This window comes from Pyrgilauda ruficollis, unplaced genomic scaffold, assembly GCF_017590135.1.
Source record: "Pyrgilauda ruficollis isolate IOZ18807 unplaced genomic scaffold, ASM1759013v1 scaffold15, whole genome shotgun sequence".
In the NCBI taxonomy this organism is placed as follows: domain Eukaryota; kingdom Metazoa; phylum Chordata; class Aves; order Passeriformes; family Passeridae; genus Pyrgilauda; species Pyrgilauda ruficollis.
In genome coordinates, this window is record NW_024513654.1 from 16102492 (window position 1) to 16174580 (window position 72089).

A 72089-nucleotide genomic window follows, 5' to 3' on the forward strand; every position below is an offset into this window, starting at 1 on the left:
CTTCCCACTGTAAAGAGGCACAGAGTAGGATGCATCCCCTGGGCATGGGCTATTCCTCAGATTTCTAGTTCTCTTAAGAACCAGTTTTCATTTACACCAAAGAAAGGCACCAAGGCCTGACTTTTTTCCTAGCATATTTGGCTTGAAAAAACTTACTATAGTCCTGATCTGGTCTTGTTATTCCTTTACAGTCCCTACTTGTGTCTAATCACTTTAGAAAGCCCAGGGCTTATGAATGAATTTCACATTTTCCTTAAGTTAGGTAGCTACCAGCCTGCAGTTTTTAAGCTCTTCAAGGGTTTGAAAACCCCAAACACCTTTACCATCACAGGTAACACACAGAGCAGCTATTACTGGGAACACAGGGCTTTGGGATTCAGCAGTTCACTGCAGGCTTCTTTCAAAAAGGGGTTGGATTTTCACTGTACTGCCAACAGCTATGCTACTGAAGAAGTACAAAGTAGTTTGAAAGATGTTTGTAGTGGAAGCCTTTTCCTTGAAGTGTGTTCAAAAGTTACTGTGATGATCCTTAGAGGCATCATCTCAGCACAGATGGGGCAAGTCCAGGGACAGGGGAATAGAGATAAAACATAATGCCTTTTGTGCTGAGCTGATATCTGACAATGCAAACTGATTTTATTTGCAGCACAGGTCACTGCACTCACTGTTACCATCACTTTTGGTTCCAGGTAATGCACAGCACTTGCTTATCTGAATATGCACTACATTTTAACTTTTTTTTATATAGAAGCAGCATTTTATTTTGCTTCTGAATAACCTCCTTTGTGAATTTAAGCCTAACTTTCAGTGACAGGCAAGCTAGACAGGCACAAAATTTGAATTGTAAATCCTTTGTTGAGCTTCAACTGTTGTTCAGTATGCCTTACTTTATAAAGCTGAAACGTGTAATTTTGGCGTGGCACAAACTGAGCTCAAACAATGCCTCAAGTCATACTCTTCCAAATATATATTCTGTCTTTAAGTGTTGCTACAACATTTCTGCTCCCCTGCAGTCCAATCATGAGAGTCATTCCTGGGAAAGACACTGACATAGATGAAGAAAATGTATATCCAGTAAAAAAAACCAAACCAAAAAAACCCCCAAAACTCTTGGGTGTAGTATAGTAGTACAGGGTAAAAATTTCACATAATTTAATGCCATTGATTATTGACACTAATGTTTCTGCATTACTTAGAAAAATCATAATTTCCTTTCAAGAAATTCTCATTGCTGTCTCTGAGCCTCAGCTATAAGAGTGTTTCCAATGAAACAGGCAGGTTTTAGCCTTATACACTGAGGATTTTAGAGGCAGAAGACCCATCACTCTTGGCAAGGGTATCAGGTGTGGTGAGAAAGGAGAAAAGCCCTGCATGGCAGATTGCTCCAGGAACAAAGGCTCTATATAACACCAGTCCAGTGATACAGGTTACTACGGAAAATAGAGGAACTTCAGCACCCCCAAGGGGTTCACTGGGGAGAACTGGATGTGCTGGGCAGAAGGAGGCATTGTGATTTTGGTAGTCCTTGGGCTGAGCATCTAACACCATGCATACAGTCTTGCACCACAAAACAGATTTTCCCTAAATCTCAGTCTGCCTGCATGCAATCCCACTGCTCTATTGTGCCTGCTTCCTGCATCTTCCGAGCACTACAAGCAGCTCCTTCCCTGCAGGACACGGTGGTGTTTGCTATGATTCTGCTACTGCCTGACCCAGTAATTCTAAGGGTCTCATCATTATGCTCTTCTAATCACTCAGGGTATAGAAAAACTATTTTCCATTTCTAATTGAGCCTTTTAGGTGCAGAGGGACCAGGATGCAGAAAGGAGAAAGCAACTTTGACTGCCTCACAGAAGAAAAGACACAAACCTGACCATGTGGGATGCGGAAACTCGGTGGCCTGTGTAGTGACAAGGCAAATGCAAAGGAGAAGAATATGATAGTCAACTGCCTTAAGTAATTTTTACTTTCTTAGTTCTTCTTTTTTTTCTTTGATGTTTCTTTGTTAAGGTGTATGGTTTTTCAATTTATTTGGTATTTATGCAGAGTATAGTTCTACTTAAGAAACACAACATCAAACTCATTTGAATTTTGTAGTACGAGAGCCACCAATCATACACTGACAGAGTAGATAAAGGTTTGCACAGCCTGTGTATTTCTGCCCCATAAAAATCACAGTCATTTTTAGGAGAGGGCCAATTTCATTGTTTGCTTGTATCTAATACACCAGCAGTCTCCCAGACAAAACCACAATGTAAAAATAAACATAATCCATTTAAAAAATGGGGGTCCTGTAGAAAAACATCCATCTTTTAGGTACATGACATCTTTCACAATTATCTCATTTGACATTTACTTTTTGCTGTAATAGTCTACATATCAGCTCACACCATGGAAAACCAAACTCCAGCCTTCAGCAGGTGGCAAAATAATTCAGTCCAAATAAACTGACTGTCTGGGCAAGTTAAATGTCTGAACCTCCTCCAGTTTCAGGAGAGGTGTTTTACCATGGAGATACACAGAAAGCACTATGCATATTGCATTTTCATCAATTACAATTGACTATTTTTATTATCTTTTACGAAATTAAATTAAACATACCAGGACGGTTTATTGTTATAAGTTTTATGAATTTGCCATTTAGGTTTTCTGGAATTTTAACTGGAATCTGGTAGTTCAGACCTTTTCTTCTAGAAATCTTTTTTTTTTTCTTTTTAAACTTGTGTTCCAACATACAGCCTTTTTACACAATTCATAAGACATTTAAAAGAACTCAATCTTCTGTTTACAGCTTGGTTGTCAAATAATTATGATTTTTTTCCTCATTAAAAAGCTCTACAATTACATTTTCTAAATTGAAACCCTCACAATATATATTTTCAGATGCGAAGTTTGCTTGCATTTCACGAAAAGAAGAAAAGAAAGAAGCAGTCCCACCCTTGTGAGTTATCTCAGTGGTCTGTACTACATTTCCTGCCCTGTGTGGTGGATGGGGGTTCAGCTCATGCCTAGTCCAGGTTTTCCATCCCCAGCAGTCTGCTCTCCTCGTGCTGTGCCTGCTGCTGCTGCAATAACAACGCGCTCTCACACCATCTGATACAAGTGTTCCCTGATAACATTTTAATAGATCATCTCCTGCACCACTTTAGCTCCCCACACCCTCCTGCTCTTTAGCTACTTTTGTCACTCAAATTTTGAAATAAGCCTTTCCTGGCATGCTGGTCACCTCCACCACACTGCAGCCAAGAAATAGCGCCAAGATGCATTTGTTGAGCTAATTTTATCACTTTACATTTCTAGATCTGTTCAGATTAAATGGATTCCTCCAATCCTTCTGTCTGTGCCTGAAATCAGGGGACAAGGGCAGTTCCAAAGGGAGCTCCTATTCCTTCTGCAATACTTGCAGGGAGTTTCAGTTGCACATAGGTCTGGATGCATGTTGCTACAGCAAAGGGTAATGGATCTCCTTCAAACTGACCACAGGATGACCAGCTGTGAGTTCTATGAAAGGAAATGGTCTTTATGACTAATGGAGTCCTCTGTGTAGTACTAGCTGAAATAAATTCCTTCTGTGGTTTTCTTCACTATAATTGGAACAAGCTTAAAGAATGGAAAAGGCAAAGCTCAAGTTCAGCCTTTCACAAGACTTGGAGTTTTGATCAGCTGATAGAAAAGCCTGGAGTTGTAGGGGTGTTCTTGCAGCTCCCATACCCAGCTCAACAAGGGGCACTGTCAACACTGAGGTCAGCCTGTTCATTGCACAGTGAAGAATGAAGGTAGGAAATAGTGGTCACATGGGCTCTCTGCTAATGGAGGCAACAATGGCTCTTTGACAAACATTTGAGAAGCAGAAATGAAAAAGCTTTCCAAGATTGTTTATGAGGGTTAAAGCATGGCAACCTTTATATGGCTGATAAAGCAGCATCCTCACAGTGGAAAGCGGATTGCAGTAGAGAACATGTAAGAGGTGGCCTCTTAAATATGAAAAATAACATACTTTAAAAAAGTAGCATGTAGTTATGCATTTCTAATCAGAAACACAACAAGCTGAGTTGAGAATATACAAGTCAGCTAATAAAGGAATATATACATGGTGCGAGGAACAAAGCACCTCCTGTGGAGAAAGGAACCACTACCAAAAACTCAATTCTCTAAGATTTCCTGACCTGGGTGGAAAACAAGGCAAATGACTCAGACCAGCTTGTGGAAAAGCCTGCAGGAATGCAAGATTAAAAAATGGCAGATATGTGGAACATTTTCTGTTAAGCAGATGAATTGAGAAGAAAATGTATTCTGGGATGATTCTGAAGTGCAATGTCCTGGCTTCCAAGAGAGCAATCATCAGCAGCACGATCTGCTGACTGAAGGATAGGGATATGGATAATTTCAAACCAATTCTGCATCATTAGAAACTTATTTATAAATCTCGTGTTCAACACTATGCAGTTTCTTTAGCTTTTCTACCATTTTGCAAAAAGCTACCCCTGGAATGAAAGCTTGGGTTGAATTTCAGTGGCACTTGGTTGTCAGGAAATGAAAGAAGCAACACACAAACATGTCAAAAACCTGGACAAAGGCATCAGTCTGACTGTAGAGAAGTGCTTAAATAGGATCTAAAGGTAATTGAGAAGGTCAGTCTACCTCCTTGCAGACACATTAAATATGATGTTATCCTCTTGAGCCAGTACCAAAAAATTGGAAGACTGATGGCTCAAACAAGGTTAAACACAGCTATGGGCTTGTGTATTTAAACCATTTCAGTTTATGAATCATAAACATTGTTTACACTACCCCCTTCTCTGAAAAGGAATTTATAATTACAAGGCTGGAAACTGTGACTACTTTCCACTTGTAAAACAAAACTGTTTTGCAATCATTTGCAGTTGTTGCTGCAATCCTAGAAGCTAGAATAAGAGAAATGGATATTATTCTTCATAGTGACCGGAGTTTTATAAAATACAAATGATTAATTCAACTGAATTTTTACAGATCAAAACCCTGAAGTCAAAGCCCTAACACAGTTTCCTGTGCAATATCTTCAAAGTCTGCAAAGTGGCCTCTAAACAGAATAGAGGTTTTTCAGTTCAGAGTTAAAACCTAAAGGATAATTCATTCATTGACCAATGAAAAGTGGGATTAAGACTATGATCTGAACTTCTGAAATAAAAAGATGCATAAGGAGATAGCTTTAATCAGTGATTCATTTTTTACCATTCTTTGTTAGGTTAACAATCCCCTTGTTTAAATCACTCATCATAAATCAGGTTTTCTAGGTCTGTGATATTCTAATTGCTCTTTTACTGACTCAGTTCAGTTGATCTTTATCTTTTTTTGAAGAGTAATGCTTAAACTGGATACAATGCCCATTCAAAGCCTGGCTTTAGCCCATGCCTTACTTCCTGTGTCTTATGGCTGATATCTTTATTTCTGTGTTTGCCTTTTTTGCTATTGTATGACAGCTGTTGTCTCACATTCATTGTGGTTCCTGTAGCCTTTCATGCTTTCCTGCAGACATTACTCCATCAGCATCCATCATCTTGGCTTCGTGCAGGTGTTTCAGAGCAGGATCTTGCCCTGTCTCCACTGAGCTGAGCCTCAAGCTTTAGGCTGGTCCTGTGAGTGTTCACATTAACTTTGAATTTGGTTCAGAATCTGGAGTGAAGTCCAGGTTACAGCCAATATGGTACATCTGTAACTCCTCATTGCAGAACCCACATGCTAAAGCACACTATCCCCAGGGATTTGTTTCAGGCTCTCTGCAGAGGCAAGGGAAGCATCTCTGCCACAGTGCACACTAATCATGTTTTCAAAGATAACTCCATAACCAGCTGCTTCTAGGGCTATAAAGGTTATTCTAGGGCAGAAAAACAGCAGTGTGCATAGGGGGACAGTAGGGAAAGAGCAGTCAAAACCCAGCTACAACAGTAACACAGACTAAGTAGATTTAAACTGCAAACACAGAACAAAAGGATACAGTGATTTTAGTAATGTAACAAAGATCTTCTTCCCACTGTATCCCCATCAAATCCAAGAGAGAAAATTGCAGCTTGTGTAGAAAAATTCATATAAAGCAATGAGCATCAAAGACTAACACCTGCTTTACTGCAAAAGAGAAGTCACAGTCATGGAGGGAAATGTGTGTGTAAATATAGGAGCAGGAGAACATGGCAAAGAATATTAAGGAAGATTAGTTATTGTATAGGTAGGCTAGAGAAATCTCATTCTGGTTTATTTTCTTTCCTTAGCTTCTGAAGTTTAATGACTTGAATGAGATGTAAAGTAAATTGTCAAAAAAAAAAGAAAAACAGCAGTGTGCTCATTAAAACACACAGTAATATTTTCCTCCAAAGCTGATACACTTAGGATCATCTACTATAAAAATTCTCTCAAACAGACAAGAGAATTTCACACTGCATAAATGGCAGCAAGAATGTGAAAAATGGACAGAGATCTCAGTGTAATGACATATAACAATTACAGGTGGTCAGAACTTAATTTGAAAGCAACTCCGACATTTGGTTAATTAATAAGCTAAGGCACATGATGTGCCTTGTGCTCACTGGAGCCATAGAAGATCTTAAAAGTCACAATGCAGTCCTTTATGATGCCTCATGGTACCCACAGCCCCCAGTCAGATGCCAAGATTCCTCCTACAGCCCATGGGGAGTCCTCAGCACCCATGAAAGTGAAATACACAATGTGGCACGCTGAGAAAGGAGCCACACAGCTGCCAGCCAGATCAGCCTTGTCCTTCAGAGATAGGTATGTAACTCCAGGCAGCTTCCTCTTGACATTCTTGGTTGTAAACCCTCTCCTATGGTTTGTTGCCCAAGATATTTTATTTCCTTCTCATGGTTCTCTCTCCTCTGCTGTTTCTCTCCCACTCCAAACAAGGAACCAGGGAGAGCTCTAACTATGCAACGCAGTTAGGAAGTGGGAGAGCTACCTGAAAATGTTGCCCCACCCCTGAATTAGAGAATCCCTCTCAGCAGTCATCAGACTGCAGTTGTCCTTAATTTTTAGGACTTATGGCACAGAAAGATCAATGAGTCAATATCAACTGCTGCCATCCATTGAGTCATATCATAAGATGGTTTGGGTTGTGAGGGACTTTTAAAGGTCTCTTAGTTCAGCCCCTTCAACAAGCTGGGACATCTTCAACCAGATCAGATTGCTCAGAGCCCCATCCAGCCCGGCCTCAAATCTTTCCAGGGATGGGGCATCTACAGCCTCCCAGGGAAACCTGTTCCAGTGTCTCACTACACTCATTGTAAAAAATTGCTTCTGTATCTAAATCTGCTCTCTTTTAGTTTAAACTAATTATCGTTTGTGCTATCACAACAGGCCCTGCTAAAAGTTTGCCCCCATCTTTCCCCTTTTTGTCACCGGAGAAGTCTTCCAGCCCTCTGACTATTTTAATGCCACTCCTCTAGACCCACACCCACGGGTGCATTCCTGTCCTCTGCTGGGACCCCAGAGCTGGATGCAGGGTTCCAGCTGGGCTCTCACAGAGCAGAGCAGGGGGGCAGAATCCCCTCCCTCACCCTGCTGGCCACGCTGCTTTGGATGCAGCCCAGGACACTTTTGGTTTTCTGGGCTGTCAGTGCACATTGCTGGGTCACATCCAGCCCCTCATCCATCAGCACTCCCAAGTCCTTCTGGGCAGGGCTGCTCTTGATCTGTTCATCCAATACTGTGAGGGCAGGAGGGAGCTGCTGGTAACGTGGGGGCCTGCCATCGTTGAGTGACAGGGTCAGAACAATAAAGAGTTTGGAACAGATGTGCAAACTACATCACCACCCGTGAAACACAAGTACATGTGGGTTTTGAGATCCTAATTCTGAAAAGAGATTTCTGAAACTGGTGTCTGATATCCCATCTCCAAACGTGCAGTAACATAAAGGTTATGTCTATGCTGTGTTGAAACTTCTGGCATTTTTTAAAACACATCCTAGAGAGAAGACTCTTACCACACTTTAAAAAAAATCATCCTAAGTAATTCATGATATTCTACTTCTGAAACGAGAATCCCTTTTATCTCCATCAATTGCAAAGGAAAATAAATAAATTTACTCCGATGCACCAGGCACACGCCCATTGTCCCCAGGGCCCTGGAGGATGCCCGCCCAGGCAGCTGCCGCAGCCCAGCTCGGCTCGCACACTCCCTGGCCAGCTCGGAAGGGGGCCGCGGTTGCGGGATGGCTTTGTGGTACCGGCGAGCGGCTTCCTCGAACAAAGCGCGAGCGTGTCCCGCCATTTCCTACGAGCCGGGGCCGTCGGGGCGCGTCGCTCCCGGCGTGTCCCCGCGCTGTCCCCCCGCGGGCGGCGGCCGGGGAGGGGCATGGGCGGGGGCAGTCCCCGGGCATTGATAACCCCGTGCTGGGCCCACCGCGGGCAGCCGGGGAGCGCCTGTCCCCGCACCGCCACGCACCGCACAGCGCCGTGAGTGCCTCGGGACTGGACGGAAAACACCGGGGTGCGGGAAAACCGGGGGCGGGGGAAGGGACGGGGTTGCCCCTAGACGGGTCTGATGCCGCTCGCAGCTGCGATGCCGCACGATGGGCTCCGGCTGCTGCTGTCCAGTTACGGCTTCCTGGCCGAGGTGGTCCGGGGACGGACGGACACGAACTAAAAGCCCGGGGGTTACGAGTCCGGAGGGATAAGCCCGCTCCGCGCCCGGCTCGGGCTGGCGCGACCCCGGGGGCTGCGCTGCCGCCGGGGCAGCGCCCGCCACGGTCCGTGTGTCCGCAGGGCGCGGAGGATGCGGCGGGAGGGCGGGCCCCGCGCCGGGACGCGCCGTCGCTGAGGCTCGCCGAGGATGAGGCTGCCCCTGGTACTGCTGGCCCTGGCCGCCCTGGGGGCCGCCGCCGGCGGCGCGGAGCGGGAGGAGGCGCGGGCGGGGCGGTTCTCCACGCCGGAGCAGCAGCGCTGCCGCTGGGAGCTGCGCTCGGCGGCGGGGGCCAGCGAGCTGCGGCTGAGCTGCCGGGCGGCGGGCGGCGGCGCGGCGCGGACCTGCGCCTACCGCGGGGAGCCGCGGCGCTGCCCGGCCTTCGGCGCCCGCAGCCGGCAGTACTGGCGGCAGATCCTGTCCCGGCTGCGGCGGCGGCCGCACCCCTGCGCCCCCGGAGCGCCGCTCAGCGCCCGCCTCTGCGGCCCGGGCCGTGCGCCGCCCGAGGCGCAGCTGCGCCTGCTGCCCGACCCCGGCCCGGCCACGCCGGCCCCCGGCCCGCAGCCCTCCGAGGACCCGGCGCAGACCTACTGCGCCGAGCGGTGGCACTCGCTGTGCAGCTTCTTCGTCGGCTTCTGGGAGGGCTGAGCCGCTCCGGCCCCCGGGAGGGAGCGCGGCCGCCCGGCCTCCGCACCCGGACGCTCCCGGGCTCGCCTGCCCTCGGCCCCCGCCGCCTATGCCCCCCGACTCTGTCCGCTCTCCTCTTCTACTCCCCAATAAAGCGGTAACTATTTTGTGACAAGAAGCTCGCGTACTTCTTTGTCTCGTCAAAGCCCTGTAACACCTGCCGCGCTGTTCCAGTGTGTAACTGACCCGGGTCAGTGAGAGCCCCTAGGCACAACTCGTGCATTCAAGTACATTAATTTTTTTCAAGGGACATAAATACGAAGAGGCGGCTATTCCCTCCCCAAAAACAATTTCTATGAGCCTAAAGTTTAAAGTTACACTGGAATCACCTAAGTAGAAAACCATACATTTATACCAGAATAAGAAATGACTGAGACCTCACTGAACAGTAAGTCCTGGAAAAAACCTTCCTTGCTGACAGAGATTTCACAAGCTACATGACCCAGTCCTGTTTCCCACAGAACAGCTGGGCAATTATCTCCAAACAAGAACTTGAACAGAGCTGGATGAGAAACCAGCTGTGAAAAGAAAGGTTGAGAAATTCAGAAGCATCTAGGTACAGGAACTGGATTTAGGAGATGAATGATATTTCACCCAGCTAATGGCATAGTGTTGAAATAGGCAAGTTGTTTTACCGAGGAAAAGAGGGTTTGAGAGATACTTTATCCACACAAAATGGGGTACATTTTGGTAAGGAAAGCTAAAGTTTCCCTCAGCTGTCTGGGGTCCAACACAGCCCTAGACATCTGCCTATGACCAGGAACAGCTGCAGACTCTTTCTATACAGTTTTAAGGATGGCTGTAAGGGGCCACTAAAAAGTAATCGGGATCTTCCCAGTGGCTCTCACAAGGATCTGTTGCATGCAGCTTAGTGCCAAGACAATTTCCTTTACAGCAAATAGCTGGATAATGCTGTATGCAAGCACTATGCAAAAGCTTCATCATCACTGAATGTGACTTGGATGACTGTTTTTTTTAATGACTGCTCACTTTTCCTCCATGTGCCTACCACCCAAGCAGGCACAGAGCGGGCTGCTGGCCAGAGCATTGCACAGTACCTTGTGATAATGCTCAGCTTTGTTTTACTTCCATGGCCCCAGCACAGCAGCTTTGTGCCGTGCTGCTAGGGCTTGTATTTCTCACCATCAGATGCAAAGGTGGAACACCATGGCAACCAAGCTGATTATCCACATCACTCTGCATTTAAAAACCCAGCCAGGAACTCTGAACAAATTCATTGTTTACCCAAGAGGGAGAAGAAAGAAGAGGATCCCTTACTTTATGTTTAACCACAATATTTCCCTGAGTTTCAAAACAGCTCAAAGTCTTCCTTTTAGCACCACTAACTAATAAAATACAACAACCCAAGAGACTGTATTAATGACACCAAAGCCTAGTGCTGAATAGCAAACAAATACTCAGTTTTTCTACTGACAAACTGATCTGCAGATCCCAAAGACTGGGAAACCATAGTGAGATCCTCAGATTTGTTTTTTAGTGGGAAGACCATGGCTTTTTGATTCCTATCTCAACATTTTCATCCTCTCCCATGATTGAATAACACCACCAGCTAAGGCAACAAAATCAGAAACACTTTGTAGCCAAGATCTTCACTTCCAACAGAAACAATTCGTTTTAGTCCTGTGGCAGCTCCACAAGATGTACTCCTTACACTTCCCACCCCTGGATTTAGGTCAGCTCCCCAGATCTGCCCATGCACCCACTCTGCAGCTACGCTCTACCCCTGCTCTCCCATTGGAGCTGTGGCAGCCCTTCACCACTGCTCCAGCTCCTGGCTTGGCTGGCTGCTGGCATCACATCCTTCCTTCCTCAGCACCTCCTGACTGTCCTCAGCAAGAAGAGCCAGCCTGGCCAACCTGGCAGGCCCAAACCCTGACTGTTTATCCCTGATAGACTCCTGCCTCCCAGAGGAAGGTGCTGCTGGGAATAATTAACCTTTCCCATATGCAGCTGCTGCTTGGGTTGTCACCACAAGGGTGCCGCCAGCTGATGTATCAGGACACTAGGTGTGTTTTTCAAGGAAAAGCATAAGCTACCTTAAAAAAAAACCCAAATGATGGACATTTTAGCTTCTGGAAATGAATTCTGGGAGCTATAACTCAGAAAGTTTTCAGAGGCCAAAAAAAAACCAAAAATAAAAATCATCTTTGTGCCACATTTCACACAGCATTGTTTTCTTTCCTCTGGCTGCTGAGCTCATCTCTGTATCTGGAGGTTCCAACAGAACCTTGAAAGCTGGCAATACCATTTCCTGATTTTGCTTTGGAGAAAAATCAGTGATGCTGAATCTGGGCATACAATTAGTGTGTCTGGCTTTAATTGCTCCCCTTATATGTATATGCCCTTGGTCCTATTAAATAGCACTAATCTCTCTTTCACCACATTCTGATTTTGAAAGAACAATTAGAAGATGATACTGTAATTTCCAAGGTTAAAGATGACAGTAAGCTGTCTTGCTGCATGTAGCAATTCTTTCCTGTAAAGTGACTCAAAAATTAATAAATGGAATGGAATTACTCTTTCATCACTGTCTGAGCAGATCTTCTCCCACAATGGATTTGGAGTTGCAGACCCCAGACTTTGAGCTGTTCAGTCTTTTGTCCCAGTCCACAACAGGAATTACTCTTTCCTGTGTTCTGCACTAGGCACTTCCTTCTGGAAGATGCTGATTTTCCCTCTCAGTCTTTATTCATTCCTCTGAATTCAGAGGTTCAACAAGTGAAATCTGCTCAGGCAGTCACAGCTCAACCCTCAGTTCTACCAGCTGTACTTGCCTGTATTAGTGTATTAATGTTTCCACATGTAATTTTTAGGCTGAAGTTTCCTACTTGAGTTTATGACCAGCCTGTGCTAGGGGAGTCTGCGAAGGGATGCAGTGTTTTTGGAGGTTTGTGGTGCAATTTAAAAGCCATCAGGCTATTAGCAAATAAGAATAAGGTGGAGACACAGAAAGAATAAAAATAAATGAAAAATTTAAAACGCAACTTCAAGCAAATTCAAGCTGGAGCTCATTGGATAATGGAACCTGAAATTTTTGGGAATCTCTCTTTAATTGCCCCTGACATATTTCAGGCCTCCCTTGTGCTGTGAATCCTATCTAAGACTTATTGTAAAGACAAGCAGCACATGAGGTGAGTGAATGGCAGGCTTTGTCAATTTGCCAAACAACAAATCCCTTCCTCTGTAATAATCTGGATTTTTTAAGAATTCCAAGCTCACTTCATTAACACAGCTATGTGAAAGAGGCTTTTAACGATACAGTATTACAGAGTTTAAATGAACTCTCTCCGCCCTCACACTCCTTCCTTACATGGAAGGAATCTGTTGAGTACAAGTATGAATAAAATACCTACAGCTTTAAAATAAATAATTTTTAGGGCTTAGCCTCATCCGCTCTGTGCTGTGCCCTATGAAGTGTGGACAGGCTGCACTGCCTTTCAGAAGGTCGATAATTTGCCCAATTTATTTCAAGCCCTCAGCAGGTAAATGATGCACATTTCTTGGAGACAATAAATAAATAAATAAATAAATAAATGTAGTATCTCTTTATAGGTCTGTTTCAGAGCTCTGTCCTTGCTGGGCCCTGGCAGCCTGGGCAGGCACAGGCCCTCATTCCCCAAGGGCTGTGCTGCCTGCTGGGCACACGGCGCCTCGGCAGCTCGCTCACCCATTTTACACCCACAGCAGAGCTGTCGGACCAGCTGGAGGAGCTTTCGTGTTCATCTGCTAGAGGAAACCTAGCAATAATTGCTCCATGTAAAATAAGACTTCTTAGGACTGAGTTGCAGTTAATTTTAGGCTCTAAGATGACATTATTTTCTGGCGTAAAATGAGAAAATGTTTGATGGAAGTGTCATGGTAAAACACAGAACTAATTTCTTATTATGCATTCACAAAGTTCTAAAATATCTATTTAACAAAGGAAATCCACAGGACAAAATCTGATCCAATTATAGATATCCAAATCCTAAAATACAAAATTGTATGTAATATCTATATGCATACATTCTTAATTTAATAAAAAATGTCTTAAAGCATTTCATTCTCCATATTATTTACAGAGCCTGTATTTAATCTGACTACTGAACCCAGCAGATATTCTCTCATGAGAAAATTAAAGTTTTAGGTCCCAAAATGTTTATAGGGCTTGAATTCTTGGTTGAAAAAGAAAAAAAATCCTAATTAAAGTAATTTCTTTTTTTCACACTGCAGTTGTAACTAGAAAATACATTAGATGTATCATCCTCGGAGTTAGTTTAGTGAAATGCAGGAGAAGAAAGTGTAGTGGCTAACCTTTTAAAGCTGTTTTTCTTTTCAATTTAAAAAAGTACTGTGCACTTCCCAAAGCCACAATCCTTAGCAGCAGCATGATTTGCACTAACAGCAATAAATATAGCCTCAACTCCACGAGTTTGCTGCTTCTTTTTTAATTTTAAGAGCAAAACCTTCCAAAATTATTAATAAATTTATCACCGGTATTCTTTTGATGGGAAAACAGACTAACAGGACAGCCACACAAGACAGTATTATTTTGTGTTGGTCAGACAAGATGCTGAGGATTTCGAGCTGATCTTTTGTTTCTGCTCAAAGACAAATGGCATAAAATTTATATGCATGCTTCTGTCCTGACAGCAAAGGGCTTCAGCACAGCTCTCGCTGAGAGCTAATGGCTCTTGGGGATGCTGCTCTCTGAAGTCCCTGGGCATGAAATGGTCTCGCAATTCATCTCCCGTTAATAGCAGCTCCAAGACTACAGTCTCCCTTTTTTTAAAGTTCTTTTATCCCTGGCAGAAGCTGCCTGTGTTCTCATTGGAGCCGAGAGGCTGTAGTGTGGTGCTTTCACCCCTCAGCAGACTCGGGGCAAGCTGAGGCCCTATGGAAAGCAGGGCCTGATGTCATCCCACCCAGCACGGGGCCAATGAACGCCTGCAGCCGCCGCGCACGGACACACGGACACACAGACACACGGACAGCATCTCAATGGCCTCGAGGGCTCTGCAGCGCTTCATGGGGCCGGCAAATGGCACGGGACGGCTCCTTTCAGTGGGCATCTCGGGCCGGAACATTGTGGGGCCGTGGGCTTGTAGGAAAACAGCAGCAGAAAACAAAAAGTAGTTTGGTTTAAGAAAGAAGTTATTGTGGACCCAAGGGAGATAAAGCTTCTGTTTTCATTTCTGGGAGATGAGGTAGCCCTGGAGTGGGGGCCAGCCATGTGCAGGGGGCACCTATGGGGAAAACACAGGACTGGGACACCAAGAGGAGCCAGCTGGCCCTTTCTGCCAGCACCAGGCTGGTGGGAAGGGCCCAAATCACCTGGCATTGGTTGCTTTCTTCCTTTTAATGTGCCCATGTGGTAAACGTGGCTTAGTAATGAAATAACATCACAAAATGACACGTATGTGCCTAATGATACCCCAGTATAATCAGCCTCGGCCTGGTCTGCCTTTTACATAGGTCCTCCTCACCTGCAATGGTTGTGCAGATGTTTCATTGCCTTCTTCACGCTCTTTGCTGCCTCAGGAGATCAGACTCTGGTGCTCAGGTACATTTCCACCTCTGTAATTCCTCTGCCCACAACCTGATGGAGTGGTGGGACACTCAACAGTGCTACTTCCTTTCAAATTATTCAAACTCAGGTGCCAGTGTGGAGTAGACTTCTTGTGGGAAATTTGGAGCTAACCCCTGAATGAGGTTAATGAAAATATTTCCATCACACATCAGTTGCAGTAGAAGTCATTCACATTTGAGAGGAAGTACCAGCTAATTTTAAATCAGTGAAAGTGAGAGTAAAAAATTGGCATAGGTAACTCAGAAGATAAGGCTGGAAAAGTCGTAATTTCCAAAAAAATAATAGCTCATTTTTTTATTATTACAGTCTAGGTAAGGAGTAAGTACATGTTAATATTCTTTGAAAATTTAAAACAGTGGTTTGTTGGATACCCTCTCTTTTCTAGGCACCTTAGGGATCCTGTTCAGCACAGGCTTCTGCTGTTAACCCAGTTATCCCACACGGGCCCCCCAAGGCTGGGGAATATTGTGAGAGGTGTGTGGCCATTGTCACTCAACACACACAGCAAACTGAAGCCATCTCCAGTCTAGACAAGAACAAACTGCATTTTACCAACACTGGATGATCACCATTTATAGATATATAGAAAATAAAATAAAAATACATATGAAAAAATAAAAATATGTGGTCTAAGTCTTGTGTGGGGAGGGGGTGAAGGGACAGAGATTTAAGGCTAACAAAGTTTTCAGCTACGTTTCTATTGGTAAATTAACCTTTCCAAGACCTTCAATAATTGCTTGAGGCCATAGAAAGGTAGCTTCTGTCAGATCTTCTCTCTTTAACTCCTACGGACAACTTTTGCAGACTCTCATAGAAATGCATTATCATTAAGCTTCATGTGTGTGTCTGCATGAGCTCACCACAGTGAAGAGCATCCTTCTCTGAGCAAAAGAGCTTTTACAGCTGCTGCTGCTCTTGAGTTGCACTAAGGTTCTAGCTGGAAGAAGTCCGAACAAGAAGTATGATTTCTGTTAGGTCTGTTAAACCAACACAGCTATGCCACTGCCAAGACTGGCTGGCAGAGCAATGGGATGTAAAGGGAGAAAGCCCCCACTGCCTCCCAGTCTATTAAAATGAGCCACAAACACAATACTGATGCGGTAAGTCAGGGCAATATGCAAATGACTGCATGTCCCAGAAACCCTAATCCTATCAAGAATGCAGAAGATGTTAATTTGACCATCTTTCACAGTTCATAAATCTATCTGTAGCAAAGCCAGGCTGGCAGATGTCATCCACTAGCACTACTTTGAGGCTGGCAGTCTCCGCATAGATGCCCATCATGCCTCAGTAAAGACCAATAAAGAGCATTGTTTGTGTGGCCTGAGGGCAGCTTCTCACATTTTGCTACAATAGAGGAAAACAGTGGGAAATGTGAATGACTGATTGGCAGAACTGGTGGTCTTGGTTGTCCTGCTTTCCACATACGGAGCTAGAGATTTCACATGCATTTTTCATCAGCAGCAAGCAGATTAGTTTACCTTGTTCTCAACAGTTAGTGGTGTGTTCCCCAACTTAAGTATTTGAATCCTAAACTATAAATACAAGCTGGACATTGTTCCTTTTCTCTCAAACAGATACGCCTTATTTACTTCAAACTACTTAAAAGAGCAAACAGCTTTATTATGATGTGATCTTACTCCTAAGATTTAACATCTAGAATAGAAATATTCTATTTCAAAGCAAGCAAAGGTCTGTAAATAAAATACCTCTAGAATGATACACTCATTTTATCCTTCTCAAATACAAGCTTTAAAATGACCAGTTGCAATATAGTTTCTTTAATATCAGCCAGAATTAATCTAATTTTTACAATGAGGATGGTAAGATGGTGGCACAGGTTGCTCAGAGGGGTGGTAGATCACCCATCCCTGGAAATATTCAAGTTGGACCGGGCTCTGAGCAACCTGATGACGTAGTTGAAGATGTCCCTGCTCATTGCAGGGGTTTGGACTAGATGAGCTTTAAGGGTTCCCTCCTACCCAAGCCACTCCAGGATTCTATAATAATTTGCTTTTGAAAGGTGTATATTGAAAGCACCACAGCAGACCTTTTGTGTGAAGTTACCTGGGAGCAAGGTGGATGAACCTCACTTTTAGGAACTGAAATGTCTTTCAGCTTCTCAGTGGATATTGTGACTATCACAGAACTCCATGTCAAATCACTTTATTACAGCATTGGGCTGAAAAAAGAAACAAGACAAAATTATAAAGAGTGCTGTAGTGAAGTAGGAATTTCCAGCAATAAAAATGACACGTGACTGTCTGCTATTACAGGTACAGACATCACCATGGAAACTGCTGTTCATTTAGGATGTGTGCATTCCTGTCACAAACCACCCACATCACTTCATTTTAGATCATGAAGCTGCAGCCCCACAGAACAGATTTCTCATGCTTGTTCAGAGGGTCTAGAGAGGGGCAGGCTCTGAACCAAGAAGCTGAGCTGCTTGATGCTGGCAAATCCCTGTTCTCTGCAACAAGGGAGAAGGTGCAAAAGGTAGCCACAGTTAAATAATTCAGATGGGTCTAAAGAGACAGAATGCTGCAAAGAAGAAACCCGAATGAAGTCAGTTTTAAAACTTAAGGACATAATGAATTTGCTTGGGAAATCCTGGTTGCATTTTACCATTAGAATTAGACACGATGGGGGAGAATGCATTGCATCTGATGATGAGATGCTAACTACTCCAACTCAATAACCTTAAATCACCATTGCCAAATTATGGTATAAATATAGTTCTGATTAATTTTCTGGAGACTAACAGAATTAAGAGGCAAATGTGTGTTTACAGATACGAGACAATTCATTATGCTAAAACTAGTAGGTCAGTGAGTCCAAACCCACTGTTTTAAGTAGGTTAAAGATGCTGAACCACCAACTCCACAAAATAAGTACTGTAAATTCCATCCAGTGGAGGAGACATATTAAACACTATTTTGTAGTTTGTTTCTTTTTTTAAAGGAAAACATGTTATTTATTGATATTGCAGTGAAACATCTGTAATACATAACAATGCACCCTATCACACAATAATATTTAAGCTATTAATTGTACAAAGTCACACTGTTATTCTTTCTTCTTTACAAAAAACTAAATCCAGCTGAGACTTGATATATGAAATATTTAACTCATACATTTTGTTCAACTGCTTTACTGAACAGCTGGTATTTTTGAGAAAGGGGAGGGAAGTCTCAGAAGTCATGGAAGAGGCATACCTATCTCAAGAGTTTATGGACTATTTTATATGAGTCCTTGGCTTTTAAAATTTGCCACAAGATTCTCGTATCTCTTGCAAAGTATTGTCATGATTTCAGTATTTCTGCTGGACCATGTCCCCACAACTGACACATGGTACTCACAGGAATAAAACTACTCAAAACTTTAAAGCACGTCCATGAATAAATCTATTTACACTAAGCGTGAAATTTTCCTTTTAACTGAAATATTCCACTTAACTGCTCCAGGTCTGAAATTACTATTATTTCTTTCTGCATTTTATAAGTATCTGTTCTTTTTATCAGTGTTTACAAATTTATAATTGACTAAGAACACTTTTAATAGCAGGTGGTATTTCAGAAGTGCTTTGGAATATGGTTTAATATACAATTACATAAAAAAGTATGTTTCCATATTTCTCCAGTCCTATCCATAATGGGTTATTCCCATTAGAATTCCCCCCGGGACTTATCTGCTCTGTGCTACTATTGAGAATTGCTTGAAATGAACTAGCTCATCATTCTGCCTCTCCACCTCATTTTGAGTCTGATTATACAAATGCCAAGAGGCTTTTAAAGCTGCTCAAAATGCTTACATGGCATATATATGTAGGATGTTGGATAGAAGGTTCACTGTAAATTTTTTTATTTCAGAAATGCAGCAATCTGACACACTGACAAAAAAGAGCAGCATGTTTCTCTAATTTTTCCTCAATATCAAGACACTTGGTGCCTTTCACTCTAATTTAGTGTGGACTATTTCCTTGACCTTGTAGTGTACCACTGACCTGATTTTCTCTGTTAATGTAGTTGCCACCACTCTGAGATGCTCAGTCAATTACACCCACACCCCTGCTCCCTTCCTTTTTTTTAAACCTCATGTTTTTCTCAAGGTCTGTTCTGCACCTTCAGAAATCCATCTCCCTAGTAATGTGCTAAATGTTTCTCCATTCAGAGATTTACTCCCAATAGGAGAATGTTTTCTTAAAACCTATCACTTTGCAGTTTCTAGTGTATTTTCACATTCCTAATCTTTTGAAATAGGCTTTAACATTAGTCCGTTTAGTTTGAAGTCAGATTTATTTCACTGTCTGGTTACTTGGTTTAGAATCTTTGCAGTAAATAACACCTTTGACACAATGTGCTTCAGGGGCCTCATGTTTTTACTGAAACTATGCTGCTGTCTGTAAAAATTGCACCTGTTTATGTATTTTTTGATTATTTATAAATCTTGGAAGTTTTTGTACCCAGCTGCTAAGTAGGTTTTTTCCCTAAATACTAAATTAGACTGATGAAAACAAGTGCTCTAATGAATACCTATTATTCAAAGTAAACCTCCTTAATTTCAAGTCTAATTAGTTAATTTCATGTTTGCAATGCTTCAGTGAAATACTTTCAAATAGGGAACCATGATCAGACATTGGTCATCATATACAGGTTTATTTAATTAAAGATGACACTTTTGGACTGCTTAGTAGCTTACTCTATCATTAATTAAAACAATACCTGCTTAATATACTTACTAGCTTCTTCATCAGGCTAGTAAGAAATTCTATTTCTGCACACATCTATTGATCTATGATGTCCACAGCCCCACAAAATTGAATAGATTTCTTGTGAAATAAGTAAGTGTGAATAAATAAATTTATTGTGAGAAAAGCTTCCAAATGCTGGCAAAGGCTACCTTTTTGAAAAGCAGCTGGACAACACAAAGCCAGACACCTCTGGCCCTGAAAAAAACAAGTCAATTTCACAGGCTACTTCCATCAGCTACACTATTCAATATTAATCCTTCCCCACATGTACCACTCCAGATCTGTACACAGCATTAGCAGGTGACATGAAGCTGCTTTTCCAACTATAAAAGGCCTCAATCACACATTCTTAGGCACTGGTGCATCTTCTTTTGCTCCTTAAACAATTCACATTTGTTTTATATGTTAAGGTGCACAAATACTTCTGCCGTGGTCTTTTGAAAACTGTGAATGGTCCTAGCTTAAAAACTCTGCCAAGGAAGTGTTACCCTGGCTGTGTCACTGCACATGTCAGAAGCCATCCCAATCACCTTTGGTGCCACCCAGGAAGACTCCAGCTGAGACACACTTATCAACGAACCAGCTTTATCAAGATTGCAGATGGAGAGATGGAGCTCTCCTTCACTTCCTTTGAATTTCCTGGCTGCATTAAAATCCCCACTTTCCCATACATATCCTACCACTATACAGAATCCAGGTGGATAATTTGATGTGACACACTTTGCTCTTATGCTGTCTACAGGGGGGTTTTCAGCTTATCTCTGATAATCAATGCTCCGAAACCAAAGTTTTGAAGATCTATTGTGCAGGGCATTTGCCTTTGGTATTTAAACCCTATTTATTTTCTCGCACATGCTTTTGCCCAGGTCTAACATCAATGTTTTGAGCTGGCTGCAACTTTCCCCTTCTAAAACACGTGTGTTCTTCTCAAAAGGAGAGAAGTAATGTCCACACATCAGTGTTTGTTTGCTTTTTAACGTCAAAAGTAAATTGAGAAGCTGATGTACCATGATTACTTTGGCCATTCCTAACAATTATATTTGCTATTCCTAGCATGCCTTTTCAGTGTATAGAATTTGCCTTTCTTTTTTTGCAGGTTATTATTTCTTCGATTCTCTCCCTCGTGTCTGTCTTCTCTCAGTTGCCAACCTTGCCCTTTTTAGGGCAGAACTTGTTATCTTCAAACCGGTCACCTACACGATTTTTCTTCTGCGTTCTGCTCTGGCTGCCTGTAGCTTTCTCTGATCTAGTGAGCCACAGGGAGAGGGAAGAAACGCCTCGATACTCTCAGAAGCACCACTGCTTATGCTTGCTGCACAGGGACAAGAGGAGGGACACACCTCCCCTTATGTCCTCCTCGCTGGCACCACCTCCACCTCCTACAGCAACTTAAGCACAACTCCAGGAACCAGAGAGGGGCAGCCCTCAGTCAGTCTCACTGCCAGGTCACTGGAGCAAGAAAGCAGCCTTCAGCTCAATACCAATCAAGTCTCTATTTTTTTAAAATGGAAGGCAGAAGGAAAGCCACCCATGGGGCTGTTTCCAGTGAAAGAGAAAATCCATTTTATGATATTGCATTCAGGAGATGTGTACTCACAGATACACACACACGGCTAATGAGCAAGTTCAGGGTAGAAAGGACAGTGGCAATTCCTTTATACAGTCATTTGCATTCAAAATGAGTGCAAACATACCTCTGTAACATGCACTGTATGGATAACCAACTTTTTAATTTATGTAAGATAGAAGAGTGTGGCTGAATTGGTTTTTTTTTAGTTCTAAGAACTAAAGTTTAACTTATGAGTAAATCTTTTAAGAAAAGATCCTAATATTTTCAATTTGCTTAGCTGTATCACTTCTTTTTATATTAATTATTTAATTAAACAAAACCAAATCTAATGAAGAATGGGAAGTTAATTTTTTACAACCTAGATAGGTGGAATTTTTAGGAGCAATTTTATCAGAAGTTGTGTTCCCAAGACCTTTTAAAAATTTTCATTACCACTGATCTTAGAAAACATTTGCTTTCCTGCCCTCTAGTGCTCATGTCTATTTAAGTCTTCTATACAAACCTGGTTTTGGAAACCTACCACCATATAAATGGTCCTACTGAAATAAAATTACTTGCTTATTGCAATATTACCAGTGATCTAAACAGTTCCTTCTGTTGTTGCTCAGGTATGTATCACACCCATGCAGTTATCTGAAAGGTAAGACTCTTCAGGTTACTTTTCATTTTACCAAACCAATATAAGCAAGTTTTCTTTCTCAGTTCTGCACCATATTATGGAGTTTTAAGTGCATAAATTGTAGCTGACTTATGGGTTTATTATTACTAAAACATTTTCACTGCTAGCTAAAGCTGTTTGCCATATACCAAACTACAAGTTTTCACAGTATTTACAGGTTTTCATCCACATTAAAAGCTCTTCTACTTAATGTAATAAATTTGCCTCCAGTGATGCAGTTTGTTACAGCATTGTGCATGCTTACATTTAAAACAATGGGTTAACATACTACATCTGTAATTACTCCCAAGCTACCAGAAAAACAGTGAATTAAATTTATTTAGTGTTAAATGGATATGGAATGTCATACAGTACATGTAAAGACACTTCAAGATGAGTAAAGCAGAACTAATTGCACAAGGGATTAAAGGTTCACCTCAACAGTCAGTATTATCAAATCATTACAGCTTCCATCTTCAGAGTGCAAGGTATGTCATGCAAAAAAACAGCTCAAAAAATCCCCAAACAGACAAAACCAACATTGTGGTACCACTTAAAATGCTATCATACCACAATATTTTACAAGACATTAGGTGATCATTCATATAGAATGAAGCATTTTAGCAATAACAAAAAAGTTTTAAACATAATTAACAGATTTGCATGAACACAAATTCCAGCATTACTATACCTAAGGAACAGGCAACATGCTGGGAGAAAGTACCTAAAAATCAAAGCCTTTTTTATTCATAGCCAATATTACTTTCTGCAAGAATTCTGCAATCTTATTCAGTTTCCTCACATAACTGGGTAAGGTTCAATACATTTTTACATAGAGCATAATCACATAACCACCACATCAGCAAGAGGATTTAATTATCCTGATCAGTTACTACATTTAAAACCATGGTAAGATAACATGCCCTGCAAACAAATTGTCTTCTGGGACAGTGTTCTGTATGTAGAAATATTAAACAACTAAAATATACTCCTACCCACTTTAACCCCAAGTAACTTATAATTTGTATTTACATATCTTTGAAATATGTAGGTAAAAACTGCAGATGGCAGAAAAGCAGAATACACAGGAGAGCTGTGGCAGTGCTGAGGGAGCAGGTGGGTGCAGCCAGGAGCCCAAAATGACACCTGGGCAGGGGCTGTACCTTCTGCACTCCTCCTCTGCCCAAGGGCCTCACCAGGGTTACCAAAGGCAGCTGCTGCTGCGGCAGAGCTGCTCCTCCCCTCCCAGCGGGCTGAGCTGGGAGCAGAAGGGGCAGCCCCAGCAGTTCCACTCAGCTGAAAGCAAACACACTCCTACACCTGCTTCAACCACAGCTTGAATGTTAACATGGACGAGACACAGGAGATGACAGAGGATGGCTTTTAACATTTCCACCTTGCAATGCTCATATTCTGAGGGCACCAACAGGTAGATTAATCTACCAAAAATAGCATACAGAAAAGGCCAAGTTGTTTTGCCCTCATATTAGGAATAAACTATTTACCTTCCTGGCTTAAATGTAAGCAAGAGAAACTCAAGAAAGAACTTCTTGAGGTTAATTTTCCATCTACATTCAAAGAAAATAATTTACTAAAACTGTAACTTGCAAGGTCTACTAGCCTTGAAGTGAGGATACAGATTAACTATACCTATAGTTAAATAAAAAACTTCAAAAGGCATTTTACAGAAATAAAATATGCAACTCTAGGAAGTAGGTGGAAAACCACTTTAGTATTTGTCTGGAACATTCTATTTTCAAAGCCCACCATTCTCAGGAATGTATATTCATAAATAAAAATACAGAACAAAAATTTGCGTATTCAATCTAAAGTTGGATATTTCTAAACCTCTTCAGATAAAATTTGCTTTCTCCCTCACAATTAAGTGATAAAACCTGAAAAAATTTGACTTTTCAAATCTATCTCGCATGAGAAAACACAGATGAACAAACCAACATCTGGAAAAAACATTTTGTACAAGATTGCAGTTCTAAAACACTTATATTACAAAGCAATGTAAATAAATACCAGGCTAGTACAAAAGCTCTTATTTACAGTTTTACAAATGAAAACGTTTTCAGTGTAAATGCAGTGTTTTAAAGAACACAATATTAGTAAAATGAGTTCCTGTATAGACCATTACAATTTCTGCTAGGTTTGAATGCAGTAATGTATAAAACCATTGTTTCAAGTTAATTTTTGTTTATAATTTAGTACAGCCAAACCCCAGTTTATGCCTGGAATGGTATCTGTTAAAGTGCTGAAAAAGAGGACATTTCTGAAATTTTAGAAAAACATACTGTACATTATTAAAGCTTTATCAAGTCAAAACTGGTATATTTTGTTCACATTTGCTACCACACCACCTGGGAATGGGAAGTTTTTCAACAAAAACTTGTTATTATTGGGATGGCAGCCATTGATATCTTCGCATCCAAAGTCTGATGGTTTCCCACAAGTAACTTGTCTTAAGCTTCAGTGGTGGCTTCAGGTTTCATAATCTGGTAAGTAATCAAGTATTCTGGATAAGCCTGGAAGAGTGACAAACACATTGTTTATTATTTGATTCTCTGGATGAATTCATAATGTTTGTTAAGGAGGAGAAAAAATTAATATAATAATTAAAATTATTTAAAAAATTAATTAATAAAGGAAAAAAAGGCAAAACGTCAAAGGTAAAAATCCCTGGATCATTCAGGAAACATGCATCCTTTCACCTGCAACTGCAGCTGGAATTTGTTCTAAGACAAAAGCAAACCCTAGCACCACAAACCTAGGGAAAAAACCCCCAATGCATGACATGCCTTTGACAAAGACAAAAGAGAGTCTGTAAAACCAGCCCAAAAGCTCTTTACCTGCTCTCCTCTGTAAATGACATATTCTGCCAATGCCAATCCATTTACACTGGGTCGCCCAGTTACTGAGTGATGTCCTGGGGGAGAATGAGCCATTTTCATGGCACTGAACTGCAGGAAGGACTTGCCCAATGTTACACGGCAGAAGAGCAACTGCCTGTGTTGAAAGGGAAAAAGGACCATGAATACACAATGCTTATGACTTTGAACCTTGAAGTCACTTCAGTCAGCTTTCATAGTTCATAAACTTCTCAGGTTCTGTTTTGCTGAACAAAAGTTGCACTCACTTTGGAAAGCTCTAGCCCAAGGAAAGGGTTGGTAGTAATATGGAAAAATGTTTATCTTAGTTACTGGAAACAGCATACTTAACAATGTACTCAGAGACTGCTACCACCTTTTCTTTGTCTGTTACTTATTTATTTTAATCTTTTTGAGCTTTTTAGGAAAAAGTTTTTTATCCCCTCCCCCCATTACTCATCCTGACAAGGTAATTCACAAGTGTTCTAATGCTAGATTTGTATCCCAACATCAAGGCCAAGGCAAACTCTAGGTCAATGCAAAATACCTCAGACTAGCATTTGTCAGTTTGTTATGCTGTTCTCACTATTATAAGACTCAACAAGGGCTCTTATTTCTGCATACATGTACCTACTGCAATGACAATGGAATCCTGACATTTTTGTAGACCAAAGTTATGTATCACCACTTTGCTAAAACTTTTGCTTTTCTCATTCTTTGCAGAAGACAAACTAAAAACCCCTTCTTATTCAAAACTTTAAAATACATGAAGAGACTGTGACATCCTCTGCTACTCTGGAAGATGATCCTCATTATTTGAGAGTCCCAGAAAAGAGTAAGCAACATGAAAAGGGGGAGAGACTCAAATAAGGATTCTGGAAGGATGACTTTATCCTTGTACAATGTACAACAGGATGCACAAACACTAAATATTCTTCTGGTTCAAATGACTGTCACCACCAAAGCTGACTCCATGACCTAAGAGTTTATTCTGAACTGATGGTGTTGGTAACAGGTGTTCCTGTTCAAAAGTGGATTCAAGAACTGAGTTAGTGGCAGAATCCACAAACCCACATCTCTATTTCAGTGTGTGAAAAAGCAGCGATGTGAGGGCTGACTGTTGCAAAGTACATCCTCCTCAAAGAAATACTGCATCTGAATATCTCTGCATTTCTTCTTTCTCTATAACAGACAATGAACTAAACTCTCATATTGCATCTTTCACATAAGCATCTAGCAGATCCTCTTCATTCTCTGGTTTCCTAAGTCTGATTTTTATACTAAGTTAAGGGCAAAGATGTGGTTAAATGCACTAAAGATGGCTGAAGGTTCTTTAGGACTTTGAAATGTCAAAGTTTTCTGTAAGTTTTTATTAGGCCCAGCACACAGAGAGTACTGAGAAGGTCTGGTTGGCAAGGAAATCTTTCTTCAAAGAGAGACTGCTGCATTTACAGTCTAGGACACAATATACAAAAGCAAATCAGATTCTTTCAAGGGACTTACCTGTGGCAAACATAGCAAGATCTATCTTTGTGAATTGGACATCCAGTGCCACCTCCAATTCCATACACATACTGATTGCTTTTGGAGGAATTTTCAGCAAAATAAATCCCAGCTCCGAACATGCCACCTATATAGGCATGCCTCTCATCAAAGCCTTTGTGAATGATTGCATTCACAAATGGGGAGCCTAAGAGAAAGGAAGTAAAATATTGAAAATACAGTACACAGATTTTTGTATGTGTCACAATTCAATCACTCGTTCCCATTGTGCTGGGAACTATATAAGCCTTCCTTAGGAACATGCACTGTGAACTCTGCTCACCAGGACAAACTCTGTATTTGTGTACAGGAAAGATTTCAACTGGCTTTACCTTGCTAACGATAAGCTATCTTTCCTGGAATGCTTAATAAAACTAACTTATCAACTTATAAAACCAAGAAAACAAATAAAAAAAAATCCCACCCCAAAACAATCCTTAACAGAATAAAGTTTGACCTTTAATCATTTTGGTCATATAGCTGATAAAACAGACTCGAGGAGGCACACTACTTAATCTTCATTCATAACTGCTTGAAATGTTTTCACTTAGATCTTTGGCGCCTCCTTCGGGGAGAGACAAGGAGATGTAAATTTCTGAAGAATAATACAGTACATTGCATCATCCCTTGTGAAATATACAAACACTAGCTCATAAAAATCTCATGTAAAACCCGAAACCCACTTCCACTGAGGAAATTTACTTTGAGTAAGCAGAAACCCTCCAATAAAGAGTGCTGCTGATAAGATCATAAAGTGCATTTCGAATTCTCACCATGAAACAGCATCCTTTCATTGGCATGGTTATGATTCTCTTCAGAGACCTCTTTCCTTCTGTGCGTGTATCTTTCCCATAGTTTTTTGTTGCACACTTTCTGAATCTGAAACAGTCAAAATTACAAAAAAACTCAGTTCACTTTACTGGACAGATGTATAACCCATAGCCACTGTACTACCACTGCCACTGGGATGATAACACTTTCATTGGGACTCAATGAAACACAAATTGACTTACCCTGATTGTTGTTTTATCACAAGTAAGTCATAATTATATACTTATGAATCAATTAATTTTACAGAGCTCCTTGTTAATAATCCTTAAATTAAATATGCTCTAATTTAAATTTAGCAGGCTCAGTCACAATTTTTCTTGACGCCAAATCACTAGTAAAAAGATCAATCAATAAATTAAGAAATGCCTTCCGTGAAGATTTGTGAAGCGATTCTAAAAGAAAGTAAATTACATACTCCCTGCAGAGGTATGCTGGGCATTGCAAAGTCTTGTGCATGTAGATATAGCATAGCAATTCCACTGTAACTTCAGTTCAGAATAGAATTTAGTAGTATTTACTTGCAAATCAAAATATTTATGATATTAATGAAAATTATCATTACTTTAGAGGGAAAACCACATAAATACAAACCAAATTTCCATTAGATTATTTAAACTCATCTACTGCCTGTTTTTTTACACTTGTTTGATGTTAAATCAAGCCAAAATAAGGAGTTCAAAAGTTTTGATTTTCCTTCTTCTGTTTCTTTCCTGCCATTCTCCCTCAAAAGACACCCTCTTCTGCTTCATATAAAACCTCCTGCCTTTTTCTTCAAATATTCTCCAGTTTTCAGTGACATCCTGCTATGTCAATTTCTTCCTGATTATTAACCCATAAATAGCTTTTCAGTATAAATTAAGTCTTTGAATTTCCCTGGAAAGTGATCTTTATTTTGTGCATGTCTCAGAATGGCACATCTTGTCACCTTATGGAACTCTTAACAAGTGTAGAACATTTTACAGATATATTACTTTTAGACAAAACTCCAAACGTGGAAAACCACTGGCCATAAAAAAAACCAGGCACCTTTAAGATGTTGTATCTATTGAAGACTCCACCAGCATGTCCTCCATCTCTGTGCTCTCGGACAGTACTCTGCATCTGAAAATAGAGAATTTAAAGAGGATGACACTCTTTCAGAAGATATTCTACACATGTTTCCTTTACACAAGTCAAATAACAGAAAGAATTAATTATGTATTAACACAATTAAAAATCAAAAGACAAATGTTGAGGTGACTGGTTATTAAGTAATGCCAGATTTTGTGAATGCACAGGAATAGGTTTAATGATTTAAAAAAAAAAACCAACGTATTTTGACTCCATGGTCTAGTTTTCAAACTGGAGAAGATTGTCACTAATCTCTTTAAAATTGTCTTTGTTCAGAATTTTGCCTTGTGTGATTACGGCACCTTGAAAGGAAGTGATGTAAAACTGTCTATGACAAACAAGCAATCAATTGGCAGCATAGAATTTATGTTATATTGAAGACATTTCATATATAGCAGAGGTTTTAAAAATACAAGCAATAATAATGTAAGAAAGAAAAAAGTTACAGACATCATGACCACAGATTGTAAGTGGTGCAGTCAAAGCTGGGAGTCTGAAGTATCCTTATGCAAGTTTTACTTAAACTTAGTGATGTTTACTGCACTGTTGAACTGTCTAGCAATACTTCCTTATCTGGTTCTTTAGCAGCAATAGCAAAAATACTGAGAGACTACAAAGAATGGTATTTACCTCTTCTTCTACGGACTGAAATTCCTTGTCTTCGGTGGAAAGGTCTATGAGAATAGTTCCGCTAGCAGAAGTATTCAGAGTCAGGTACGGGTTAAGTCCTGTGAATGCAATAAAACACAGCAAAATATATGTGAATGTAATAAAACAGTCTCAGAAACCACAACTGCTTTCTCTGATCTGTGGACATTGATTGATCCTTCTCAGCAAGAATCATCATTTCAGACACACTAACCCATTTATCCATGCTTAGCTCACTATACTAGCACACACAACAGAGGAAATACTTGTAAACACTTTGCTTACTTCAGAGTTCATTTCAACTCTAGGCTGTGACACAGCGAGCAACCAGTCCCTGTACAGAGTCTACAACTACTGGTGGCAAAGGCATCATGAATGGGAAGAGCAACTTGAATCACTAATTATTAGGAGTATTTTTCCCATGGTCATGCAGAAAGAACTGACAAAGAACTAAGTCTGTCAATCCAAAATGCTTGAGCCTGGTATTGGAAAGCTTAAAAGATATTGAATGTTTAAAGGAAACTTCTCTATCTTTCCAAATATGCAAAAAAAAAAATAGGAATTTTACACAGAATCCAGTGTCAGTTTGCATTGGACAGACTGCAATCACAAATGGCAAGTAATGGGAGTATAATTACTGGACATAAGAATATGAAGACAGTTTGTATCAAGTGTCTTTTCTGGTCATGGCCTTTCCAGACAACTAACGGGTGACCAGAATTAAACGCTGGGTCTGCCATGAGCTCTTTCAAAGGAATAATTTGGGGAAAGTGGAAATTACAGATTCATGCACAGTCTGGAGCCTCATGTTAGCAGTGTGCAACTGGAACAGTGCTCAGGAGAAACAAAGTGGCAAGAACCAAAATAAAGCTCATCCACTACTAACCTCAAAACAATGGTTATACTTCAGGAAGAGATGCCATATGTACAAATACACATATATTCAAAAATACATCAGACCTACTTAAAAGGCAAAGTATACAGTTAGTGGCTATGTAAATTTCAAACTCAAACAAGACACAAGGCCGAAATCACACCTTAAAACTAACTTTCATCCAAATTACTCAATAAGTCTGTCCAGAAAGACCTGACAATAATGAGAAAAATATGCAGATTCACTTAAATACTTCATTATCAGGAAAAGAATTATCTTCAGGTTGGTTCTTACTGTTTTAAGGAGCAAAAAGTAATTTCGACCTTGGAATAGTGACTCATTACTATGGAGTGAACATTTTAGAATGAGATTTCACAAATGGTGAATCAGGAAGGGAGAAAATCCTACCAATTCTAATTTATTTCATTTCTATGAAACACAGCAAAACAGCAGTAAGTGGTATTTCAATTAGTCAAAGAAGAAAAAGAAAAGATTTGGAGGGTTTTATTTGCCTTCTCTGCAGCCATAGTTAAATGAAGCACACTGAATGATGACGAATTCACAACTGCTAGGACTGTGCTGGTATCAACAGTCCTGCACAGCTAAAGAGGCTTCAGCAGTAATTTCAATGTAAGCCAAAACTGTTGAACAAAGCAATTAGGTTAATTTTAGTTCACTGAAAGCACATCAACTCTATTTTTAAAGAGAAGTGTAAGAATTTCAGCTGGCTTTCTGAGTGAGCAGACAGCATTCTGTGGCAGGACCCAACAAACAGGACATAACAGGCCTGAACTCGTCAACAGAATGTGCTCTGCTCTTCAGAGTGCCCTGATGAAGATAAAATGCTCCCTATCTCAAGGAGCTTATGAGCATTTTGCATTAAGTCAACACTTTACCTAAGTAAACAAAAAAGAGTGACCACAGAGAAAAAATATAAATCAGAGAACTGAAAGGCAAGATTCACAGTAATTCACAGCATAAATAAAAGTACCCAAGTTTCAAGTCAGAAGACATTCTTACCATTTATTACCAATTCTTTTTAATGAGATATAATTTGGAATAACATAAGTAATTCATAAAAATTGATTACGTAAAGGCAGTATTATGTGATAATTTAAAATAAGCATATACCTTGTTGTCCAGAAATAAGTCTTTCAACTCCTTTGATGATTTTATGCCTATGGCCATATGCATTAATGCCAATTTCCTTCAATTCTTTGTGTCCCATTTCAACCAATACGTCCAATGTTATCTACAATGAAAGCAAGAGCATGTTTTTTGTACTAGAACAAATGCCAATGACAGTGGAAACATACCTCACAACAGCTGTGAGAAAAAACAAGTGTGAAAAAAACAGGAACATTAGAGGCTTCAGTGTATTTTCATATTTTACTCAACTGCTTTCTTCTAACTTTTTGTCTTAAGTAAACATGCTACAAACTACAAATTGTAACTTGCATTGTGTATGCATTATGTATGTAACTTGCATGTGTATCATTATGTATATGTTAATATATACGCATATATTTTAAGATATATTTTGTAATATATAAATTAAAAATCCAGTTACAGTACTTTCCTTCATCCAACTCATTTTGACTGTCACTCATTGAAAATCTGTCTTATTACATTATACTAACCAGTCACTATTTATTCCATTGCTTTCTAGCCCAGACTATCTGGAAATAAATATAACCACTTACCTGTTCTCTCTCAAATATGTCAATCAGATGTTCAAGGCCAAGGTTCCGCACAAACTGATTAATGCTAAAATCTACACCTGAAACTGGGTAAGAAGAAAAACACAATGTACACTCATACCTGTACTTTAAAATAAGGCATACACATCTGTCTGTGGCAACAATGAGAGAGGCAGATATTCCTGGTCTTTTGCAGATGTAGATTAAATATTAAATATCACTAACCAGTAGCAACTAATCTGCTATTCTACTTCCCTAAGAACAGTCTTTGCCAGAAAACAAGGCAACCAGCTACCAGAAATGCAAGTTACTAGAGAAAATATATTTACAAGTAAAATGTCATAGAAATAAACTTTTTAAGACACCTGATCTAAGAACAGCCTCTTAAAAACTAGATAAAGTTTGTAGTAAAATACTGCTTGGTATGCAGCTAAATGTCATTTGACTTGTCCCTTAAAACATAATTCACCATATTGGTTCTGTTCAGCAAAACCAAAAATTTTAAAGGCTCTGTAAATGGTAAAACAGTAAAATCTTATACTGCAAGACTTTCAGACTTCTGTTCCTCATTAATAACATCATAAGCAATCTAAATACTGCATATGCTATAATACCTCTATGAATGTATGGGAAACTTCACACCTTTGTGTTCTTTTCACCATTTGTTAAGAGATGTCATTCACTCCTGAGAAAGCCTCACCTTCTTTTTTCTCCAGAACAGTAGCTCCCTCTGCACAGTTTGTACCAACAACAGAGGGAAGTTCAGAAAAACTACCAGACAAGTTGTCAAGACTACTTGCAGCAGACAGACTGGACGGACTGGATGGAACAGAAGAGAGGGAATCAGCTGCAGAACCTGTAGTCTGAGACACACTTATAACCTGAGGTTTGTAGCAAGTCGGTAAGGCAGATGGAGGCATTGCTGCAGTCAGTAACGCACTGACATCGTCTGCCTGAAGAGCAGAAAACAACTCATTAGAACAGAGGAACACTTCTGCACAATGTTTTTTCCTAGAATGCACTATCATTTTATCAGATTTCTTAAGTACACTGCAAAATAATATAGGAAAAACATGCATTTTACACAGTGCAGCTTACAAATGGCCTTTTTTGCCAAGAGCATACATGAAACTGTAAAATGTCTGTACATAAAAGCGGTAAAAACGTAAAAAGTAAAGACTTCAGTATTTCTAAAAAAAATGTAAGGGCAGTTAATTAATTTGCTATAAAAAATGAACAGAAGCTTCTACTGGCAACCAGAATTTATGAAACAAAACAGTTACTTTGAGAGTTGTTTTGGATTACATTATAATACTTAGAAAGAACACCCCTAAGAATTTAACAGCCAGATGGTTTCTTACATTTATGCTGCCAAAGGTTTGCTTATATTTTATTGTCACAATTTTTGTATTAGTCAAACTATAAGCCCTGAATTCAAAGCAACAAATTGCAACTATTAATTCATTTTGTTAGCATTCTGAGGTTTTTTCACCCCCTGTCCATACTGAAATAAGATTGCCTAAAGCAAGAAATTATTTAAAGACAGTTTATAAAGCTCTACTGACTTCCCTTGCCAGGCACATACAAACCCCACAGACACCACAGCATTTTTAATTTTGCAGAAGTGGTTGTATTACTGTTTTGTAAACAATAGTTTTAAATGAGGTGTCACATGCAGATAAGTACAGATTTCCTAAGACGAGCCTCATCACTTACAGTGACCAGGTCCAATGGTGTTTGTCCTTCTTGGTTTTTCAGAGTAGGATCAGCCCCATGTGCCAGTAACAAGGCACAAAGCTGAGTCCTTCCTTTCTGGGCTGCTTCATGAAGTGGTGTGAAAGCCCATTTGTCTGTAGCATTCACACATGCATTATATTTTATAAGTAAAGCTGCTACATCAACATGCTGGAAAAGTAAAAAACACCTGTTAAATTCCAAGGTACCACAGTGTACTAAAATATTTCAGAACTATTACTGCTATTTCTCTGTAATCAGATTAATTCTGACTTTTCTTGGAATGCATTTAATTATGATTTTAGAAAGTATTAAAGCAAGGTGTTTTCTTCCTCACCTGTGACATATCAGCAAAAAGTTAAGTAAGATTTCTTCTCTTGTGAAAGAAGGATAGAGTAAAACAAAATTCCAAATCCAGAGGAATCTGAAGGAAGAAAGCCTGATTCTGAACTTCCAGTTTGGAAAGTTCTCCAACTGTTTTGGTTAAAGACTTGATTCAAGGACAAAGATTCACGAAGTACACAAAAACAATTGCTGTCTCAACAGCATTCATATACGTGAGATCTTCCTGATACAATCTGACTGGCACAGATAAGGAAAGGCATTTTATATAACACCTTTCAGCCTGCTGGCTTTTTAGGCATTCATGGCCAGAAAACTCCATTCGTGACTTTACAAATTCGTAAGAGTCTTTACCTACAACATAACCTGCGATCTAATTATTCATTCTGTATCTTACAAATAAGATTACACTATAACTCAGTAGCAAAAGCATTCCACAGAGGCTCAAAATGCTGTCAATAAAATGTACAATTAAAAAAAAAAATAAATAAAGTCTCAGAAAGTTTGAGCTATTTACCCCATAAGATGCTGCATTATGCAGAGGAATCAAGCCTCCTTTATCCTGTGCATTCACATCTGCTCCATGCTGCAACAGGTATTCTGCAACCTCTAAATTATTGTAACCAGCTGGAATTGCAGAAGGACAGAATGAACAGAATTAAAACACCACCCCCTACAGGCTGTGGAGAAATTAATTATTAACTTAAATTACTTGAAAGAAAATAAAATTGTCAGTCCCACTGAAGACAGTGCAATACCTATTACGAAAGACATGATTACCTTAAGAGTATTTGGTTTTAAAATGTGTCAATAAACAACACAAGATCCTCTCTGGCTAGACAGAAGAGGAAAATAATTAAACAGTTTGAAAATCAACCTAAAATTAATATGCATAAGAACCTAATTTTTTTAAAGAAAAGGTACTGAATCCTCAGCTTGAGGCTACACTATAAACTTGTGTAGAAATAGAAAGTTCAGCCACAGTAATTAGTAACTGATCAAACTAGTTAATTAGAGCACTGACCTGCTAAATGTAGTGGTGTTGAATGCCGTCCTTGCGTGTCCCGACAGTTGACATTGTCAGGTGAACAGAGCTTTTTTACTCGGGCCAAACAACCTTTCTTTGCAGCATCTAGGAGAGCTGCATCTCCTCTAAGCAGGTCTTGAATATCAGTATCACCATCTTTAACAAGGTCTAGAGGAGTATTTCCATCCCTGTTTTTCTTTGTAGGGTCAGCTCCATGCTGTGCACATCAAAAACAGGTGGTAAGTATGTCAGCAGAATAAACATGCTGCATCTTAGGCACCGAATGCCTTAGTGAGCAAATATTCTGACACATATTGGAATCCTGCAGAGAGCCTTCCATTTACTGTGTGAAAAAGGACAACACGGGCACTAACTGTATCCCTTTTACTGCAAACATTTAACTACAAATAATTTAGAAACCACAAATCAATGTTTAAAACATAAACGGACTTTGTAAGTGATTAAGAAAGAAAAGAAATTTACATCCCTCCAGCATATGTAATACCTGTAACAGGAGTTTGCAAATCTCGTATTTTCCTTTTGCTGCAGCTTCATGCAAGGGAGTGAATTTCCACAAGTCAGCCACATTGACAACAGCACCATGTTTAACCAACAGCTCTGCAACTTCATAGTGACCGTATGAGCAGGCGTTATGCAAAGGGACAAGTCCTCTGGAAACAATTAAAAGAAGACAAAAACTCTCTTTAAAAACAGGGTATTTTTTCAACAACAATATAAACCTAAAACACAATGCATCTTTGACCATATCAAACCATGACAAAATATTTCTCTACTCCCCCAACAGTCTAATATAGCGGGAGTGTCACCATTGAGCCAGAAATGACACAAAATCACTCGAAGGCTGGTTTGCAGAAGGAGACTTTAATATGAAAGTACCTATTGCAGTAAAAACTTAACCAGCGGGGCACTAAAGAGAAGTAAAAGCACAGGGCCAGAGAAACTCTTGATGCTCTATCTTACGTACTGCAAAATGCTTTTGAATATTCTTAGCATCTTCATTCTAACAGAAGCTTCCATGAAAATAAAAAAATGTCTTAAGAAAAATAGGATGCTTATCAGCTAGCAATATTCAAAAACTGATAGATATGATCTATTTCAATTGCCAAGAAAATATATATTCAAGCATTTACCCCTTATCTTTTGCATGTACATCAGCTCCATGCTGAAGAAGATACTCCACAACAGATACTCTGTTGTATCCAGCTGCAAAATGAAGTGGTGTAGACTGACGTCCTTCAATATCTCTGCAGTTCACACTCTGGACTGTACACAGCTTCTGTGAATTTCCCCAAACAAAACACGTCACTACATATAGTGCTGACACCTCTAATTTAGTCATAGAATAGGGTTATACACATCTTATTTTGCATAACTGTTTTCAATAAAAAGCCATTATTTTTACAGTCTTTACTTTTTACGGATTTTGTCCTGAAGAAAAAATCCACCTGCTCCCAAATCCACACCTCTGACTTTAGTTAATGCTTTTTATATAAGGCAAACAATCTGGAGGTTTGGTTTGGAATACTGTACTCTGCAATCTGTAATAATTGTGCAATGCAAAGGTTTTAGGACCAATCATAATTCTAAAGCAGGCAGTGAAGAACTGTTTGATTGTTTGCTTTGAGAAATTATACACTGACATATAATTCTGCGCTACTTTGGCTGGCGTGGAGTTAATTTTCTTCACAGTGGCTGGTATGGGGCTGTGTTTTGGATTTGTGCTGCACACAGGGCTGATAATACAGACATGTTGTCGTCACTGCTGAGCAGGGCTCACACAGAGCCAAGGCCTTTTTGTGCTGCCATGCTGCCAAGGAGGCTGGGGGGAGACACAGCCAGGACAGGTGACCCCAACTGACCAAAGGGCTGTTCCAGACCAGATGGCATCATGCTCAGTACATAAAGTGGGGGAACAAGGAGGAAGGGGGGAACACTTGTAGTGATGGAGTTTGTCTTCCCAAGTCACTGTTATCCAAGATGAGGCCCTGCTCTCCTGGGGGTGGCTGGACACCTGCCTGCCCATATGAAGTAGTGAAATAACTCCTTGTTCTACTTTGCTTGTGTGTGTGGCTTTTGCTTTCTCTATTAAACTGCCTTAATCTCAGCCCATGAGTTTTCCAGCTTTTACCCTTATGATTCTCTCCTGATCCTTCTGGGGGGAAAGTGAGCAAGCATCTGTGTGGGGCTTGGTTGCTGGCTCAGGATAAACCATGACAAATTCCTTCTTATTTTTAAGTAGAGGTTTAAGCTTACTTTTACAGTATCCACATCTCCAGCCTTGGCAGCCTCCAGTAACTGTCGATCTGCATCAGAATTACCTAATGGGATACCTTCTGCAAAATAAATGAAATTGCATGACAGGTAAGTGTAGGCAGTGGAAGAAATTTGTTAAAACAGGAAATAACTAGTTTTTTTAAAGGGAAATAATTGAAAAAGTTAACCAACAAGTTTTGTCTCTGTTTACTATCTACAACTATAGCTGCTAGAGCTAATGGTATTTGGGAAGTTGACTTCAGCAACGTGCTTCCTGTATGTTTTGGAATATTGTGGAACCAACATAGCATTCTTATTTCAGTTTCAGAATTAGACCAGATCAAGGTTATGTATGTATTATAATGCCCAAACCTTACTCTTGAAAAATCCACCTACACTGTTGCCTCCACTCACAAATGCAAATCAAGCATTTTTTGTTTTAGAAACTCATTTTCTACTTTCAAGATTCCCCCCATCCTACTGTCAGGATTTTCATAAAATTATTCCAGGTGACTATATCCCAAAATCTTCATATCTGATTATCCAGACAGTAAATGATATTGTTAAGTATAGAGTAAAACATCACCTAGTACTTTTCACACATTTTTTTTTGTTGACTAGTCTCCACTGTTATTTGGCAGCACTTGGAACAGCAAGTAAAAAGAAGCAACACAGTGGATGTTGAATAACTCAGCATACCTTGTAGAAGCTGTTGCACACTTTCAGTCCCCATCTGTAAGGCTGTAAAGCCCTGCAGAGACACGATGGAAGGATCACATCCAGAACTCAGCAGCAACCTGCATGTCTGAAGATGACCACAATGTGCTGCTCTATGAAGAGAGGTCTGGCCAAGATTATCTAATGCATTAACCTAAAAATAACATAGACAAGAAATACCACCATCAAGTTAGTATTAAGATGTTTTCATTGCTGACTGGGAACATTTCACAAGTAGTATCCTTACTCTAATAAAAAGAACGTATTTAATATATTTCCAAAGGTGATGACATTTCAAACAAAAACAGCTCATAAAGTAGACCCCTTCTAGAGGCATCGGAATAATCCAGTGCATTTTTACCACAAACAGGAGTAATTCACTATTTTGCTCCTCACAGTACAGATGTTCAGTGCTAACATGTAGAACAGCTTCTACCTTGCATTAGCTTATTGTGCTTTCTCAGACTGAGGACTTCCTATCTGTTGGCTCAGCCGAAGTATATTCAACAATTTAAAACTTTGCACCCAAACCTTACTTTCACTCCCTACTCTTCCTCTGGTTTTTGAAACTTCATAGCAGTTAGGCTACAATCAAATTTCTATGAGAGAGATTCAACTGTCAATCTTGGAGGGTTCAAGCACTACAGGGTCTCTCCTTTCCACATTTTCTTTTTGTGCAAGTTTGAACTAAACATTGTGATATGAATTAACATTTTGCCTTAATTTTACTTTTTACTGCATACAACATCATGTAAAGTCTATCTGTCACACAGTTCAGTTTAGCTTCTTGCTGTTCATATACACTCCCCACTTTTTTTCCTTATGTATTCCATTATTCCTGCTGGACAACAAAGCACTGAGTAAGACACTTTGAAAGTTTTCCATTCCCAGAGAGAACCATGTCTGCACTTCTTAAAAATAGGACCAAACCAACAATGATTCTGTAATGTATAGGGCTGTACTGATGGATTGATGGCCTGTAGCTGAAGTCTACAAATCTAGAAACCTCCCAAAAGGAATTATTTTACAAAAACTTCCACTCTCGCAGTGTGAAAATCTGTACAGTACGTGAATGTCAACAGAACTATGATACTCATACCTTAGCTTCATGTTTCACAACTACTTCAACAACATCATTATGAGCTTTTTCTGATGCCACATGCAGAGGAGTCAAGAAGCTTAAAAAAAAAAAAAAAGAATAATTCAAAATGTATTTTGCAAAACCCTCTAAACAAACATAAGAGCATTCATATGTAACCACTCACTCTTTTGTTTTTTCATTGATATTGGCTCCTTTCCTCAGCAGCAATTCACATACTTGTTTCCTCTTAGGATATGGAGATGCAGCAGCACAGTGCTGTAAACATGAAAAAGTTTATAATTAACAACCAGCTAGCAATATCCAGGTTTTACTACCTGCTGATCAACTGGCAGTTAAGAGCTGGTGGCATACAAAGACAACAGGAAAAAAAACCCCAAACGCTTAGACGCTTATTAGTTTGGAAGATTCCACATGGGCTTTTGGATTTACTCCGGTATTTTCAACAACTCCCCTTTCTAATAACTGCTGGAAACCACCAAAACAAAACTAACATACATAGCTTGCTGTTGCTTAAAATGAGACTATTCTACAAAACCCAGTCATTTAGACAATCTAAACAGCCTAAATAATTTATGTTAGTCTTAACATTAACTTTAAGAACAAAATATCAATCAGTGTTATTTGCTTAGCTAGACACTGGGTATTCCAGGTTGGTCTGAATTACAGCACTTGACACTGCAATATTTGTTGCTAAACTATTACCTAGTCTGCTTAGGTTAGCTAAAATATATACAAAACCATTAATAAATCCTGAGATATTACCAATGCTGTCTCATGTGTCTGAGGATGCTTGAAGTTCACTGTTTCCAAAGAAAGATGTTTCTTTATACGAGCTACATCCGATTCTCTTGCAGCCTGCAGCAGTGAGTGACCCTTGAATTCATCTTAAAAAACAAAGAAATATATAGCAGAGGGTTACACTCCTTGGCTCAAGAAGGATCAAGAGAATTGCTTCTTTCAGTTAAAAAAAAAGAAATTCATTGTATTCAGCAGACCATGGAGCGCACATTTCCAAGTCTGACTCAAGCTATTACATCAATTGACAGAACTTGTTAGTTAAGTCAAAACACTACACAAATTTTGCTTTGTTTCTAAACCAAAGCCAGACACATCCAAACTGGCTGCACAAGATCTATTTCACTCACCACTCTGTAGGTTCTACTGTACATAGGTACTAACTCAGGCATATAAAAATCTCTACTTCTGACCTATTTTTGGAAAACCATCTCTAGATGCTTTCATGAAGCCTAGTGTAGTATTTACTGACAATTTTTGCAAATATCCCAGAAAGTTATTGTTTCCCCACTCAAGGACAGAACCTGAGGTCACTCTTTTCACTCTTTAAATTTGCTGGACAAAAATCAATGTCCTTCATCAGTTTTTTTGAACTTTCAGTGATTGTGGCACACTCAAATGTATTCAGCATTCTAAACATTTAACTCTTTTCTTCAAAGAAAAAACTGTAGAATTAAAATTAATATTTCAACAATCTTGATGCAACGACAGGAAGTAAAGTACGGGATATGAAAGTGTATTGGCAAGGTCATGAGGGAAAGCATTTAATAGCGGAAAAGCTACAAAATCCATCACAACCACTTGACTATAAAACTGACAGTAAAATTATTTTAAATGCCTTCATTCAGAAAATATAGCAGTTTCAAATTATAAACAGTGAAATATACTGTGTAACACTGCACAATTACTGTTAAAGTGTAAGCATTTTCCAAATCTGGTTTTTGGCAGGTCACTGTCTAGGGAATCTAATTACACATTGCAAGCTGTAACTGCAGAACTGATCCCACTTGATACTCACATGCTAATCGTTCTTTTAATTGGGGTGTTGGAGCCAAATCAATGGTGCTTTTGTTGTGACAGTTCAACAGTGTTGGGTCAGCACCATAACTTAACAAAAGAGAACATACTTCCACCCTGTTCTTAGAAGCTGCTTCATGCAGAGGGGTGAATTGCCACAGATCCATTGCATTCACACATGCTCCATGCTTGAAATGGAAAGGGGTAAAAAAAGATGCAATCAAAACCAGGACATCAGAAAAAGATTATGTTATTAGTTTTAATACAGTAGACTGTTAAAATAAAAATCAATGCTTATATGCAAACTGTTACCAAGACACTCATTTTCAATCTAACACAACATTTCAGCACATTGTGGTTTTTAATCACCTGGTGTCCCACAGGTATATTCAAAGAAGCCAAAGGCTAGCTAGTCTTTTCAGGCTTTTTCAGAAAGGAAAGGAGCTCTGCTACATATCAAATCAGAGAAAGAGAAATATTCACATTCTCCAAATCACCTGCGAACAAGCTCTGGTTCTTTTCAGCCCTAAAAAATGCCTGGAGTGACCAGCTGCACTAAGATAAATGTATGTTCTGTGAATAACCCCCAAGATATGAGTGCCACAGTATCTCAGCTGAGATGGGCACTCAGTTTCAAATTCAAAACATTTAAGTACAAGACCCTACAAATAACACTCCTGGATGAGTAATGTATGTGTAATTCTTCTCCAGTAACATTTTGATTGTACTTCAAGTTCAGTCTGTAAGCAAGTATATGCTCTTTTCCATTGCTTCTCTTAAAGCTGTATAGCTTTGCAAAAAGTAATTCAGAATTCTCTAGAGCACAAATCCAATGCAGAACACAACTCTAGCTAAATCGTTAAAACACACAGTAGCGTATAGGCAAAAGCTCATTTGTGGGGTTGTATCTAGTACCACCATTGTAAAAATTCACTTTACAACTGGCCCCTGAAGTAAAAAAAAAAATCATGGCCATTTATATTTACTGCAATGTAAGCTTATTTCGATAAGTTTTTACAACATTTTTTGCTAAACAAGTAGAAAGATACATGGAATTAGTGGGGGGCTGAAACACACATAGCAGAACAAGAGCTATTCTCTGAGCAGCCAAATGTCTGGAGTTAGATAACAGAACACTCTCAGTTGTTATAACAATCTTGATTTGCTGTGGCAGCTGAGAATAGGCACAGCTCAAAACTCCTTTGGTGGAGTACACATATTATGCTGCAGCCCACATCTTCAAGCCACTAGTTTAATGTGTATCATACTTCTCTTCAAGACTAACATAATCCAGACACACTGCTTCAGTTCCAAGAGTTCCCTTCTGTTAGGAAAACTGACAGGTTTCTCTTTCTTTGGGATAAAGCGTACAATTCAGGGCCAGAACTGATACTGTAAAGTTAATTTCCTCAAAAGACTAACTGCTCTTTAATTTTAAAACATTTACTATCTTTACCAGTATTCTTTTTAAATACCTCTTATTGCTTTGTCATCTAAAATATTCTTCTGCTGTCAAACTCAAAACATCACTCAGCTTGTAGGGGCTTTTTCGGTGCTTCTTCGGTTTTTTTTTTTTTTTTTGTGAGTGTAGAAAGATTGAGATAAGCAGTACTTACTTGGTGGTATGAAAACAATCAACTTTGGAGCAGAGAGAATTAAAAACTGAAAGCACATTTATAAAGAAAAAGCTTCCTCGCAAACAGAAGATTCTGTAGCTCCAGCTTAATAATCACTAACATGTAGAGCAAAAGCAATTTATCATTAAGTTTTGTAAATTTATATTAAAAAAATATGCAACTTGTCTTAGTCTATTATAAACTGTTCTTTTTTAATAATATGCAATCTGATCTCTTCAAAGACTGACCTTTACTAGAAGCTCTGTTACTTCATAATGACCATAGGAACAGGCATTGTGAAGTGGCACCAGATCTCTACATAGAAGAAAAAGGAGTAGGATGATTATTTTCGTACACATATATTAATTTCAAATGCATGTAACACATTGCAACTGGTACTATGCTTCATGTTGAATATTTTACAAAAATAATATAACAAATGTTCAAATGAAACTATGGGGAAATAAGAAGCTGAAGAAGAAGCCAGAAAATCCCATCAGGATTTATCAGAACAGTAAACATCTACAATAATCAGAAGATGAGAAGTGAATTGCATTGTCTCACTGCAGATGAAGTGGTTCCACTCAGACTTGGAACCCTAAGCAGGAAGAACTATCTGCAGGGGACGTTCAGGAGTGACCCTAATTATATCCTTTTCACAAAAACAGTGCTGTAAGATCTTCTCCTGTGAAAACTAATCAAATCACATTTTTGTCCTAACGGAAAGGTTAAAGGTGACAGAACAGTCTAAAGGTGGAAATTCTTTGTGGTTAAAACAGTATTACTGCTCTTTACTTCACCTCAATTTTTAATGGATTCTGTTTGATCTGAATAAAGGAAAAAGGAACCTACCCTTTATCCTTAGCGTGTACATCAGCTCCGTGCTGCAGTAAGAGCTGGACTATTTTTACACGGTTATACCCAGCTGCTAAATGTAATGGAGTAGACTGAAACAAGAGAATGGAGAATAAATCAGTAACACAAAATCAAGGTTGAGTTTCTATTTCTTTTTCCACAACTTGTTATCTGTACTAAATGCTGAAGTCCTTCAAGACTTACAAGCTTAAAAAAAATCCCAAAGTGCATGAATCAGACATGTGATAACTATGTTCACTGTTCACTAACTACTCTTCAAGTCCACATAAACACAAATCCCAAATTTACTCCATCACTAATACAAAGGCCATTTTTGGTTTTTTAGCCTACCATAGCTATAAATACTTTGCTAGCACAAACTATATCCTTGTGAAAGGGGAAGTAGGAAGACCATTAGCAACAATGACAGTTAAAATATGAAGAAGTCTCTCTAGCAAATGCATTCAAGGATCAGCAGCACTAAATGCAGAGCTACAAATTAGTGAGGAGGACTCTTACCCTCTGCATTTACAAACCCATCCACTGAACCAGATTTTTACAGTTCTTAGAGGATGAGCCTCATAACCAGATGAGAAAACAGAGATGCATCAGTGGTCTGGAGATCCCAGTATTTTACCACAAAGCCCCATGAAGGGGAAGCAACTAAATCAAAACTTGGGTGAATGAGTACAAATACTTCATGAGAATAATGATGCCAAAAAGTGATACTCAATAACCTGAACCTTCTGTAGGCTAGGGACTGAACCCAGAAGACTCCGGATTTTTCAGAATGGAGATTCTGAACATTTTAATGTATTTTTTTACCATTACTTACAGCAATGAGCAGCTTGCTCCTGAATCAGGAGCAGTAACTTGCCTAAGGGTGCTTGTCAAATAAAGTGCCTGTGTGTTTCTCCCTGATAAGGACAAAAATCTGTGAAAAGGCCTTTCTTCTTTATCACTGCAGATATGAAGGTCAAGCAGAAGCTTCAATTGAGAAGGTGTTTGTTTATTGCTCCTATATAGAATTACTTGCATAGTCCTTTTAAGATTAAAAAACAAACAAAAAAAGCTCAGCTGGCTGCTAGAGAAGTGGAATCTTATTTTTCCATATACAGGGAAGAAAACAGATTTTATGTTTAACATTTTTAAAATCTGGTCAAACAATAACTGGATCATGTAAGAGACAACTACTTTTAAATCAAATTTAAAAAAAAATACCTTTCTGCCATCACTTGCATGACAGTTAACATTTAATGGTGTAAGAAGAGACATCATCTTTTCCTCATTTCCACTCCTGAAAAACAAGATGTGAAATGAGCAGAAATATTCTTATCCCAATTTTTAGTAGCTTATTCTGGTTTTATATTTTTAACTGTGATAATGTTCAACAGATCTGAAGCAACACATCTTCCTCTGTATTGTCAGCATTAAAGAAAAACAAAAATGCATTTATGCAACTACTTTTGTAGCTTCATTCACCGAAAACAGGCAAAGCTTAGCATCTAGATGGAATGCTAAATAATAAATTCCACAGACTACATATCTATATATTAATTACACAAAATTCTGCAAATATAACTAATTCCAGTTATTTTCCAAACATACATACCTGGCACTTTCTAAGAGTTCATCTTTCTTGTATTCACCTAGAAGACAAAAGGGCTTTCTTTAGCTGTCACATAAGTATCTGTATGTGAAGTTAACAACTTACCCTCTTCTAAAATTTTGGAGAACCTAAGTGCTAGAAGTACTTACAAATACTCTTTTCAGTTATTAAAGGGAGAATTTAAAAAAGAGAAAGGGTCAGTTTTTACACAGTCAAGTATTGAGAGGACAAAGGGAAATGTGCTCAACCTAGAAGAGGAGAGATTTAGATTAAATGTTAGGAGGAAATTCTTTTCTCAGAGGGTAGTGAGGCACTGGAACAGGCTGCCCAGAGTAGTTGTGGATTCCCTGCCCCTAGTTGTGTTTAAGGCCATGCTGGATGGGGTCTGGGCAACCTGGTCTAGTCAATGTTCCTGCCCATGACAGGGGGTTGGAATGATGTGATCTTTAGGGTCCCTTCCAACCTATGCCATTCTATGGCTCTAAAAATGTGACAGTTCATTACTGAACTAGTATGATAAACTCTCCAGAACACATGCCATGACTGAGATGATGAAAGCCATATGGGAATTCTATTTAGAATTATAAACCAGACACAAGTTAAAGTAGTATCAAAAACACAAGCTCCAAACTACTGTGTTACATCAGTTCAACTGTTACTAGTCATAAAGAAATCTAAAGATTATCACTTACCAGTCAGCACTGCTTTTGCAGACGGGTCTGCTAAATCCAAAGCTGTTCTTCCATCTGTGTTCCGAATGGTTGGTTCAGCACCGTGCTGCAACAGTACTACAAAAACGCCAAAGTTTTCCATGAGAAAACAATTTTACAAGACAAGGTTTATGAGACATATCATTACTATAATCTGCAAACAAAAAAAGAAACATTCTGACTTCCTTTTCCAAATTTTTAATGTCAGCATTCTGCAATGTCATCTGTGACCAGTGTATCTGATGAAACATGTCTAGACACATTTTAAGAGAAAAAAGCAGACCAGAAAGAGAACAACCACAGACTGACAAGAGCCAGTCTTAGCTGAAAGCTTATGACTGACCTGCCACAAAAACTCAGCAACCAGCTCCAGAGCATGCTGCCCCAAATCCCGTGCTCTCCTAACCTGCAGACAGCAGTGGCAGGCTGTGCATGCTGCACCCAGCCAAACAGGCAATGTTATCTGTACAGCTTTCTAGAGCTTTACAGCTCTCTTAAAGCAAATGGCAACAAACCACACAATCAAGAAATGTTTCCTGACTACATGTCTAACTTTCTACCTCTTCCTTAAAGAGCTCCTCTTAAGAACTGTGTAGTTAAAACAGGTAGTCAATATAATTGAAGTTTTCCCATTCTTAACTAATTTAACACAGCTGCTACACATAAGATAGAATGAATCCATTATTAAGATTACTTTTGGTCTTCCCACTGCACTGTGATCAGAAGCAGAAGGCAGCATAAGAGTCTAGGCTGAAATAGAAGAGAATTTAGCTCCATCATGTCACTTTAAAGTACTTTCCCCATGATGAACCTTTATAGGTAGACAATTATAAAAAAAGATCCAAAAACCTGTATCTTGTAACAGTGATATATGAATTGAAGTTTATGAAAGATGTTTACTTTTAACCCTTGTATCAGCCATAGCTCCATAGAGTGAAAATGGTCTTAAAAGGGTTCTTGATTTTTCACAGTGAAAACAAGTGAGTCAGTCACAGGAAGAGTGGGAGAAAATTACCAATGCAGACATCTGTCTTCCCCTTAATGGCAGCTTCATGAAGGGGAGTGTAATTCCAATTATCTCGAGCATTAGGATCTGCACCGTGCCGCAAGAGCAGATTGACAACTTCAGCATGGCCAAAAGAGCAGGCGTTGTGAAGAGGAATAAGGCCTCCATCATCTCGTGCGTGGACATTGGCACCACTTTGAAGTAAATATTCAACTACATCCTTCCGACCAAAACCTGGAAGAGGAAAAGGGAGAAAAGGCTTCAGGGTGGGGGAAGAGCAATTCCTGCCCCAGGCATGCAGATTAAACCAACAAACTTCAACAACAGTACCCACTCCTAAAGACAATTACAAGTGGCATGGTTTACTAAATAAGTATTTACAAACTAAGGATGTTTCTGAAACTCTTAAAAATTAGATTGAATTCAGTAGAAAAGTAATATTAAAGATTACAGAAACAATATCTTGATAGGGTTTCCTCAAATTTCAGCTGTATCCTTCATACTTATATAATGGCAAATGAATTAGGACATCAAACTTTATCTGTATTTGCTTTACTATCTCCATGAGGCCAGAATGCTTCAGGATTTCTGCTTGTAGCCATTATACCCACCTGGTTATGTTCCAAAGGCCACCTCAAAGGTTCCATGAAACACTAATGATACAAATGTTGGCTTACTAGCACCTTGCCTATGATAGAACCGCAGACCCTACAGCAAATTCACTTTTGAGTCTCACTATGCCACTTACCCACCTGGCCTGTCCTAACAGAGAACAGAAGCTCAGTATACTTTGGATAAGAACTGGATCAGACACATGGTCCATGCAAAACCAATTTATCTGCATAGGCACAGTAAGTCATATTCACTGCACATGCAAGCATATTTCTGCTGCCAAAAAAAAATATTAATAGGTACCCCCATGCAGCTTTATTGTCTATTTTACATTATATGCATAATGTTTCTCATTCCTAAATATGTTCAGCTATTCTAAGTTTTATAAATACTGTTATTTTTCTTAAACGTGTTTTTATAGTTTCTTCAAGCTTTCAAAAATTCTGTTCATAGTTTGAATACATACTCAAAACATACTAAATTATTTTGAGAAACTACCCAAAAGAGACATTCACATGTGCTGGAGTCCCACAAACACATAATCAAAACTGTTATTTGATGACAGATTGCTTGGTATTTTCTTCTGAGTACCAAAAAATGTTCTCCAGGACTGCTGCAATTATGTTACAAAAGACTCTGATCAAATTCTTTGTTATATAACTGGTAGCTAAACCACTCATTCTTGTACAGAAGGCATTCCTACCCCTCAAAGTATTGATGTAAAGACACTTTTTTACAGGTAAAATTCCTCATCAGGAATCAACATCATAATTGAAAATCAGCTGTAGTAAACCTTATTACAGGCACAGAGAATTCCCTTGGATCCCTCTATTTAATATAGAGAGGTTCAATCAGATACAATTCCTGAGCAATCCACAGCTTCTCTCTCAGCAAAGCCTGCATCTGTACAGTACCTTCAGTACAGCAACACCCCTATAGCTAATTTAGTGTGGATGAAATGAACTCTTTTGTATCACACCAAGTTTTGTAACTTCTCTCCAGCTGAGTGCACAGCAGGGATTCCTTACTTCCTTGGGGAAGCATCTGTACAACAGGGCACCATATATGGAAGGGGAATTATTTTCCCATTACTTTCTGAAGGATGCATGAGTACAGAGGAAGTGGCCAAACTGCACAATGGCCTCTGCTGTTTTTCCTGAGAGTGGAAAGCAGGGGCAGCCTTTGCTATCACAGGAAGGCAGTCACTGCCTACTCTAACAGTTCCTCTTTACCATTAGTTGGCTCCAGTAAAAACTATTTCAACACTTTAAAAAACCTCAACATTGTAATTTTTAAGATGTAGGTGTTTTCTTTAGCTCTTGGGCTTTTATCAAGAGACCACCTAAATGGGATCACACCTTTCAAATGTGCAAGGTAATGGTCTTATCATCATGAACTCTTTGTTTTTTATTGCCAACAAGAAAGGCTGGCTACTCAGGACCTCGAGCTGACACTCCTCTACCACCTGTGACAGTTGAGCAGCTCACTGCACTTGTTTCCTGGAAAGTTACAAATTTTTAGCTGACAATTCACAATTATTAATCATAGTAGAAATGTACAACTGTGTATAATCTAGAAAACATATTTATTTACAATCACTGTGGGTCATAATTGACATTCACCTACTTCTGATGGGATAAAAAGCTAACAAAAAGAACTCAAATTCTTCTCCCCTACCCTGGGTGTTCATATTTTTAATGAAATTGAGATTGCAGGAAGGGTATTTTGGTACCTTCCAAGTCCTTATAACCTTGGGATACTTTGAACTTTGACATATACTGTGATGAAATAGACTGACTTGAGGAAGTACATGCAGTTTATGATGGGAGAGGATGGAGCCTCTTTTATTGTGAAGGATGATGAGTTCTTGACTAAACCTTCAGGATAACTCAACTATCACACACACAGTTGTGCACTACAAAATCCAAAGAGCAACCTCCAGCAAAACTCCAATATGTATATGGACATTTCTATGTATATGTATAATATATATGTATAATGACATTTCTAGGGAGAGCTTAAAGCTTTTTTTTTTACATCTTTTACTTCAAAATCCACCTTTACAAACTGACACATGAAAAAAGAGGAATAGGGTTCATTCTTAAAAAAATTGTTAAGTAAGATCTGGGAAAAGACTTAAAAAACAGAACCCAAGTTCAGACCCAGAATGCCACTAAAAAAGGAAAAAAGGGCAACACAAAACATGGTGACGTGGTGTATTTCAGCTCCAACTCCTCCATAAAAGAAGTCTTGAAACTGAATGAAACTAGTCAGAGAAGTTTTGTAATGTATTTTCTAAGAACACCCATAAACAAAGCCGGAATACAGATTTTTGCTTTTACTTCCTGGAATGTGACTCCTTCAGAGGCAGAGACAAAAGAAGCGAGTATTATTCCAACTGTGAATAATAGGGGAAAGGCAAAACCAAACAAAACCAGTCAGGCCCAAATCCAAGAGCTACTTTTGTCCACCTTTCACACAGAGCCTATTGCAGGTGGGCTGACAACAGCAGAGTTCGACCTGAGGGAGCAAAGAGAGTTCCATGGAGAAATCACACAGGCGTTTTCTGTCCCATGTTACCCAGAAACTCTCAGCATCTCCTACGGGCCACTGAGAGGAGCAAATAATTTCTCTGTGCCAAGTGGGAAGAAGACTCAGGATGACAAAAGTGTCTCCCATTTACACACCAACCTGATTAACCTTAGAAATCTAACAACTACATGAACTTATGGCTATGCATTTTTTAAATAAAAATCTTTCGAGAGATCAGGAGTTATTTCAAGTCAAGACAGATCACCCCTGCAGAGGTGTTGAGAGAGATAAACCAGATCATTATAGTGAATGAGAAACATCTTAGGCAAAAAAAAGCCCTAAAATAACCGAAAGCAAATAAATAAATAAAAACTACCCCTCACTTCTCCAAAATGCTCTAAAACACACACAGCTGTTTAGAAGTTCAGAGTTTATAAGTGGACAGGCAGGACTGCTGCATATAAAAAAAAAGCTACAAAAATTGTTTTCCTCTGACAGGATATTTTAAGTTGTCTCCTGAGCTCTCTTGCCGATTAAGCTTCTTGAATTTATTAAATACTGCTGTCCTGAGCAGGCTTTCAAGAACTTAGACCTAAGTCTGAGTCAAGCTCTCTTAACACGAGGAAAGGACACCTGAAGCAGAAACCTTTACCAAGACAATCTAATAAAGAAATAAGCATCTTTGTTACTATCCATATTGATTAGCTGAAAAGAAGCTGCTGTTTTCTGCAGTCTGTCAGCCTTGGAGTCCTACATCTAAGGCTGTAATTAAACAAAAACAACCAACATGAAAACAACAGTCACAGTCAGGTCTTTGTCTGAAAAGGTGGGATACAATCTTCTGGCCAATTACCAGTGAGAGCAGTTGTACTGTGACGTCAGTTTTGCTTACTTACGTCCTGAATTAACAAAGTCCATTTGTCAAAGATAAGACCTCAAAAAGCTCAGAAACGGTGTTATCTCACAAACACCTTCACGCGTTCAATTCTAAAAATGCACAGGCCCGCTGAAATCCATGACCGTGGGACGTGTCCCTGTCAGAGCTCACGTGTCACAACACGAACAGCACAAACCCCACTCCAGGTGTGTCCTCAAAGCCAGATGAGGTTTTTTTTTTTTTTTTTTTAAGGAAAAAAAAAAAAAAAGGAAAAAGGAAATAAGCGAGCAGACGCAGCTGTGGCGCTCGGTGACCCCCTCCGTGTGGGTGCCACCGGCTCGGTGCCGGGGCCGGGCCGCGGGGCGGGGGCGATGCTCAGGGGCCGGCGGAGCGCTCGGACCCCGGCGCTGCGCCCGGCCCGAGCGGCGAGGCCCGAGCGGCCCGGCGCTGCCCCGCGGCCCGGCCCGCTGCCCCGGGGAGGCGGCGCTGCCGCCCGGCTCCCCCTGCCCCGGTACCTGCGGCGAAGTGCAGCGGGCTGGACTTCCTGCCCGCCGTGTCCCGGCTGTTCACGTTCTCGGGCCGCACCAGCCGCTTGACCCGCTCCACGTCCCCATTCCTGCAGGCCTCGAACAGGCTGCGGCCCAGCCCGGCAGCGGGCCCGGCCCCGAGCGGCGCCTCAGCCTCAGCGGGACGCCGCTCGCCCGGGGCCGTAACCGCCCCCCGCTCCCTCGGAAGGGATGGTGAGGAGCAGAGAAAAAATACAGCACCGGCGATCCGTCCCAGAAGAACAAATGTGTCTTTGGTGCTTTCAGTAATTAATGTAGGGATTTTTCTGTTCAGGGATTTCTTTCCCTGTGCGAAGCGTGTAAGACTGCCTTTTGGTGCCAGTGGCTCCGTGCTCCCTGCACAGTTGCTTATATAGGAAAATATTGTGACTCCGAGGAAGTTCAGAGCTTGCATAGTAACTATGAAATGGAAATTATACAACATAAATGGCATGGTTCTGTTTATTAATTTCGAAAAACAGATATTAAAAAACCTGTTAGTTGACTTTGCCAGTTCAAGGTTTTGGAAGAGAACGGGAAGTGTCCGGTCCCTCCCCGCCCCTGCAGTAACTGGAAGAGACAGTTGATAAGTCTGAAATGTGTTTTTTTATTTTTTCACTCACACCATATTAAAACACTTACTTTGGAAAAAGTAATTGAATAGAGTCAGTACCTTCCTGTTGCAAATGCACAGATGAGTACCTCCAAAGTCAATTCACCTTGCAGACTTCTGTCACATTAGGAAATTAAATGACTTAAGTACAAGGAAACAGATCTAGCACATTTGTACAGTCTAGTAGCTTCCATTCTGTCAAACATCCCTGTCCCTGAAACAAGGCAATTACATCCAAAATATCTCTCCCTGGTCCATGCTAATGGCTAAACTGCACCCAGGAGGTTTTTTGGGGGAGACTACAAGCTGTACCAGGCTGTCACCACGCTAGTGACAGATCAGGGTCTGATGCTTGTGTCCGTGTGTGTTCAGTTTGGTAATTTACACACAGCCACAGCAGCAGTGTGACAGAGGAATGCAGCCAGCACAGGGCAGAAACCACATGCTTTGACAAGCACGATGCCTCGGTCATGTGTGTTTTCTGTAATCCCACTGACTTTCTTCTGTGCCTCCACTGAAATTTCAAGCTGTGCTCAGCAGGCAGGGAATAGCCAGAGTCCCACACATACATAATTCATCCGCTGCTTTGCATGGGGCCATAATGTTCCCAAAGAAACTGTCATCAACTGTGGCTCATAGGCCCTCTCAGACCTTCCCAGCTCCTCCAAAATGTGCATGATGAGAGCTTCCCTTCCTACCTGCAGGCACCACAGACTGAAAACAAGACCTGCAATGCTGCCATTTGTGTCTTTTATTATCACCATTAGCATAGCTTGGAAAACTATACAAGTTTCTGAGTTCATAAACCCTACTCTGGGCCTGCAGCAGAAGCAGCAAATGCACTAACTTGACTGCTTTCATTGCAAAATTAAAGAAGGGACTTTCAGGGACAGGGATGTTTGACAGAATGGAAGCGACTAGAAATCTGTGGAAGTGCAAATACCTGTGTAAACACAAACACATCCTGCCTCCTCAGTCTTCTAAGTAATTTTAAATCCAGAACAATGTTTTACTGTTCCTCTGGAGCACGAGTATAAACAGCGTGGCCTGAAATCAACTCTACATTCTCTCCACATCACTATACCCAAAAGGTACTATTATCCTAAATTGTCTGCAGCCTGATTTCCTTTTCCAGCCATGTCTTCGTGATAGCTTGACTGTGAAACTACAGCAGATCTTTATGGATGGAAACAATTTCAAAAAATTACACTGTAAGAGCAGGATTCAATTAGCCTTGAATTCTAGGAGGCAAAGACTCTCAGCATAATTTAGGACTGGTGTGTTAATAGCCCTCACAGTGACTTTTGAGATTCACCATATATACCCCCCCTTCTATATGTTATTTATATGTTTATTTATTTTATGAGAAAATAATCTGTAAAATTCAATATTTTTTGATCCTTCTTCTGTACAATAGCATGGTTAGAAAACCATAGCTGAAATACATGCCAAATCCCACCCAATACAGGTGGTAGGGACTTTTCTAGAGGCAGCAGGGGGTTTGTAACCCACCTGTTACTAACCCAACCTGAGAGGCTCAGCCATGAACAGCTCAGAAACATTTCACTGTTATTCCGTTTAGTGTAATTTGTGATAGAACAATGGCCTCTACCTTTGAGGTGTATTTATTCTGGTGGCATAACCTCATAAAAGAGAAACATGAAGTATTTTGGAAGTGTGCTCAGTTTGTTTAGAAACATGCTTGGTTGGTCACTAGAGGGCAGGAAAGGAAAGGAGATAAAAAGGAAAGAAAAAATGGAGAAAAAAGATGGGGAAAAAAGTAAAATAAAAATAAACAGAGGAAGATATAGAAAAATAAAGAAAAAGAGGGACTGTTGGCCATGGAAAGACTAAAGCAGCCTTAAAAATAAATGCTTTTCCTTTCTGCTTAGGAGATTAAGGTTTACTTATGGGGAGAAACATTGTTCATGCCAGTCTACAAGGCAGTCCATCAGATTTAGGATTTTCGGCTGTCAGCCCTTCATGTTATGAGGATTTTCCAGTTCTTTCTAATTGGTCCCTGCAGTTCTTTGCCTTCCTCTCGGAAGCAAAGTAAAATGCTGCAATAAATAGAACATTTCATGAGTTCAGAAATTTAGCTTATTCCAAAAGGAGAATGATTTAAAATTCATTCAATTTGAAGTATTTCCAGATGAGACTTGGAAAAAAAGCCTAAACCAGGGCTAATGAATGTGTACATCAGGAAATAATAAAACATTCCTATAAAGAAAAGGCTTTATTTTGGAGAGAAACAGAAGCGATCTGTTGTTTATTACTATATTTTTATAACTATAAATAGAAACTTTCTCAAAGGAAGCTTCTTTTTCTAAACAAAAAGATCAGTTTAAGAAATACAGGCTCACTGCAAAATCAAAGCAGTACAGGCTGTACATCAGTGACTATGTGTAATACTGGATCTTTAAAGAAACTTTCTCCCTTCCCCTTCCTATTTCACCCATCAAGTACTTTGGCTATGTCTCTTAGACAAGCAGGAACTGATTCTTTTTCCCTGCAGTTTCCCATGTGTAGTTCGTGGTGTTTTATATGCAACACCTTTATTTTACCAGCAGCTGGGGGTAAAGTGTAATGATTATAAAATGTTGTTCTGGAATAACAAAGGGATTAAAAAAAAAAAGGAGATATGGAGATGGTGAAATGTTGAGAGACAGCTTTTCAGAGAGCAGCAAGCACAAAGCCAAGTGGTCCCTCCAGGAGATGGGGACACAATGTCAGTTGTTAACAAGCTGTAATGGTAGGCCATTTATTTATCAAAATACTGTATCTGTGTATGCAGCAACCAAGATAATTGTTCAGCAGCTTCATGACCAGCTGTGAGGACAGCAGTTAGAGCAGATCCTTTTTAGTGCTAGGGAGAAGCTTGTGATCCAGACACCAGCAACACAGATAAGTGTATAAGAGTTCACGGAAACTAGATTACACAGAAAAAAAAGCCTTTGGTCCAGGATGCCCGTGATTTGTGATTTTCTGTCAAAAACTTCTAGACAGAAACATGTCTAGAGGGCTTAAAAGGAGCTCTTGTTTGTTTTTCTGTAGTGCCTGGAACATTCTGGGATTACAGAGAGCTTTTTTAAAAGCATAGGCTCCTTGCATGCAAAGCAGAATTACACAGGGTGCCAGCATGAGAACATGGCAGAGGCCTGGGAAGTTGTTACTTTTTATTGGGAAGAAACCACAAGCAGCAGAGGAGCAGTAGGGCCAAAGATCAGCTTTGACTGGGGATGCCAGCAAAACAGATTCCTCTGTACATCAATGTACATCTGTACCTCATAATATGAAAATGCTAAAAGCAATTAAAGGCAAATCAGAATATCTGTCCAATCATGAAATTCATTTTTTCTGAAGCCATTCAAAAGAAAAAAAAAAAGTGGTTAACTAGGTTAAAGTCTGTGTAGAACTGACTGAGATAGTAATAGGGAAAGAGCAATTCTCTTGAAAAATCATCCTAAGGGAGAATATTTAGAAGGAGCAACCAACAAGCAGTGAGAGACTCTCCAGGCATTTAAATGGCAATTCAAGTGAGATTTTATTAACAAATTTCGGTATTTGTTTTCTGTCCCAATTAAAAGGAAAAAAAAAAAAAAAAGGCTCTATGGAGGTTCAGACATCTGCAGAATCTGCCCTGGGCCTTTAACAGAAGTGTCCTGGTCCTCCAAGAAATTGACAAAGCAGGCAGGTTTCTCAGTGTTTTACTTTTAATTGCCCTCTGAAGTACTGTTCCTCTTTCCACTGATGGCATAAAAAGCCTATAGTTTTAATTTGGATACCTAAATTGGTTGTCTGTAGAATGTAAATATCATCCAGAGCAGGCAGTGTGAAGGAAAGCAAAAAAGAAACTAAATGTAATGTTTTTTATGGAAATAGTAGTGTACCACTCCAAATACTTGCACATAGATAGTCAAGTTGTTATTTCAGGCCAGATCTTTTGAGAGGCAATTTCTCAACAATTCAAATGATGGCTTCTTGGAACAGCTAGTTCCACAGTCCAGGGAAAAAAATAGGAAAATGAACAGGCTATTTTGACTTCAGCCTAAGAAAAAGTTACTTAGTTTAAGAAGTTTTTACAGTTTCACCATGAAGTAATAATTGTCAAATCCAGTGAATTTCAGTATTTCTAATGGAAGGCTCCTGCTGAAAGTCCATGGCAGTGATTCAGAAGAGGAATTGTGATGAGAAGAAGGAATGTCATTACAGTGATATTGAAATCAGACATTAAACCATTAAAATCCTAAGACTTACTGTGAAGAATATATTTATGCAGATTTTTAACTGAGTCACAGAAAGTAGGAAACGTTCAAATGGTTGTTGGTGTCACACTCTAATGGTCAGAAATTTTCAGTAAAAGCCTATAAAAATCAATACTTTTTTATTTTTAAAAGGATGATTATGATAAGTGAACACAATTATGTATATGTCCTTCTAAGCATAAGTTATCATGGAGCTAAACCAACATTACAACTAGAAACTTTTCCTTTGGGAGGATTGTTCCCACACCTTAAAACCAGTCATAACCAGTAATGTCTCAAAAAGGGTAGAGTACATTTTGTGAGGGATATTCTTTGGGGAAAAAAGTGCTACATTAAGACAATTCTTATGTTCCTGCAAGCAAGGTTTAAAATCTTAATCCAAAGATATTTATGTCTTTAAGTAAAATCTCATTTACCAGATAATGATATTTGCTTTCCTACCTGAATGCAGAGTAGACAGCCACTCTGCAAATAAGTGGCTAATCCTCACTTAAGGGGTATCTATTTCATTTATTTGTTCTGTGAGTCAATTGAAGACAGAATCCCTTTATCACACCTCTGAGATCAAAAGAAGCAACAGAACTGCTGGTTACACCTTAAACTTATTGAGGGCTTGAGTCTAACAAAAGTTAGAAAATATTGAGTAGTCAGAAAGTTCTAAAATAACTGTACACTTCAACATTGTTGAAAGCAAATTAAATTGCAAAAATAAGTTAAAAGCCCTTAATCTGGCAACATTTTAAGACTCTATTACACAGGTCTTTATTTTTGTATATATTGCCTGATTAAATACGTGCAAGAAAAAGAATCTTACCCTGGTTTCACTGATACTTTACAAAAGGCTGATTGAATTTTACACTGGAGTTTATGAAAACATTTTAAAAGTAAAATGTCTTTGGCATCATTCTCTCTCTCACAAACACACACAAAACCCATGAGTAAAGTGATTTTTAGGTAGAATAGTAAATTTGTTAGCTTTATTATCAATATTATACATTTAAAGGATGGGAAAATATTAGCAAATTAACCATTGTTATCACAGTTCAGGGACATAAATGCATGGCAACATACCATTCATTTATGTGTATACACAGCCTTTCTCTGGATTTTTTTTTTTTATCAAGAGAAAAAATTTTAAGCAGTTTATTCTAGGATTATTTCTGTGGTCTACTTTTTTAATTCTCTAATTATTATAAGCAACAGTGGTTTCTTCTATATAGTTTGTATGAAGCTTTGTAGCAGTAATTTATGTCTTTATTTATCCACGGAAGATAATTTTCCATTAAGTCTAAAAAATTACTGATTTTCTTCTTTTATCAAACATGCCTTGATTGTTGAAATGTTGCCCTATGGTGACTCTTAAGATCATAGGTACATAGTGATGTAATCTGACTGCCTAAAATTAGTAAATGGTGCTGAATTTCACCTGGGAATGTGATTATTTAGCAAGGCACTGTGTACTTGGCCAGTACAGCCAGTGCCTAATACCTGATAAATTCCTCTTTAAATGGCAATGGTTTTTAGTATAAAGGGTAATGCTGTGTAATGAGGATTCTAGCTATCTGGGAAATATATTTTAAAGTTTTCCTTTTTATATTTTAGAGGTTACTGAATACATTTCTTTACAACTAAAAAGTAGGTAATTTTTACTTTACATTATCACATAAATGCTAACTATTGCAGCTAAGGTGAAGTTACACAAGATTTAATTTCAACAGCCAGGTTACTAAATATATCTTAGGTTCTAACTCTCTGGAATGGTTCCAGGAGCATGAATGGTCATCCTTCTCTCTTTTCTTTTCAATTCTTTGCCTCATCTGGCCAGGCTCTTTGGTCTTCAAGATGAGAAATACTGAACTGAGTCTCCTACCTCACTTCCCCAGAAAATGACCAGTGGGAGCCTATTTTACTTCCAGATCTGCCTCATGACATGAACAACTTCAAGACTGGAAACAGAACAGAATGGAAGGTTAGACTGGTGTGGAGAAGTGGGCATGATGGAGATCTTAAAACCTTTGAGACATTTGAAATATTATCTCTGCACACAATATGTGTGCACACAAATCAAGGTCCCATAGGCATCAGTGAAATAGCATTTTTCATGTTAGGTTACCAATTGGTTTTCTTCAGAAATAATTTTCTGATGATCCTTTGTCTGCTGTCTGGACAGCTCATGGAGCAGAACTACTGCTGTCTTCCTCAATACTGTCCTTGCATGGAAACTATTCAGTGTGGACCAGAATAGCCCTTGCAATCTAGATGACAGGACCCAGATGTTCTTGTGGCCCTCTTAGCTTGTAAACAGAAGTCCTCTACAACAGATAAACACTGGATACAAGTTGGCCTAATTTGTATTTGATCCAAGATAAATGGTATTCCTGGAAAAAAATAGACAGAACACTTGCTAGTTACTAGGGGTCTTAAATGGTAGGCAAACAAATTATCATTTGAGTCAGTTTGACACAACCAGCAAAGCCAGCTGTGCATTCAGAAGGGTGCAGAGAACTGATAAGAGCACATGCACAAATGGCTCAGGGGTTTTCTTCTCCACTCAGACACTTTACACTGTAACAGTAGTTGATAATGCTATTAGGAAAATCAGTTTCCCTTTTTATGGCTACGCTGAGAGATCCAAAAGCAGTCTATGCTGTAGCAAAGGTCTGAGAAACCACAGTGCAGATTTACCACAATGACTGATACATGCCTGTGTTTATTATCCCAGACAGAGAAATCACAGTAAGGAACATCGGGATGTATTGGGAATCCTCCAATTTAGCCAAAACAGCTTTTAGCAAAACAAACTTGGAATAAAATAAAATAAAATTGTACTTTTCCCAAGCAATTATCACTTGGCACCTACTCAGGTAACACAGAGAGGGAAGTTCTGGGAAGTTGGATTTACCTCATAGAGAGTGTGAAGTAGAAACTGCCTTTTGCATCTAACAGCACAGTAGCACCATCTTCTGGGGGAGAACTGGTCTGCTTTTAGCAGAGATCTCACAGAGTCCTGTAGGTATAGCCCACCTTGGCTAAGAGCTGAATTAGTTTTATTTTTTTTTCCCATATGGCCTAGTTCTGTGTAGCAAAATATTGGAATATTTGAAGTAGTCATGTTGACTTACATAGAGAGCTTTGATAATTAAGCTGGTCAACTGCCAGTCCCTTTAGGATAGGAGAAGAATCTGAAGGCTTTGCCTCTGCACTGGCAGAAGAGTGGGAGAGAAAGAAATAAATCTACCACAGATTCCCTTAGCTAACATTCCTCAGCACTGTGTTATTTATTTCTGGACAGATTTATAATGTACTTTGATGCTGAGCTCATAACATTCTTAAAAGGAATATTTAATAAATCCCTGAAGAGAAGAACCAGAAATCAGAACATTATGCTTCAGTATAACAAGAAATGAAACAAGTATTCATGCTACTTACATTGTTCAAAAATGCTATGGGAAACCATAGTGGTTAAATCTAAATTATGCATTAATGGCTGCCCTGAGACCACTCTCTAAAGCAACATCCTTGTGCAGCAGATGCTGACTTGGAAGCTCGGGTTAAGACATGGTGTGAGCTGGTGCCTTACACGGCACAGGGCCACTAAGACTGCAGGCTGCAAGGAACTCATGAGGCAGCAGGATGGATGGAGGATGGACAGGGAGTGCAGTGCTGCTGTGTGAAGTGTGCACCACTTTGCACTTGCAAAGCAGCATTTGTACAGCTATCCGGTCTTTTTTATTGAGGTAATCACCCAGTTGAGATGGTACAAGAGTTCGCTCTAGGTGCACTAAGAATTAATTCAAGAATGAAAAAGGAGTGAAGTAAAAGCAGATGTTCTGCAAAGTGATATTAAAACCACCTAAATAGTTCTGTTGGCAGAATGGAGTAGTCATAGCCTTGCTATTATTATTAGTCTGATCAGAAAGGATGAAATTCAAGCTATGCTTCCACACAGGCCAAGCTCTCAGAGTTACTCAAGATTGAGATCTGTATGTATGGACAGAAGTCAGCTTGGCACAGCACTGAAGCTCCTCCTTAAGGAAAGCAACCTAAGGAATCAGATTTAACCTTTAGTTACTGACTTTGGAAATATACTTTTTCTTGACGAAGAAACAAGGAATCCAAGATTGTGTGTTTGTATTTTGAAATTGCCTGGTTACTGATTCCTTTTAATTTCTAAGCTACACTTTGTCCAAATACTTCAGACAGAAGATTTATTGGCAGTTTGGTTTTTTTCAGGCAAACTGCCAGTGTCCTAGTTTAAACCCTGCTTCTGCTCTAGCTGTTCCCAGCACAAATGTGAAAGCTTAGGTGACATTACACTCTTTGGACAGGGGTTCCAAATTCAAATTGTGACAAGGCTCAATATAGCCCCTCTGTGTCTATATCGGGAGGAATTGTGCAAAGCAGCTGGGTATGTGGTTACTGTGAGTAATGACAAAGTCTGATGGTCTTTTTAATTCTGATGCCAAGCACCCTGATAAATCTTAGAACATGGTGCCATTTGAAAACTCTGCCTTCTGTCCATTGTTTAGGGAAAAATGAGTTGAATGAAGAGAAACCACCATAAACATAATGTGAATTATGTGTCAAAAAGTTTCAAACCGGAAATTTAAAATCAGTAAAAGACCTTGATTTTTTAGGCCAAAATGGTACTTTTGTTTGCTAAAAACTGAATCAGAAATATGGCTAACAAATTAAATTGTAATTCTGCACACAGGATATTTTTGCACCCCGTTCTTTTGCAAAACACCACAGCATTTAAAATTACTAAATGGAATTATTTACATAAATGTTAATCAAGAATCCCAAACAATAAAAAAACTCCATATAAAAAAAGTCTTAAGAATTTTTTGAATTTTGGGAGGTGAGGGGGAAATATTTTCACCAGTCACTGACAATTATCTGCTCTTTGTGACTACTTAATAGGAAAAATTATAGTCCTTCACTTGTAGGAAAAAGTATGTTTAGAAAAAAAGCCCCAAACAGAAACAACCTTTCCAGGGACTAGTCCCAGAGAAGATCTTAGATCTTCCATAGTTCCTTGGTACCTTGACTGGTGTTCTCTTCACATTCTGTCTTTCAATTCAGGGATCTCTAAACAACTTCTTAACTAGCAAATTTTCTGTCAGCTACTGGAAGGTTTTGAGTTATCAAGTGATTAAGAAGGAAAAATATGAAAGAGATAGTGGAATTTGTTTTTCTGTTTGAAGATTAGCTTGGACCAGTTCTGTTGTGCTGTGTACAGAAACAACTTCACATGGGCATGGACACTCCAGGCTAAATTTGGAAGGAATTCAAAGCAGGGCCCAGTGACCTGCAGGGATTTATTTGAATGTTCTTTTCCTTTGCTGTGTACCTTTTATTATCTTATGTCAGTCCTCCAAGTTTATCTATGTGAAACTAACACTCTCCTATTTTTAAATTGCTTCTGAATATGGCATTGAGCCTTTCCTTTAAAATATACGTGAATAGTTGTGCATTTGTGCTACCAAATTGGCACGTGTTTGCAGCAGACCCACTGACACACTAACCTTGTTTTTGCACCTGGTGTGTTAGCATATGGTGAGACTAATTCACTGATTCTGTGAGGTACCACTTTGGAGCTCACAGCCTGTGCACCTTGGAAGCTGCCTCAGCTGCAACTGAGAACAAGACTGCTCTTAGTCATTTTTCAGGACAAAGGAGTTCATCTCAAGTCCTGCTCTGTCTTCAGCAAACATGTGACATGACCTTAAATTCCTTAGAAAGACTCACTGGATCAATTCTTGACTGTTTTCTGTGGGCTACAAGTGGGAGGAGGCAAGGATGGATCTGATCCCTTCCCCTTGTGTCCTCTTGGCAAGAATGACACATAGAGTCCCTGTTCTGTTCCCTCCAGTAACATGCTTTGCCCCAGTCCAGGGATGAGTTTTCCACTGTGGAGAATTTGTTGTGCAGATATGTGAGCCCAGCCTCACGACTGGCACACAGACCTGTTAGACACTTGTGACTAGCACAGCTCCTCTAAATGCAGGGACGAGGGAAAAAAAAAAAAAAAAAAAAAAGGTAGTCAGAGAAACGGGGTGTCAGGAAAACGTGCTTTTTAAAATGTCACGTGTCATTTCAGCTGTCACCTTTTCCTGAATTTTGTGCTGCATCACTTGAGGCACAAGGTGAAGGAAACAGAGCAAAGGGAAGGCAGTGGCCAGAATCTCCTCTGAATTAGAGACCTTGTGCTTAGCACTGCTCAAAGACACTAAAAGATTTTGGCTTGTCTTTTTTTTTTTTTTCAAAGTAACATCCAAGACTGAATTTCTGTCAGAGTAATGATGTTCAGATAAACTCAAATGTGCCTACAAAACCCTTACCTGCAGTGTAAATACAGAATTTATGAAGGCTTAAAATTTCCCTTCATATTTAGACAACGTATCTAAATTATTTTTGCTTGAGTCTTTCTTGCACATGTTACATTTAAATTATGACACTTGTGATGGAAGAAAACGACTGATATGAACTGGCAGTGCTCTCTTCTGGGTCCTCTTTGAAGAAAATTCATGACCCCATAAAAAAGACCTCTGTCATAGCATCTGCCCAGAGACAGAAGAAAGCCTCTAGATACAGGGCCTCTAGCCCAATTTTTTCCTAGGCTGACATCCATTTTTTCCATCATGATTTCCTCCTGCTCTCTGCTGCCTACTCCAAGTTAAACCAAACTAGTAGGCAATTCCAGATATTCCTATTCAAAAGTGTCCCCTGGCAGGAAATCAGTGCCCTGTTTTTCAGATTAAAAAAGAGCAAGCAAAGTAAGCATTTTCTCAGGATGTATGCTTTTATCTCTCTCACCCACTCTAAATCCATGCATACACTTTTTGCATCAGCCATCCTATCATCAGCCCTCTGAGCCTGGCTACCAAAGGCAAATTTAAGGTGGTTGAGTAGACAATTATCTGCAGGAGTGAAATCTCAGTGGGTATTTGAACTCCTCTACTCAAAAGACTTAGAAAGGAAGAACACTGGATTTAGATTTGATACTGTATATCAACAATGGAGTCACAATACATTTTGGTAGTAGTTAAAATACTGTGTGACATAGCATCTCAAAGAGTTCTATGGTACTTTGGCTGCAGGTTGTTGGAGTGTCTGGTTTATTTGTAAGTCATGTTTCCTTCCTGCTATAAAGTCTTGCTGTAATTCAGATCTTTGACTATCTAACTCTTTTGATAAGGCATGAAAACGTCATTCCACTGTTAAACTTACACCAATATGAATCTGCAGAGAAAGAAGGTTTGCTCAGCTGGTCAGCTGAACCACTCCTTCTTCCATAAACAGACAATATAGACAGATGACATAAATGTTAGGCAACACTTCATGAAACTGTACGTTTTTTATGGCATTTCTTTTCAGCATTACAACAGATTTGAGTTGTTTTTTGCCATTAGATCTGTTTATAGTGTACTGGTACTGAAGTATAGAATCCACGCATACAAAGGAACCCTATGCTCTGTTAAATTTCTGCAAACTACTGTGGCTGTGGGAAAGATGCACAGTGAAAGTGTAATTGTCCCTAAACTCGGAACACACCCCACTGAATGCGTTTCTAAGCATCATCTTGCCCCATGAAGAAAAGCCTGGTAGGAGTTTCAAGTGGGGGTTCCCACCCTTGTTATTAGTTGCATTGTAAGGGCTGCACACTGTGTGTGGTAACATTGCTCAGGGAAAGATCTTCTGGAGTATATTTACTCTTTCAAATTCATATGGATAAAGAAAGGAAACGATTCTGAGAACAGGGGACCTCAAAGACCCCTGAAAGCAAGAGACTGTATCTCCGTTGACTTAGCTGAGAAGGTGTCATTAGAAATGTCAGCCAGAAAATCAGGGCAGGGACTTTTTATACGTACATGGCAGATGTTATTCATACTTCACACCAGTCTGATGTGCTTACACTGGAGTAGGTCTCATGCAGTTTCATTAGGAACAGCTGTTTTTTATCAACTTTGCATCCAACTCTAATATTTATACTGTTTAAACGAAATTGAGATTAATGTCTTGATAAAAATGGTAGAAAGAAGATTTTGCTAGCTCCAGCAAAGTGATATAAAAGTAAAAACCATAAATTTCAGAGTCCAGGAAGCCCCCTGTCTTGGACAGAATGACTTTTTCCTGCAAGAAGGATTAATTTACCTTTATTTTTGTATATGGCTATCATAAAAACAGGGCACAAGCATAAGCCTGGAATAAAAAGCCATACTGTGCTATCAACTATATTATGTATTTTTAAAGTTCTATATGCTGTTTGAAAACACAGAGGACAAAACAAGTACTATATCCCTTGCAAAACTTATAACAAGGGATGGTAGAAGTGGGATATACTAGAAGAGACATTAAATGCTACTGACTCTAAGGCTGATGTAGACCTTTTGATTTAGAACAAGATCAGTGAGGGAAAGCATAGCCCATCTCCTTTGGACAGCATCCAGAAAGATGATTTGACAACAGTCAAGAATGTGTTTAGACTTGTGAAGCTTTAGGATGTAGTATGTGAATCAGCATTCTTGGTTTTTGGATGAACAGATAATGAATCATCACTTCTCTTCCTCTATCTGTACTTACATTGTGTTACATAAAAGGGCCAGGTATACTATTTTATTTTCTGGTATTATACCTGCAGGGCATGCATAACCTGATTTTGAAACTAGCAGCCCTGATAAAAGGGTGTAATTTCTAAAACTGAGACATTCCATTGACCAACACCCCATCCTGCTTTCAACATTGTTGTGCTATGACTAGCAGAGAAGTTTCTCCTTAAATACCTTCTTTGTGGGATATTCAAACACAGACTGTATGAATATGCTATTGTCTTGAGAAGCCAAATGTATATTATATGATGGCAGTAATAAAATCAATGCATAATTTCTGTGCTACCTGTTTTATACAGAACTAGAGTTTATTTTCTTTCATGCTCACTGTCTTTATTACTGCCCTGAGAAAAAAAGCTACCAAGGGAGCAACTTCTCTTTCTCTTGGGGTACAGAGAAATTAAAAAAGTTAGTAATTTAAATGGGATGGAAAAAGATTTATTGTGTAAATATTATACTTCCCTCCATTCCCCCACTTGCTCCCAAAGGACAGAACCGCAACTTCCTCTCCCATAACAGCCAGTTGATATGGCCAGGCCCTGGCTTGGTGACAGCCAGCTCCTGTCCTATGAATAGGCTGAAAACGGCTTTGGCTCGACTCCATCCCTCTGAGCCTCTCCTGTTAGAGCAATGCATCTTTCCATGCATAAATATACTGCAGAGAAATATATGGGTGTATAAAAAAGGATCAAGTACTTCAGGATGGGTTTTCCCTAACCTAGGAGAAGGACATGAGGCCCTGCCACCACTGTCATGTGTTATTTTGTGTCCCATCTCATTCTCCGCGAAGGGATCCTTGATAGAAACCTTTGCTGAAGGCAAAGAGAAAGGTTGGCTTTGTTGAGTTTTGTTTTTTACATGTTATGCTTCCAAGAAGCACTCTGTTGGATATTTATTCCTTTAAACATCATAACTTTGTTAAAAAGAAAAATTTCTAACTACCTCTGGGTTAAGAGAAGCTTTTTCACCTAGTCTGGGAATAAAAACAGAATTCCTTTTCCCCCCCAACACACTCAGTGATTTCTTTTCAGATGAAAGCCCTCAATCCTCATCCCCTTAAAGTGTACATTATGACTAGGAAATGCATGTCAGTGTCACCAAGGGGAGATCCATGCCTTTGCAGCAGAGTGAGGGGTAGATGAAGTTAGGGCATGAGCTGTGTTTTGCTCAATGAACTAAGTCCATCCCTGTGCCAAAGTGGATAAAAAGAGCTAGCCAGAAAGGATGTGGAGGGGTGAGGTTTGCATTAAGAACAGTGGAAGGTCACCAGCATGGTTAGTGGCCTGAATGTGCTGCAGAAGGTGAGACTGAGGGGGCTGACTTTACTTAACTTGCAAAAGAAAAGCTAAGTTAGAGTGGGTCAGACTGCAGCCTCCCAGTACCGAGAGGAAATCAAGAGAAGATGGAGCCAGCCTTGAGAACCACAGCAAAAGGAAAAGAGGGAGCAGTCACATGTTGCAGAAAAGGAATTCCAGACAAACAGAAAAAAACTAATAGAGTTTTTAGCACTGGCACAGGTTGTCTAGAGAGGCTGTGTCCTTGAAGTTGTCAAAAGCTCAGCTGGATGAGCAACCTGAGCAGCCAGATCTAACTTTGAAGCTATTCCTGCTTGGAGGAGGAGACTGGATTATGTGACCTCAAAAGGCCTCTTGCAACCTCTGCTACTCTGTGACTGCACTTCTCTAGAGAAGCATGCAAGGTCATCCTCACTGGTTAAAACCATTTTAAGTTTTGCAAAACTTACTGTAAGCATTATTGCATACATAAAGCAGCACATTTTGACAGTAAACCATCTGTGTTCTGCGAAGCAGCATCTAAGAATAACCCAAAGAAACCAATTTATTGCAAATATATTATTTAAGCCACAATCTTTCTACAGTCAGGACCATAACTAGTTCCCCTTCCACTGCAGGATGAATGAGGACTGATGATATTACAGCACTTGGATTGAAGAGCTTCATTCTTTCCAGCAAATCTAGAAATGAAGTGAATGTCTGCATGAAATTTGACCCCCATGAAACTGGGGAAATATACATTCATATACATGTGTATGCTGCACCCTAAGAGGCATAACTAGGTCAGATCCAAGGAAACTCAAAATTTTTGTCTGAAGTGGTTAGAAATTAAATTAAATTTGGAAGAGAAAAGATTCATTCATTCATCTCTTAGTATGCCATAGGGGAGTTTTTTCTCCACACAGAAAATCCAAGAAAAACTTGGCACAGAATTTTGCTGTACTGATTTCCAAGCCCCATCCTTCCCTTGTGATACACAAGACAAAAAGGACCTTGTAAGAGAACCTAAAATAGAGAAATGGAGCATGTCTCTTGGGTGGCAGAACAAGAGAAGGAGTGTTACTCAGACCCTTCAAGGGCTTCTAAACACTCTGTGAACATCTTGCAGCTCTTAGTTGGGCAATGTCATATATAGCAATGCTTATTCAGGATGAAGGTTTTCTTCAACATAAATTTTGTGGGAATGGTAATCATATTGAATAATCACGTGGCTCCTGCAAGTCTGTAGGGAATTGTGCATATGTGCATTAAAAAAAAAAAAAATCACTTTTTTCCTTGAGAGATTGCAAAGAAGAAGAATACTGCCCACATAGCTGATGGAAATGTCTGCTGAACCAACATTTGCTTCTTCACACAACATTAAGCATAAACCAAATTGCACAAAGCAGCATTTCACTTACTGTTTTCTTTGGAAAAGACTATTCATCAGCAGAGGTAATTCCTTCACCTGGGCCTAGGAAAAAAAAAAAGAAAAGAGAGAATAAACACTGATTATCCATACACAGCAACATGATTTATATTTATAAAATGTTCGGCCACAGATTATCAAGGTTCAACCATCTCAAGTGTGTGGTTAAAAATAAAACCCACGAAAACTGGATAAAAAGAATATTGTAATATTGAAATATTGCATTTATTTCAGACATCTAGGAAAGCCTTTGCATTCTCAAAAGTGAATCTGATCTGTATTTGTAAGTCAGATTTATACTCATGTATAAAATGTTTGTATGTATTTTGTTTTCTGCACTCTTGTAAAACACCTCATGGAAAGTTCAGGTTATTCCAAGAATGAATTTGTGCTCTTCCTCCTTTTGGTTTTCTTTCCTTTTTCACTCTGCATTGCAGCAATCTATAAATAATGTGGCATTGTCTTTATTTCATCTTACTTCAAACTTCTAAAACTTAAGGAATTTTTCTCAAAATATCCTGAATTTAATATAATCACATGACATTAAACATTTGAGCAGCCTGAGATATGTTTTCTTGCTTTTTCTATGTCACTTTTTTCAGAAAGCAATACACTTCTCTGTCACTATACATTTTCAAAGTGATACCTCATCTACAATTGACTAATTTATCATTAATCAGCTTCAACAAGATTAGACATTTTAAATCAATTTCTAGCTTCTAATTCAGTCCAAAGCTTTCAGTTTCAAGGAATTTAAATGTCTTTGAATTTAACTTTAGAAAGTTCCAAGAGTGGCAAGTCACTATTGACTGAAATAGAATGAGACCTAGAACCCCTATGAATTCCCAAATAATTAGACCCATGTCCTGTTACTGTAAGAAAGCATAAACCCCATCCATCTTTGTATGTGCATTTGGCTGCAGGTTGCTTGCCCTCCTCTATAGGGGATGGTTGTGGCACTATTGCAGTGAGGGCAGTGCAATATTTTTCCCCAGACTTTCTCTGATTAGCCTATTAGCAAGTGATTACAATTTACAGGTATTTCAGTGAGGCCTTCCCAACAGCTGTAGCATGTTGGATCTTGTTGAAACCACCCCCTCCACCAACCATGAGAAATGGGCTAATAAAAATTCTAAAAATATAAAAAATTTATTTCTTCCTTGTATGGACTATACGAGTGCTGAAGAAATTCCTAAAACAATAACAGAGTTTCCCAGGACTAGTTTCCTTGGTATATATTTGCAACCATTAGTAATTTTCAAAGTTCACCAAAGGGTTCTGAGAAGCAAGTAAAGAATATAGCCTTCTATTAAGACTTAATAAAACTTCTGCTTACTGTATTTCATCAGATAAACCATTAAAAGTAATTTTAAATTTTCAAATGCTTACAGGCTCAACTGACTTTCTATGTATCTGAAAAATCACTATTTGCGTCACAGTCATAGAAAACTGCAACCCAACCTCATAGATAATACACATTTACAAAGATTAGCCTTAGTAGCAGAGAACAAATATTGAACAGAAAAGCTCAAGACAAGGAAAAAAAAGGCTGCTGTCAACCTTGTGTGACAGAATTGTCCCTGGCTATTACCACAGGTGTTCTTTAAAGTCATTAAAGCTCTGTTTCTTTCACAGGTGTTGTGTGATGCTGCAGGAACGTGCCAGCCAAAATAAGGTGGACATACTCTGTCTTCTAATAACACCAGTATAGTGCCACTGGCCTAGCAATTGGTTTCAGTTTCAAGCCCTAAACCAAACCAAAAGCTTCTCTGCTCAGTTGCATACTGTAACTGCATTAAGCTAGCATTGCTCTCCCTTGCAAACAGCAAGGATTTCTCAAGTGATGCATTACTATGCAAGTGAAATAGACATATGTTTTTCTCTCTGGACTTTTTTACCTAAAAATGTGGTCATGACTTTGCTCTGAGGAAATATTTGCCTATTTGCTTCAAAAGGCTTTAATTAAATGCTAATAACTCCTCTACTCTTTCTATATCCTCCACTGCAATGTATTTCCTTTCTTCCCTCTTGAAGTTGTGGGGGAGGATAGCAAAGAAGCAGAGCAACCTGAAAGTAATAAAGTCAGAGTAAACACAAAATCCTTGCTTAATTACTCAGTCTCAGAACAGAGGCTGAAAAAAAGCAGTTCTTTCATTCTTATAAAACGACAAGAGCCAGCAAAGAGATGACCAGAGCAGCCCATTGCGGTGTTATAGCTGACAGAAGGCACAATCACTCATTATCTGTTCCCAGAACTGCTGACTGAAAGGTTGTGGGTAGTTCAGGTGAGGTGAAGAATGGCAAGACCCGGAGGACCATCTGCATATAAAAGCATTCACTGTGGAGCTGATACCATATATTTGTCTTTGAACAGAACAGCACAAACCCAATTGCCAGTTTGTCACTGAGCAATCTCAATGAACTCCTTGAAAGCAAGCCTGTGCCTTCCATTGCATCTGGACCATCTAGGCTGCAAACTGTTTTAAAAAGTTTTAAGGTTTAGTGAAGATATGGTAGCTATAATAAAACTGTGTTTTCTATAGCTAACGTGTTGCAATTAACCTATTAGATGTAATGTGCCACTTTTTCAGGAAAAGACAGAGAACTAGTCTGGGTGATCAGTTTGGGTTTCCTTCTTACAAAAGTGGTTGGAAGTACAATACCCTATGATGGGGCTTGATTTTATAATCAGCTGTGCTTTTTCCAGTTACATATTTCTGCCATTGTGCTCCTACAAATGTCAGAAAAGCTGATATGCCACAAAGTGCTGTCAAATGCACAGTATGAAAGTAGGTTTTTTTCCTCTGGTGCTCCCATTTTAGCAGCACTATTTGAAAGACAGACAGATCTACATTTTAAGATGCCAAACCAAAGTATCTGGAAACCTGAGTCCTCTATAAAAAGCACAGCTAGGGAACCATCACTGACAGGACAAACTGGTGTGCCAACTCAGATAGCCCTGTCAGTTTGCCTCAATGCAGGGATGCCTCCCTGGGTGAGGAAAGAGTTACCCTGGCTCTGCACAATGCTCTCTGCTTGTATTGGCAACCAGGAACTGGGACACCAGTCCATGGCCATGAATGTGCTCCAGATTACCAATTAGGCACAAAGTTACTGTATCCAGTGTGTATTTACTGACTTGGGCAATGATCTGCCTGTGAAAGGCTCTGGATCTCACTACTGGCTTTTTGCTAAACATATCACTTTAAACAATCTTTCAAGAGGTTTTCCAAGTTGGGCAAAACAGATATTTTACACAGTAAGAGCAAAATATTTTATAGCGCCAACAGTGCAATGAGCTACTACATAGCAACAGAAATATGTGTAGGAAAGCCTTGAGGCAACTCCTTTTTTACAGGATTCAAGCAGCTCTTATTTAGTGTCTGCAGATAGCGTGATAGAGCAGCCCCAGCTGCTGCACGTGATCCCTGATAACACAGCAGCCCAGCTAAGCCGTGTGTGGGGGAAGATCCATGGACACAGATTCAAGTAGCACGGGCAAACAAACTCCAGAGTTATTTACTCATTTTTTATAATGGGTAAGTAGAAGAGATTTGGTAAGTGCCAGCCATGTGTCCAGTCCTCCCTTATAGCCATGGGTATATTTGGCCTGGCTTACTGCAGGTGTGGGGCTGGGGCTGAAAGTCTTTGTAGCTCTTCCAAAAGAAAAATAAACTTGCGACCAGCAAGGCTACTAGCAAGGCTTCCAACACACAGATGCTGTTTTCTATCACTTTCTGTAGACAAACAATGAGAAAATATCATCTGCCTTTGATAGGGAGCCAGCAGTCACGAAAAAATAAAAGAAGGGAAAGGAGAAGATGAGCAATGTGAGCGGCAGGGATGCAACTTGAGAAATGGAGGACCATGGAAGGTTGTCCTGAGTAACTGGCTCCAGGGAACAGAGCAGGACCTTCCAAAGCCTTGTCTGCATTGCCAGTTACTGCTTCAGGCTTCATCTGGGTGACACTTAACGTCATATACTGTCACAAAAGGCAGGAACTTCAGTCACCAAGAGGCAGAACTAAGAAACTGAAGTGTTACTGTCTTATGAATACTCTCATTATTTGTACAGAGGCAGATAGTGATCCATGTGCCATGCATCTGTCAGCAGAAGCCTCTAGCCTTTCGTGTTCGCTCCCTCTGCTTATATGTAGCTTGCATCCAAGATGGAAGTGTCCTTGTCATCATCTGGTATGCTCACACCCTATCTTCTAATAAATTCTCACACATAAGCAGTAGAGCTTTTGATTTCTTTTGCTCACAAATCAAGAACAGAAAAATCCTTTACTGTTTGTTCATCACTGTAAACCCCTTTGCTTCATGTAGAACATAGGACTCCCTGCTGTTCATCTGTGTGTGGTCTCATCTACTGGTAAAAGCTGTGAACTCAGAAAGTCACAGTTCACAGACTCCCTATCACACCTTGTAGGTTGACTGCAAGTCATCTACCACCCTTGGGGAAGAGCAGCTGGGCAGCAAGAAGGTGGCAGTGGATCCACAGAAGACCCAGGGAGAAAGTTAGCAACCAGGACATAGTCTCTGAAGAGCAGAACTTCATCTCTGAAGAGATGAACCTTCTCCAGTAGAATGACTCAGCCTGCAGAACACAGCATGCTGCTTGCCGGCTGTCCACAGCCTCTGCAAGGGCTTGTCTGCCACGGGGCCTCTGGGAGGCAGGACACCAGCAGTGCCACAGGATTGCTGTGGCTAGTGCTGCGGGACTGCCTGCCACCAGTTTTTGTCCCTTTCTCTGGAAAAAGGCAATAGATAAAATGTGGGACCTATAGCAGGGCCTGTCATCCTCAGACAGTGCACAGATCACCAGGTGTGCAAGGTGAAAAGCTATCGGCACCACTCACATTAAAAGTTCAAAAGTACTTTTTCATTGAGGACAAAGGCAGCTATATTCCAGGATGATGGATTTCTGGCCCTGGGAACATCACCTTACAACTTAGTGTTCCATCTCCTTTCCAACGAAGCAGAGCAGTCTATAATTTAACTTTTGTTCCACTGGGCAAG

At 39.6% G+C, this 72089-nt stretch overlaps 2 protein-coding genes across 2 annotated transcripts; one reads left to right on the forward strand and one right to left on the reverse strand.

Annotated features, from left to right (window-relative positions):
• Positions 1 to 8401: 8401 nt before the first annotated feature.
• Positions 8402 to 9447, forward strand: FGFBP3 (fibroblast growth factor binding protein 3). Its single transcript, XM_041461489.1, has 2 exons — positions 8402 to 8442; positions 8752 to 9447. The coding sequence occupies exon 2, from the start codon at positions 8819 to 8821 to the stop codon at positions 9314 to 9316; it is 498 nt and encodes a 165-aa protein (XP_041317423.1). The 5' UTR covers positions 8402 to 8442; positions 8752 to 8818; the 3' UTR covers positions 9317 to 9447.
• Positions 9448 to 22113: 12666 nt separating this feature from the next.
• Positions 22114 to 51289, reverse strand: TNKS2 (tankyrase 2). The gene is made up of 27 exons (XM_041461158.1): positions 50845 to 51289; positions 46318 to 46542; positions 45285 to 45380; positions 44596 to 44632; positions 44205 to 44280; positions 42981 to 43075; positions 42377 to 42443; positions 40514 to 40700; positions 39463 to 39584; positions 38864 to 38955; positions 38698 to 38776; positions 37581 to 37752; positions 36882 to 36961; positions 35759 to 35904; positions 35113 to 35278; positions 34605 to 34824; positions 34098 to 34207; positions 33221 to 33409; positions 32205 to 32457; positions 31508 to 31590; positions 30936 to 31056; positions 28913 to 29010; positions 28199 to 28273; positions 27115 to 27220; positions 26303 to 26489; positions 24782 to 24938; positions 22114 to 24457 (listed from the first exon to the last, which is right to left on the reverse strand). The coding sequence occupies exons 1-27, from the start codon at positions 51287 to 51289 to the stop codon at positions 24395 to 24397; spliced, it is 3747 nt and encodes a 1248-aa protein (XP_041317092.1). The 3' UTR covers positions 22114 to 24394.
• Between the last annotated feature and the right edge of the window lie 20800 nt (positions 51290 to 72089).

Excerpts from the sequence above, each read along its gene's own strand:
- FGFBP3 (XM_041461489.1), top strand. The coding sequence starts at position 8,819 with ATGAGGCTGCCCCTGGTACTGCTGGCCCTGGCCGCCCTGGGGGCCGCC.
- TNKS2 (XM_041461158.1), bottom strand. The coding sequence starts at position 51,289 with ATGCAAGCTCTGAACTTCCTCGGAGTCACAATATTTTCCTATATAAGC. Across the intron at positions 44,281-44,595 it reads GAACTCTTAGAAAGTGCCAG|GAGTGGAAATGAGGAAAAGA; the intron begins GTATGTATGTTT and ends CTTGTTTTTCAG. Across the intron at positions 35,905-36,881 it reads GAGATGTGGATACTGTAAAA|AAGCTGTGTACAGTCCAGAG; the intron begins GTAAGCTTAAAC and ends GGAAATTCACAG.